We start from the raw sequence: 72089 nt of genomic DNA, 5'->3' as shown, positions 1-72089 counted from the left end.
AAAATACCGGCACTACAGATCCCATAAAACGCTGCTGTGTTGAAACACGCCCAGTGGGCGGGGACTGTTTAAAATAGTGCGTTATTCACAGCATTCTCGTGTGACTGCAACCATGCCATTGAGGAAGAGAGCTTCGCTCTCGAAACGCGTTTGGCAAATTGTATTTGGCTGACACTGATGCTGGAAACCTGCTGGCAAGCTAACGAAAATAAAAGGCATTGAATCCAGTTCGTGTGTGGTCTTTCTCCGAAAGGGTTCCTGCACTGTGTGACTGATGTTATGACGGCCGTCCCGGTCGTGGAGAAAAGACCTGCTGCGTTTGCAGAACCAACGCTGATACCTACCTAGGATCAACATGGACACGAACCGACCAGGGGCCCTGCAGGGGGGCCTCCGTGTCACCTTATCGTCAGCTACAAAGCGGAGCAGGAATCTCGCATTTGTGTGTCCTCCTTTCCACTTGGATTTTATCAGGGTTTTATTGAACAGAGAATGCATCCACTGGGAAAATACCGGCACTACAGATCCCATAAAACGCTGCTGTGTTGAAACACGCCCAGTGGGCGGGGACTGTTTAAAATAGTGCGTTATTCACAGCATTCTCGTGTGACTGCAACCATGCCATTGAGGAAGAGAGCTTCGCTCTCGAAACGCGTTTGGCAAATTGTATTTGGCTGACACTGATGCTGGAAACCTGCTGGCAAGCTAACGAAAATAAAAGGCATTGAATCCAGTTCGTGTGTGGTCTTTCTCCGAAAGGGTTCCTGCACTGTGTGACTGATGTTATGACGGCCGTCCCGGTCGTGGAGAAAAGACCTGCTGCGTTTGCAGAACCAACGCTGATACCTACCTAGGATCAACATGGACACGAACCGACCAGGGGCCCTGCAGGGGGGCTTCCGTGTCACCTTATCGTCAGCTACAAAGCGGAGCAGGAATCTCGCATTTGTGTGTCCTCCTTTCCACTTGGATTTTATCAGGGTTTTATTGAACAGAGAATGCATCCACTGGGAAAATACCGGCACTACAGATCCCATAAAACGCTGCTGTGTTGAAACACGCCCAGTGGGCGGGGACTGTTTAAAATAGTGCGTTATTCACAGCATTCTCGTGTGACTGCAACCATGCCATTGAGGAAGAGAGCTTCGCTCTCGAAACGCGTTTGGCAAATTGTATTTGGCTGACACTGATGCTGGAAACCTGCTGGCAAGCTAACGAAAATAAAAGGCATTGAATCCAGTTCGTGTGTGGTCTTTCTCCGAAAGGGTTCCTGCACTGTGTGACTGATGTTATGACGGCCGTCCCGGTCGTGGAGAAAAGACCTGCTGCGTTTGCAGAACCAACGCTGATACCTACCTAGGATCAACATGGACACGAACCGACCAGGGGCCCTGCAGGGGGGCCTCCGTGTCACCTTATCGTCAGCTACAAAGCGGAGCAGGAATCTCGCATTTGTGTGTCCTCCTTTCCACTTGGATTTTATCAGGGTTTTATTGAACAGAGAATGCATCCACTGGGAAAATACCGGCACTACAGATCCCATAAAACGCTGCTGTGTTGAAACACGCCCAGTGGGCGGGGACTGTTTAAAATAGTGCGTTATTCACAGCATTCTCGTGTGACTGCAACCATGCCATTGAGGAAGAGAGCTTCGCTCTCGAAACGCGTTTGGTAAATTGTATTTGGCTGACACTGATGCTGGAAACCTGCTGGCAAGCTAACGAAAATAAAAGGCATTGAATCCAGTTCGTGTGTGGTCTTTCTCCGAAAGGGTTCCTGCACTGTGTGACTGATGTTATGATGGCCGTCCCGGTCGTGGAGAAAAGACCTGCTGCGTTTGCAGAACCAACGCTGATACCTACCTAGGATCAACATGGACACGAACCGACCAGGGGCCCTGCAGGGGGGCCTCCGTGTCACCTTATCGTCAGCTACAAAGCGGAGCAGGAATCTCGCATTTGTGTGTCCTCCTTTCCACTTGGATTTTATCAGGGTTTTATTGAACAGAGAATGCATCCACTGGGAAAATACCGGCACTACAGATCCCATAAAACGCTGCTGTGTTGAAACACGCCCAGTGGGCGGGGACTGTTTAAAATAGTGCGTTATTCACAGCATTCTCGTGTGACTGCAACCATGCCATTGAGGAAGAGAGCTTCGCTCTCGAAACGCGTTTGGCAAATTGTATTTGGCTGACACTGATGCTGGAAACCTGCTGGCAAGCTAACGAAAATAAAAGGCATTGAATCCAGTTCGTGTGTGGTCTTTCTCCGAAAGGGTTCCTGCACTGTGTGACTGATATATATATATATATATATATATATATATATACATATATATATATATATATATATATATATATATCTCATCTGAGAAATCGCCACACTGCAAGCTGGCGCTGCCGAAAATCCAAATGACGAGGAGTGGACCCTTCCATTGCTGGTGAAAAATAGTGCTTTTTATTAAATGTGTGCCAGCGCGCCCGCCATCATATATATATATATATTGATCATTGCTAGGTAGGTATAGTTAGGATCATGTTTCCATAGGAAATGCATGTTTGTGTTGCTAATAACTTTGGCCCCGTTTCATGAATCTCCATGAAACTTTCCCAAAAGAGTCCTACTTTTTGACTAGTTTTCACATGGAATGTTTTGGGGTGATCTGTCAAGTGGGAGCCAAGGAAAAGGGGTTCCAAAAACATGTTTTCCCCATTCATTTTTCCATAGGAACTTCAGACATCGCTACAGCCCAACCTGCTGAATGGATTTATTACAAATTGGGCAAAAAGCTAGATCATGGTCTTCCGCGGATCTAACCGATCTTTTGATGAGATCTGATTGGCTGCCAGCACCTAAACCAGGAAGTGGTGGTAGCCATCTTATGGCTCAGTACTCAGTTCCAAGACCTAAGAAAAATGCAAAAAAGACATAACGGGGAGAGTACAGATAGCCTGACCCCCTAAGCCTTGGTGGGGTGGGTCCATCTCGGACCCTCTGGGACCCACCAGGGGCCAAAAGCATTTGTTTTTTAAATTTTGGCACACAATTGTGAAGGAGAGCACACATTTAAAAATAACCCTCCAAGGCAAGCCAGGGCCGGAGAGGGAAGACGTAGCATTAATTTATGAAGGAGGGGGCACGCGAACCCCTCCTTGAGCCTCCACGAAACCCCAGGTACACAATCTCCTGGTTCCGGCTAGGTGGTGGTGTCCCTGGGTCCCCAGTCCAACTAAAAGGAAAAAATAATAGGCAATAGTGGCACACCAATTTAAAAAAAAAAAATGCTGGTAGGGCCGAGGATGCCCTGGGGCAAAAAACATAATGGTCTAGGGTGCCCTGGGTGGGCACGGGACACCCAATTTGTTTTTAAAAAAAAGCAGGACTAGTTGTGGCATGCCCCGGGTGCAGGGATGCAGGGGAGGTTGGTGATGGGACTCCCTAAGCGTCACCTTTAAATAAAAAAAAACAATCGGTGTTCTAGGTGAGACTGGGACACTCACAAACAAACTTTTTAGAAAAAGTGATTAATAATGAGGGGCCACCGTCATTCTTTTATTATTCACTGCTCCTTCAAGGACCGCCCCATAATGCCTTGGGATGACTATTTAGATAACTTTTGTTTTTGGTTATGTCCCTAGAAGGGGCAAGGACATCACCCAAAAACATTTTTTGGGTTTTGGGGGCTGTAGGGAGTTCTGAAGCCCCCCAGAAACACTCGAAAAATACGTTAGTCTCCTAAGTCATTGAAACCATGACCCCTGGAGAATTTACTATAGTTTTAAAAGCATTTCTCAGGCTAGAGCCTTAGCTCAACAGTTGGGATTGCAGTGCCACCTCGGTGCTGGCTGTATAGTTGCAATCTATGTGATACAGCTTATTCCATAAACAAGGCTTTTATGTGGCTGTTTTTAAGATTGCATTTTTTGAGGTGTAAAATTCTAAAAAGTAGAAGAAAGAGATATTGGGATTTTTTCTTAAGAAAAAAAAAATGCATTTCTTAATACTTATTTACACATTTTGCACCTGAAAATGTAATAAATGTAATAAGAAAGTCACCGACATCTAGTTTAATAAAACATTATAAAAAATGTTTTAAGTAATCAATTATAATAAACATTGGATTAAATGTAATATTGAACTGTACATTTGATTAAAATGATAGCTAATTTTTGAAGAAAGATGATAGATCTGCTTATAATGTGTATATATAGTTTGTTAAATGTAAATGTAAATGTATAGGCATTTATATAGCGCACTACTTACCCGGAGGGTCCCAAGGCGCTTCGACCGCTGCGAAACCCTTCCTGGCTTCCCTGAGAGATGGTCCCTTAATGGGTATCTCCAGGGTGAGACCAGGCATCCCCGGCGGTCTGGTGGGGCCGTTAGTGAAGATGAGGCAAGCTAATGCCCAGAGTTGCCGAGTGTGATCGCTGATCAGAGTGGGCACCGAGGCGAGAGAATTATCGAGTCCGCTGACCCTGGTCCAGAAACCTGCCGCGCCCGGAATCGAACCCTGGTCCCGGGCCGTCCTCTGCTCTCGGGTCTGCCGCCTCTAACCAGTGAGCCACACTACTTCACTTGTTGGCTGGAAGAAGGGGGGTTGGCCAACATCCTGCTGCTAACAGTTGTGCTGCAGAGGGCTGGCTCTACATATGGTAATAAAATATTACTTTGCTTTGGAAAAACTGCAGAAAGTAACTGAAAAAAGCAAAGGTTAAAATAACGTTGTAGTTAGGTGAAATTTTAAGTAACAGCGTAATGTTCTAAACTCTAAAAACCACACAAATTCCTGAGTAATAGTTATCTCAAATAACTATGACTCATGCCCTAAGGTAACTATAACTTGCACCCTCACCATGCAGTACTGATTACCCCACATATTATATCTCTCATGACATCTTCTGTGACACAATTGTTAATATCACTGCAACATTGGCAATGAAATTAATAATGAGAAAACTGTGCATGATATGGGCGTGAGTTATAGTTACCTTTAGGGCACCTGCCATAGTTACTTGAGATAACTATAATTGGTGAATTTCTGTGTTTTTCAGAGAAGCCTGAGAGAAGAACTGTTCTTCACCGTGTGGCACGACATCCCTTTTCAAAAGCAGCAAAACAACCCCGAGTCTCCCTTCCTACTAAAGGTTTCAATATGGACTGTAAATGAGACATAGGAGCACTTGACCTACTTAAGGAAGATATAAACTCACCTCATGGTCTACATATACCATCATGCTCGGTGGTGAATGCGATGAGCCACGCCCACTTGGGGCATTATTTCTTGAATTAATAAAATAAGAAAGATGGAAACTGAGTTGTTGTTACCTGTTTGCTCCTGTGAAATGTCCCCTTGATGAAGAGGCGTAGTGGCCTCGAAACGCGTCGGGAATCTTGTCAATTACTGGAGTAAGGGCGTGAAAGCTGCAAGAGGTACACAAGCTGGATTGCATAGGGTGCCGTGAGTGACCTTCTGAAGCGCAAGAGCTATTTGGTGATTAAGAATTCACACGGCTGCCCTTGGCCGTGAGAAGAAGCACCACTCTGTTCACAGGTACGATACTGTAAAGCAGAGAAGCCTGAGAGAAGAACTGCTCTTCACCGTGTGGCATGACATCCCATTTTAAAAGCAGCAAAACGACCCCGAGTCTCTCTTCCTACTAAAGGTTTCAATATAGACTGTAAATGAAACATAGGAGCACTCAACCTACTTAAGGAAGATATAAACTCACCTCATGGACTACATATACCACCATGCTCGGTGGTGAATGCGATGAGCCACGACCACTTGGGGCGGTATTTCCTGAATTAATAAAATAAGAAAGATGGAAACGGAGGTGTTGTTACCTGTTTGCTCCTGTGAAATGTCCCCTTTATGATGAGGCGTAGTGGCCTTGAAACGCGTCGGGAATCATGTGAATTACTGGAGTAAGGGCGTGAAAGCTGCAAGAGGTACACCAGCTGGATTGCATGGGGTGCCTTGAGTGACCTTCTGAAGCGCAAGAGCTATTTGGTGATCAATATATATATATATATATATATATATATATATATATATATATATATATATATGTATATATATGTGTGTATATATATATATGTATATATATGTGTGTATATATATATATATGTATATATATGTGTGTATATATATATATATATATATATGTGTATATATATATATATATATATATATATATATATATGTATATATATATATATATATATATATATATATATATATATATATATATATATATATATATATATATATATATATATATATATATATATATATATTACCTACTGGCTATCGCCAGTAGGTATATATAGTTAGGATTAATTCCCTATGGGACTTTTGAAAATTCTATGTCTAATAACTTTGGCGTTTGTGGATGGAATCGGCTGAAATTTTCAGGAAAATGGCACATTTTGTTTCTGAGCAGCTCCTGAAAATTTGGTGGGGTTTCGTCAAGGGGGGGCTGAGAAAAAAGGGGGGTCCCAAAACGCGTTTTTCCCATTCATTTTTCCATAGGGCGGTTGGACTCACTTTTAGCTCGAACGGCTGAATGGATTTGCACGAAACTTGGCAAAATTGTAGGGACTGTTAGCCCGATGTGCCTTTGCTAGGTCTCAATATATGTGCTCCAGTAGTTTTTGAGAAATTAACGTTCAAACCAAGATATATATCTGTAACAGCGCTCTGGGCAGCGATCCGGTCCGCTTACTTTTCGCTTATCGGAACTTTGCGCGCAGAAAGCTGATTGGCTCTCCGGTGTCTGTCAACATTCTAAACAGTCCGGAGCGGCCGCCATCTTGTCTCTCGGTAGGATCGAGAGAGAAGAAGAGGTGAAAAACGAAGGGTGAATTTAATGAAAGGGGGCAAGGTATCCTCCTTTTGACCCCCTAGGAATGCTGTTGGGGTTATTAAAGGGACCCGTGGGGAAAAGAAAAAAAAAATGATTTTTCACGGTAGAAGCGCTTCACGGGCCGCGAACTGGGCCGCAAACTGGTAGCGAAACGGGAATTCGCCATTTTGTGCTTCGTAAATTAAATTACTAGTTATAAGTGGGTACGGGAGACGTATCCTAATCCCCTATGTTTCCTGAGGGTGGGTGAGGAGGCTGATATATGTTGATACATCTCTTCCAGCGGCTGTGCGTGAGCTTTTTTTTTTTTTTTGCTGCGTGACAGTCCGGAGCGGCCGCCATCTTGTCTCTCGGTAGGATCGAGAGAGAAGAAAAGGTGAAAAACTAAGGGGGAATTTAATGAAAGGGGGCAAGGTATCTCTCTCTTGACCCCCTAGGAATGTTGTTGGGGTTATTAAAGGGTCCCGTGGGGAAAATAAAAAAAAAAATGATTTTTCACGGTAGAAGCGCTTCACGGGCCGCGAACTGGGCCGCAAACTGGTAGCGAAACGGGAATTCGCCATTTTGTGCTTCGTTAATTAAAGTACTAGGTATAAGGGGGTGCGGGAGACATATCCTAATCCCCTATGTTTCCTGAGGGTGGCTGAGGAGGCTGATATATGTTGATATATCTCTTCCAGCGGCTGCTCCATCTTGCCTTTTTTCGAATGCCACAATTTTGTCGTGCACGGCAGCCATTTTAGATGCCAGGCTGGTCCCAGGCTATCACCTACCCCTGCGGATGTAGTTTATGGCCCCAGCTGTAGAGAATTCAGACATGGCAATCCTCCTGATTCAGGCGTGTGAGTACTGATTTCAGTGCTAGTCTCCCGCCTCCCGATTTCTGCAAGCAAAAACCCGGGGGCATATTACTAACAACTAGCGATAATTTTTGTCTATAACTTGTTTAGAGACAAAAATTATCGCCGCACATCGGCGATTTTTATCGCAGATAAACCTTGCTATTATCGCAGAAAAGTCAGCGATATTCATGTATTATCGACCTAATGCTCTTAGCCATGTTATCCACCTCCCATTGGATAACATGGCTAAGAACTGCTCAGGGCAGGTGTTAGATTTTGGAGATATTCGCGCTTAGCGCGAATATCTCCAAAAGTTGGTAATAGAAGGTAGCGATGTTAGGGACTGTTTCCAGTCGCTAACATCTTGGCACGCCACTTTGCATGTCATTAGTGATAAGTATCACTGACATGCAAAGCCGGGCCCAAGATGGTCGCTATCTCCTTTTAGGTGTCACTAACTGGTGTTAGCGACAGCTTGATAATAGGGAAATAATTTTATCTCCGCTTTCATGGTTTTTAAAGCCAAAAAAGCGGAGATAAACCCCCTTGATAATATGCCCCACGATTCCTTGGGGGTTTCAGCTGACAGGGCTTGGTATTGTGTTACATGGTAATTTTTCCATGAAACGTCAGAGGGTCGATGTAGGGGTTCTAGAAGAGGTGATAAACCATTTAAGCCTCATGAACAAGCGCATGGTCTTTTAAAGATTTGTGAAGTACTCGGGGCGGCGGTGTGTGTGTGCCCTCTTTCAGGAGCGGGCGGGGGGGCACTGCCAGCAACTTGCCAGGTCAGGTAGTGTTCAACACGTGCATCACTCTTTCTCTGCTTGCTATTGCGCTCCATGCTTCGGAAAGGTAAGAAAAAGAACGTGCATTTGAGTTTGAAATGTCCGATCCTGCAGCAGCACACTTCCAAAGCCCACACATGACAATAACCCGATTCAAGGCCCCATTCACCCGTTTTTCAAAAAATAGATAACACTCCAACAAATTAAGGTTATAAAACTTTATTAACTTTTAACGATAATGAACAGAACAAAAACTAAAAACATTTAAACATTTATTAACACAAAAAGCAACAATGGTTAGAAGCTGTCTTTTGTGCGAATAGTCCCAAGGCAGCACAACGTGCAGAGTTCTGGACGGCACCCAGGTGATGTCGCCTGGGTGCCGCACTGGTTTAGGGATCCTACAATGCTGCTCCGAAAATTGGCGTGGGGCGTCCCGGGTGGGGCGGGGGGAGGCCTCGTCAGTAGCGGTCTGTTGTGCGAATAGTCCCAAGGCAGCACAACGTGCAGAGTTCTGGACGGCACCCAGGTGATGTCGCCTGGGTGCCGCACTGGTTTAGGGATCCTACAATGCAGCACAGAAAAACAGCGTGGGGCGTCCCGGGTGGTGCGGGGGGAGGCCTCGTCAGTAGCGGTCTGTGTCCAGTGTCACATGGCTGACACAACATGTACGACAGGCACCCAGGTGATGTCCAGTAAACTGCCGCACTGGTTTTGGTATCCTACAATGCTGCTCCGAAAATTGGCGTGCGGCGGCCCGGGGGGGGGGGGGGGGGGAGGCGGCGTGAACGGGTCTCCCCAGGTGGCGGCCATCTAGCTGAGTTGCGCTCGCTCTTGCGGCCACAGCGTCTCGCTCACCATGTTGTGGAGTTGCTCCCACTCTTGCAGTGCAGCGATAGGCGGCTGCCACATGGCTGTCAAAATGGCGGACGGCTCTTCGGTTTTGGGCCTGGTCCACTGAAATGGCCCTGGGACACCTTGGAAGTCGGACGCTTGCCTGCTAGGGCTTGGGCTCCATTCTCGAAAAGCGTCCCCTCAGCCGTGAAGATTGTATAAAAGTCTTGGGGGCCCCCGACTCCCGCAGGCTTCCGGTGGGGAGCGGCTGCCATGATTGCTCGCGGAATGACCACGACGGAGCCACGAGATGGTGGTGCTCTCATGCTGACGCCAGCTTCAGTCTGAATGATCCAGAAACAAGGTGGGGCTTTCATCGTTTGGGAAAAAAAAATGTTCTAAACCAATGAAAAGTGTTATTTTTAGGTCATATGACCAAGCCTTCCATCTTTAGGAAACCAAAAGTAAAATGAACCAATGAAAAGTTTTATAAACAAGTCACATGACCTGTTATGCGACATAGGGCTACAAAAAGCGTAGAAAATCCGTTGGCACGTGAGGCGGCGTCAGTAGCGGACCGATGTGCGAATAGGCCGAAGGCAGCACAACGCGCCGAGATCCGGATGGCACCGAGGTGGTGTCCAGCAAATTGCCGCACTGGTGTGGCCATCCTACAATGCTGCGCCGAAAGACGGCGTGTCCAGCTGAATTGCGGTCACTGTTGCGGTACAGTGACTCGAACGCGCCGAGATCCGGATGGCGCCGAGGTGGTGTCCAGCAAATTGCCGTACTGGTGTGGCCATCCTACAATGCTGCGCCGAAAGACGGCGTGTTCAGCTGAGTTCCGGTTACTCTTCCGGCACAGTGACTCGAACGCGCTGAGATCCGGATGGCACCGAGGTGGTGTCCAGCAAGTGGCTGCACTGGTGTGGCCATCCTACAATGCTGCGCCGGAAGTCGGCGTGGGGTGCCCCGTTGGCTTATGAGGTGATGTCAGTAGTGGACTGATGTGTCAATAGGTCGGAACCAGCACAAGGCGCCAAGATCCGAATGGCAAGTCCTGGATGTTGAGTGCCTCAGTTGAGATTTCTGAGAAGTGCTTGTAGAACTGTCTGAAGCTTATTTGCACCTGCTGCAGCTTCACTAGGTCCGGCGGAACTTGTTGCCTTTTCCTTTGTGCTTCTTTTCCTACAATGCGTTTCTTCTGAAGACACGACCAGGTCCCTGAATGTGTGCAGGGGGACGCTATTGAATGAATGAACGCGCCGAGATCTGGATGGCACCGAGGTGGTGTCCAGCAAATTGCCGCACTGGTGTGGCCATCCTACAATGCTGCGCCGAAAGTCGGCGTGGGGTGCCCCGTTGGTTTATGAGGTGATGTCAGTAGCGGACCGATGTGTGAATAGGTCGGAACCAGCACAAGGCGCCCTGCACTGTTGAGCCTTTTTCAATGTCTGTTTTTTGTTCTTTCCCCTCCATCAAAAACAAAACAAAAATACAAGGCGCCAAGATCCGAATGGCAAGTCCTGGATGTTGAGTGCCTCAGTTGAGAGTTCTGAGCAGTGCTTGTAAGACTGTCTGAAGCTTATTTGCACCTGCTGCAGCTTCACTAGGTCCGGCGGAACATTTTTCCTTTTCCTTTCTGCTTCTTTTCCTACAATGCGTTTCATCTGAAGACACGACCAGGTCCCTGAATGTGTGCAGGGGGACGCTATTGATTGAATGAAAATGGCGGCTTGACACAAAGCTGACTCAAGCGTTACTGTTGGTGCTATACAGACAAAAATTGGTTTTCAGTTTGTACATTCTTCAGGTTTTTTTTTCCATCCAAGTCTGATTGAGAGTTTGTAGAAAAATGGCTTCAGATTTTCCACATACTACTCTTCAACATTCTTCCTAAATGTAACAATGTGAAACTCACTAGGAGAACGGCTGTTTCTGTTTCCTTTCAAAATGCTGCCACCAATATTTTCTGAATAGAAGACACCATCTTGTAACATAAAGGGCCGAAAGGGGTTCTGGTCTGGCCGATGGTTGGTGGAGACATTTTGACTATATCTTGGACCTGCCCGGCCTCGCCCAAAATGGCGCCGGTATAAATGGGACTCGTAACTCTTTGCCCGCAAATGTATATCTAGAAAATGTTATTGTAAGTGGCCCTGTCGTATTTTAATTACAAAATGTACGTCCACCGATTCCGCAACTGTTAGACACCTTTGTTCTTGTCACCTAATGGCCCGCTCGTTACGTTCTTCTACAGTGTAAATGTCTCCTCATCATATACGATTTGAGTTTGCTCCGTGGCCGGCCCACGTGGTTATAGGCCCGTATTTGTATACTGACATTTTCACAATAAAGGTTTTTAAAACAAAACACGGTAGTAGTATTTTCATTTGTAAAGTTTTTACTTTTAGTGACTGTTTTCGAATCAGTAAAAGGCAAGTGAAATAAAGCAGTCCAATTACATGACGGATAAAAGGTATAATATGTAGGAACGCAGTAAAGATAAATGGTCAAGGGCAGTTGTGTTTTTCATGTCTGCAACATAAAGTGATCGATAAGAATCTGATAATCAGGCGTATCGGCGACTAAGACAGCAGGCCGAATCTCTTTTACTCAACGGCTCCGTCATGGAAGGAAGAAACGCCCTTTTTCTCGAAAAAGGAATATATTTTACTTGCAAGACAGTTGTAAATTTTCCGGGAAAGTACATTAGCCTGGAATATTATAACATATGTTTGAAAAAAAAATATTGTTCGAAAATAATAAAAACCGTAATTTTTAGGTCATAAGACCAAGCTTTTCATCATTAAATTAACAAAAGTAAAATGAACCAATGAAAAGTTTTATTAACAAGTCACATGACCTGTTATGCTTACGTTACGCGCTGCGCGCCGCGCCTCGGATCACTTCCGGGTGCGCTAACGCGGCGTGTCATAAAACGCATTACGCGACAACGTAGGTCAAGAATATAGTCTAAATGTCTCCACCAACCAGCGTTCAGAACACAACCCCTTTCAGCAGTCCAAAAAGTTCTGTTAAATGACAACAGAGGGGACAGGCAACAAGAACCATCAGTCAAAGAGGGGAGGGCAAGTTCTTCTCTTCCGGGTCATGTTGGGGCGCTACCGGAACTGATCGAATTGGTAGTCTACAGTGTTTCTGGATGTTTCAGACTAAAGCTGGCGTCAGCATGAGACCACTACCATCTCGTAGCTCCGTCGTGGCCATTCCACGAGCAATCATGGCAGCCGCTCCCCACCAGAAGCCTGCGGGAGTCGGAGGCCCCCAAGACTTTTGTAGAATCTTCACGGCTGAGGGGACGCTTTTCGAGAATGGGACCCAAGCCCTAGCAGACAAGCGTCCGAGTTCCAAGGTGTCCCAGGGCCATTTTAGTGGACCAGGCCCAAAACCGAAGAGCCGGCCGCCATTTTGAGAGTCCTGTGGCAGCCGCCTATCGCTGCACCGCAAGAGCGGGCGCATCTCAACTACATGGTGAGCGAGACGCTGTAGTCGCAAGAGCGGGCGGAAAACAGCTGAATGGCGGAAGAGGCACAGTGTAGCAAAAGCGGGCGGAATGGCAACTAAAACGATAAAGGGGCGCCCCACTACAGCTTGTCTTCAGGTCAAACGGATTGTGGGACAAGGTCCAGAATTGAAGAGTCATCAAAAGGCAAAAAGTACCGCCGGACCCCGGGAGCCGGCCGCCTATGTCGGGGGCGATCTCAGGCTACACCAGTGCTATAAGACTTGGGGAGGGTGTCGGAGCCAAGCGTCTTCTCCGAGTCCATGGCCATCACAGCGTCCCTCAGGGGCCTCCGTCAAGCTGTTTAGGAAGGTAACATATTACATTGTTTTCTAATGCAGTCAGGTCCACAAACGACACTCACTTACTTTGAGAATAGTGAAGCTGCAGTAGGTGGAAATAAGCTTCAGACAGTGTTACAAGCGCTGCTCAGAACTCTTAACTATGGCACCCAACATCTAGAACTTATGCTATTTGAGAATGGTAGTGACATCGAAGCATCTCAGGGACCAAAACCATTAACGTACTTTCACGTATGAAAATCTTACTTGGGGAGGGGGCAGGAGCGAAGCGCCCCCTCCCAGTCAGCGCCACCACACCGTATGTTGAAAATCTGAAGCCATCGTTCTACAAAGTCAACCAAACTTGGATTGAAAAATCTAGAAAAATGTACAAACTGAAAACCAGTTTTGGTCTGCATAGCATCAGTAGCAACGCTTGAGTCAGCTTTGTGTCAAGCCGCCATTTTGATTCAACAAAGCACAGGCATTGAAAAAGGCTGAAATTCAGAACTCTAAACTATGGCACCCAACATCCAGGAGCTTGCTATCCGGATCTTGGAGCCTTGTGCTGTTTTCGATCTATTCACACATCGGTCCACTACTGACATCATCTTATAAACCAACGTTATGTAAATAGTTTTTTAATAAAATGTTTTACCCTGTTTCTTTGCTGGTGTGTTGTCTATATTTTTAATATTTGCATAGGGTTTGTCATTATTTTGTGCGGGATGGGTGATGGAGCCGAGCTGTCTTGCAGCCCTCATGGTGTGGAGCTCAGTTCATCTCACTATTTTCGTATTTCTCAAGAAGGGTTGTTCCTAATATTTCTATTTTAGCGAGGTCAAAAAGAGATCCAATTAGTGGCCTACTGATTTTGCTCGATTACTTTTATTTTTTTTACACGATTTTTCACTATCTGCAAAGAATAAACAGAGTATTGCGACTTTGTGCTTGTTTGTAAATAGAGAATGATCCAAAGAGAACCAATTCTAAAACAGTAAATGCTTGGACAACAATCAATCAAATGGAGAGACAAGGAGGTACGACGGATTACAACGGAGGGGAGGGGGGGGGCAGCGTTCAAAGCACATCAGCGTGCATAAATACGAAAATGTTTTTATCTATCACGTACTTGACATTTTAAAGCTTTTCATATTTGCTATTAAAAAACCAATGAAATTCACAGAAAAAACCATAGGTTATAGTGGATATATAGTTAGGAATTTGCATTTACAAAACCTTGAAAATTCAATGAAAAAACCATAGGTTATAGGCCATATATAGTTAGGAATTAGCATTTACAAAACCTTATTTTACTCGCATAAAACCATTGAAATTCCATATATAGTTAGCTAACTATAAGCGCTAACTATATATCGCGCACCCGCAATCCACTGCTGATGATGTCACATATTACATCATTCATGACATGGTCAGTGACATCACTGATGACATCACTGATGACATCTCAAATGACATCACTGATGACAACTCAAATGATATCAATGATGACATCTCAAATGACATCACTGATGACAACTCAAATGACATCACTGATGACATCTCATTTGTCATCACTGATCACATCACTCATGTGATAATACAATGAACCTCTTCAGACTCTAATATAACCTTACATACACTCAGTATAAACAGACACTCACAGACTGTCACTCATCCATGGAGTTACTCACACACCTAGTCAGTCATGCAAAGAATCAATCACACCTCCATTTCCTCAACTATACAGTTATACACATCTTACTTATTCAAACATATAATAACACATATTTACTCTCTTATATAATCCCTGATACAAGCTCACAGTGATCGATACAGCCACTCACACATTCACTGGCTCTTATGTTCAGTTATTTATATATCTCAACTCTCACATGTATTGTGTTTTACATACGTACTTACTTGCACATGTAGCAATGAGAAATCCATTCACTCACCAACACACCCATGCACAGTCAACCGCCCATATAGCTGTTTCCACGTGCACTTTTGAAACCATACATCTAGTGAATCAACTGCTCACACATCTATGCACAGAGTCACGCACCTCCCAGCCACCCACACACACACTCAGCCTCCCATTCAAATATTTGGGCAACCAATCAATAACCCATATGGCCACTCTTATAGCTACTGATCAACACATGCAGCAGCTTACACAACAACAAACATACTGATGCACGAATTAAGACAGTTTACTCACTAACCCATGTACTCAGTGAGACACATTTAATCACTCACTCATACAGTCAGTCATGCACCTACTAAATTCTTCATCCAGACACTTATACATCCACTCATTCTTCAATATGTGAAACATATTTAAACTTTACAGACACATACAATCACTGGATGTTGTGATCAGTGATGTCATCAGTGATGTCACTGACCATGTCATGAATGATGTAATATGTGACATCATCAGCAGTGGATTGCGGGTGCGCGATATATAGTTAGCGCTTATAGTTAGCTAACTATATATGGAATTTCAATGGTTTTATGCGAGTAAAATAAGGTTTTGTAAATGCTAATTCCTAACTATATATGGCCTATAACCTATGGTTTTTTCATTGAATATATATATATATATATATATATTCACGAAAACTCCACAGCACCTCCGGTAAGCAGTTCTGCAACACCAGTGAGAAAGGAGATGGATTCACTGAAAAAACCATAGGTTTCAGCCATGTTATAGTTAGGAATTAGCATTTAAAAAACCTTAGAAATTCACTGAAAGAACCATAGGTTTCAGCCATGTTATAGTTAGAAATTAGCATTTAAAAATGTTATAGTAAGCTGGACATTTCACTTATACAAAACCATTGAAATTCCACCGTTATAGTTAGTTCAGCTAACTATTTCTTGCGCGCCGGCATTGCACTGCTGATGACATCACATATTACATCTGACATGGTCAGTGACATCACTGATGACATCACTGATGACATCTCAAATGACGTCACTGATGACATCATCCAGTGAATGTGTGTCTAACTGAATTTTTTTTTTTTTAATATATGTATATCTAAAGGTCAATGGAAGAATAAATGGGTAAATCAGTGTCTAAATGGATTTTTTTTTGTAAAATTGATTGTATAACTGACTTATTAAGTGTATCCTAGTGAATACATGTATTAGCGAGTAATGTTTAAATATGTAAATATCTGTATTGGTGTCAGTGAACCTCCAGTATGCGCCAGGGGGCTGCGTTGCAGAGAGGTGTAAAAAGGGGCGTGGACTCATTACACCTCTCTGCAACGCTGCCCCCTGGTGCATACTGGAGGTTCCTGGTGGGCTAGTTGGCCCCCAGGGACCCCAGTATTCAAGGGGATTTAGTTCCCCCTCTGGAAACACGCCAGGGGGCTGCGTTGAAGAGAGGTGTAATGAGGCTGTGCCCCTTTTTACACCTCTCTGCAACGCAGCCCCCTGGTGCATACTGGAGGTTCCTGGTGGGCTAGTTGGCTCCCAGGGACCCCCGGTAAGCAAGGGGACTTAGTTCCCATTCTGCAAAGGTGCCAGGGGGGCGTGTTTGCAGAGAGGTGCAATGAAGGGGCGTGGCCTCCTACCTGATGCCGTTTCTTTTAAATTTACTTTTAAGGAGGGGGCAGTGTAGCCCCCCTTCTTTTTCTTTTTTTTTGGCCCTGGGGACTCCATCCCCCAGGGCCTGCCCCCAAATGTTTACATTTTTTTTACAATATTTGGGAAGGGGGCCGTGTGGCCCCCCTCCCGAAGCCTTTTTTGGCCTCGGTGACCCCATCCCCTACGGCATGGCCTTTTTAAAAAAAAATCTTTTGGAGGGGGGCTGCCTTGGCCCTCTCCTGTGGCCTCTTATGGCCCCGGGACCCCATCCCCTGGGGCCTTTTTTAATTTTTAATTTTTTTGTGGAGGGGGGCCGTGTGGCCATCCTCCCGGCCACTACTGGCCCCGGTGACCTCATCCCCAGGGCTGGCCCTCCTCGTTGGGGGCCATGGAGGGGTCCCCAATCCCACCACCATCCCAGATGGCTCCCCGCATCCTGCGAGGGCCGGCATTGTTTTTCTACATGGGGAGCAGCTAACATGCTGCTTCCCATGTAGAAAAGCAATCAGCTTTGATTTTTTGGAAGAGAGAGCAGGTTTTTAAAAATGTATTTGAGAAGCCCCGAGGTGGTGGTCCCCGGGGCTGCGGGGGGGCCGTGAGCCCCCCGCAAACATAAGGTTAAAGCCCCAGCGGTGGCGGTTCTCGGGGCTGGGGGGCCCTTCTGGGCCCCCCATTATAAAAATGCACATTGCCCCCGGGACTTGGCCGCCCGGGGCTAATTAGAAAAAAAGCAGACTTTGTTGTTGTTTTTTTCACGGGATAGGCGTATCCTACGCGCATCCCACGATAAAAAATAAAAATAAAATTGGGGGCCTTGGGGGTCCTTGTGGGACCCCCTGAGCAGGCCTAGGGGGTCAGGGTGTTTCTACCCTGCCCCCTTTGCACCTTTTACACACTTGTTTTTCAGTTTTCTTGTGCCTCGGTTCTACTGAGACACAAGATGGCTGCCAACACTTCCTGGTTTGGAGTGTTGGCAGACAGTTGACAGCCAATTAGCATGTAGCTCGTGCTCATAAGAGTACACGCATAATCCTCGGAGGATACGCGTACCCTACTTCGTCCATAGATATATCTATAATTTTACTTTCGATTTTCTCAGGAACTACTGAGTGGATTTACACCATTTAACAAAAAGCGTAATTTGCAAACCAAACCCTACCTTTTTGCCAAATTTGGTGTAATTCCGTTCAGCAGTTCGGGCTGTAGCCGCGCTTAAAAGTCCCTATGGAAAATTGCATGGGGAAAACAAGTTTTGGGCCCCCCTTTTTCTTGGCCCCTGCTTGACGAATCACCCGAAGCTTTCAGAATCTGAGCGGAGCGCCCCATCTTCTTAGAGAATTTCACAAAGATTCATCAACCGGGGCCAAAGTTATTCCAAATAGAATGTTGCGGATTTCCTATGGAAACTAGGTCCTAACTAGAACTACCTACTGGCGACCGCCAGAAGGTAATATATATATATATATATATCATCCATTTTATATGCCGCTCAATGTGTCCCCCCCCACTCCTAAAAATTTACTTAACGAGACGCCACTATTGCAAAGACTTTGCAATGGCATTTCAGTTGTATACACATTTTACATTGTGGTTGTTCATAGATTTTAAAACCAATGTTTGCTTTTGTGTATATTCCGCCTCTGCTCTTATACCACACAGTCTCTCTTGAGCACAAACACATTTATTATTTTTACGTTAACAAGAGTACAAAAAAGCTTGAGGTGAACGGGAAAGAGACTAACAAAGATGGAGCGATGTTTTTAAATAGAACCATGAAGCACTTGTGTATTATCCACATATGCTCGCGTTACTGACTACTTAACTGATTCGAAATATATTTTTCCTTGTGATTTTCTTGGCAGTCTTCTTTTCTGTTCTGTGTTTTTCGTCTATAGTATTCTTAAGGGACTTCATGTCGGGCATTGCTGACGTCAAATAGAACTTCAGAGACAGGGAATTTGCTACACTGGAGGAAAAATAATTTTGCTAGCAGGCACTGTCGTGCAGACGATATTAGAATTACAATGGTTGAAAAATACTGGTTTTGGAAACCTCCTCTAAACTATGTGCAATGATTTTTAACACAGGGTCTTTTTCTGAGATGATACTTTGAGAAATTTCATATTTCACCATGTGCAAAACAAGTTTGCATTATTCAGCCACTCCTGTTCCTACAAACCAACGGGCATATTATGTTATGTTATGTTATAGGTTGTTTTGTAGCGCGCTCTGCTACTGGGGAGTATCCTGGCGCGTTGCGGAGGTGACCAAACATAACACAGAGAGACAGCCTAGACCTAACAAACAAACAGATGGGTCTTGAGATCCTTCTTAAACTTGGATAGACACTGGGCGGTACGCAAATGAAGAGGGAGAGCATTCCAAGCCTTCGCAGTTACCACAGAAATAGATTGGCCGCCCAGCCTAGCCCGCTTATAGCGGGGAAGAGTCAGTTTGGCCAGCGAGGCTGACCTGAGACAGCGAGAGGGAGTGTAGAAAGAGAAGCGCTTCCTCAGGTAGCCGGGGCCAAGCTCATGGACAGCTCTAAATGACAGCACGAGAGATTTGAACATAATTCTCTGAGCTACAGGAAGCCAGTGAAGTGCGCGCATGTGTGACCGAACACTCTGCCATTTCGGAATGCTAAACAAAAGGCGGACCGCGGCGTTCTGGACAACCTGCAGTCGTTTGACCAGATACGCCGGGATACCACAAAACAAAGCATTAGCATAGTCCAATCTGGACAAGATGAGGGCACGCGCAACCGATTCCCTAGCTTCTCTGGGCAGCAGAGGGAATAATTTTCTTAAAGCCCTTAGCGTAGCAAAACAGGTCCCTGACAGCTTCTTGATATGGTTCTCAAATCTGAGGTCTTCTCCAAACCAAATTCCGAGGTTCTTAGCCGGGCCTCCCATCATCTTGGGACTAGGAAAATCAGGGGGCCACAACTCATTCTTAAAGTTGGAGGGGAAGGACCCATAGAAGAGGACCTCTAACTTATCCTCGTTGCATTTAAGCTGGGCCATCGCCAGCCAATGAAACACCGAGGAAAGACAGAGGTGAACAGCCGTTGTATCCAGCTGGTCATCCGGCCAGGTAAAGAGCAGCTGGGTGTCATCAGCGTATCCGATGACCTTAGCCCCAAGCTGTTCGGCCATATTAGCAAGGGCTGGCGATAATTATCGCTCAGCACGCTTAGCGCAAGGATATTTGTCACCGGCTATCGCTGGATTTTATCGCTGAGATAGCACGCTATCAGCGCCGCTTATCTCAAACGTGATAAAAATTCCAGAGTTAGCTGAAAATTGTGGGATTATCGCTGGTAATCCAGCAATAATCGCACAGGGAACGGCGATAGCTTGATGATAGGGCAGGGCAGACTTAGCCATAATATCCACCTTCCATTGGATATTATGGCTAAGTCAGGTTGTAAGCAGGCATAAAGAAACCTGCGTTAAGCATGGTTAGTGCTACTTTAATGATAACTAAGCCGGTTAGCGATTACATTGATAATTGGAGATATGTTGGTTAGCGACATTCTCCACGTTAGTTTGTCAGGGTACGCTCACTTTGCATCTCATTGGCGATGCAATGATGGACGTTAGGGAAACCAGCGCTGAGGCATGGGAATACGCGTTAGCGTGTCCATGCTGATAATTTTATTGCACTATCGCCGCTTTTCGCCTGAAAACGGACGCTAAGGCGGCGATAATTTTATTGCGGGCCTTGATGATATGCCCGAAATGTCTGGAGTAACGCTGATTATAAGGGTTAATTATTGCATGCCACTAAATTTCAGTATTTCACTATATGTGCACCGTTTGTAAAAATACTCAACAGCAATACACATGGGCTGTGAATATTCATACTCATCCTAGAAACTCATTGACGTGAAATAACACCGTTATTTGTTATGTGTCCATCATATTTTTCAAAATAAACTTCTAAAAAAATCAGTTCCACACCATATCATAGCCAATAACAGTTGTATAAATTAAGATACAAAACAGATGAGTACGCTTTAATAAAGAGTAGGTTGCAGTCTGATTTTTGGGATTGCACAGAAGGGTTTCAAACATACTCGGTTTATTTCTACACTTTTATGTCGGTCTCCTTTTAATTCATCTTTATTCTTCCCAAGTTATCTGTGGTTGTTAAAAACACAGGGGCGCATTTATCATCATGCAGCGCACTGCAGCAAGCCACCTTGCTGTTCTGCACTGCGTGATAGAGAAAGGGCAGGAATGCGCTGTATTTAACACTATACAGCACTTTTATGTGTTTTATCCTGCAGTAGCTCACAATGTGCTGCCTTGCACCAACGCAGTCACCCTTTCACCATGGTGCAATTGTGCCTGCGATGTAAGCAGGTTTGTTTTTGTGCAGAAATGAACACCTTCCTGCAAAAAACAATTCTCTGAGGCATTTTCCTCTTTCTGTGTATTATGCACAATGCAGCACACATAGAAAGAGGGAATAATGAGGCAAAACAAAGATATTTCTCCTTGTTTGGTCTCACCTGGGGAGGCATAGCATTTTGACCCAGTAATGGTAAATCTGGGAATGTGCTTAAATCCACAGGTGGATGCCTGGGAACACCCACGCTCCATCCATGCAATGCTTCTCTCGGGCAGGGTAAAGCAATGCAGCAATCTGTGCTGCGTTGTATTAATGTACATTTATTAAAGCCACTCAAGATGGCCTTGATAAAGCTTAGGGGCATACTTACAAGGGCTTATTGTGGCTTAAGGCAGCCTTGTAAATAAGGTCCCCTTTCACGCTACACTTAGCGTGAATAAGGTGGGCAATGGGTGCTGTGGTGGGCATTCCGCCGCAGCACCCATTTTACAAGGGTAGCGTAACTAGTAGGTCGTGCCAAAATTAAGACCAGGGAAAATCTTGTCTTAACCTGGCAAAACGAAGAGAACTGTTCAACTTCTCCTTGTTTTTGCTGTTTCAGGCAGCACACATAGAAACAGCAAACCGCCATGAATGATTGTTTCTGTGCAGGAAGGTGTCCCTTCCTGCAAATAAACAATCATTACAAAAGTTATGATTTCCAACTTCTATGTGTGCTGCACAATGCAGCACACATAGGAGTTACAAATCACCATTAGTGATTGTTTTTGTGCAAAATGGGACACCTTCCTACATATAAACAATCATTCCCTCAACGCAGGCACCCTTGCACTATGATGCAAGGGGGCCTGCATTGGCACTAGGCAACTTAGTTTAGCGCCAGTGATAGGGAAAACGCAGGGAAGCACCGGATCGTTGTAAATATGGTGCATCACTGCGTTTTCAGAATAGCGGAGTGTGGCAGTAGCAATGTTTGCTTAACGCTTCGCTATTCCCTTGTAAATATGCCCCTTAGTTAGGAGTTGTGTCGCCCTTGCGCCCCATTGGGTGGCACAAGGGCGACAGAACTGCTTGGTAAATATGCCCCACGAGATTTAAGTTGAATATGTTTTTTTTCAAACAAGAATCGTGATAGAAATAATACACATTTGAAATCACCTTTCTTTCGTGCAAGGTCGAACCAACATTATCTTAAATTCTCTCATTTTTTATTGATGCAACATTTTGCTGGATGGATCGTGGCATTAATGATGCATTTGTATGAGCAAAGCGCGCAGGGTCGGCTTTCTATTGAAGCAACAGCCACATATACCAGGTAATGAAGATAATGCTGACTGCTGACAGAGATGGCCTTATTTAGTGACTGAGTGAAGAAAGATAGAGATAGCTGGTGGCATTGGCGGCTGCACACTTAGAAGTGATTACGTTTAAATTGATCAGCTGGACAGTATCTCACGCGTGCACACAGCTGCCAGAACAGTTACTGTAAAAAAGCACCAGAGCCGACGTATGTTGTGTCTCCAATTGAAAAAGCAAAGGGTCAAAGGACAGAACTCCTGCGTCATAGGCGCCCCAGCTCCAAACGTACTTGCACGCATTCAGGATTTGACTCCCAGGCAATGCTTATTTTATAAAGGAATAAGTGCCCAAAGTTTTATTCAGAAGCCAGTGGCACCACCAGAGAAGGTCAGGATGTCACATATTAAGCCTGTGGAGTCTTGATTCCAACCCATGCCTCTTTAATCCGCCACTAGACACTCCCGGCATCTTTTACTCAATCTTCCATGTTCTATCACATTCCTGTTTTTTTCCCTTTTTTCCCGATTTTCCGTTTTTATCTTCTTCCTTATTTCTCCATCGTACGTTTTCCTTTTCTTACTCTAGATCAAAGTTTTTTTAAGTAAAATAAGTGCTGATCTCCAAACATGAGCACTGGTGTTCATCATTTGCAGTCAATCACCGTCTCAAATTAATCACGGTTCTGGAGTGCCAGAATGTAAGGTAAAGGTAAGTAGATATAGGTAATCATATATTTATTATTCTTAAGTACACATATACATATAACCAAGTCGCATAAATGTAGAGTTAAGTTTTGTAAATCTATACTTACTTTTACATACTTTCCCTTACGTTATTTTTGTAGTTGATAGTCTGTCTACTATGTGTCTGTAGCACAATGTTTATAAATCGATATTCCATTAACATACCATCTTCTACTCAAGCAGCCATGCAGCATCTTACTCAACTCTTCCTCATTCATGCTCTAGACACCACTGATACCCATGCTTACACAACCCAAATAGCCTCTTCGGTAGTCCTTTCAAAAGAACAAACACACTGATCAATGCACAGTTCGGATTCCTGAATGAACCAGACACAGCAGAACTCATCACCACTCACTGTCTTTTCCACATCTTCATCATTGTAACCTGGATCTCTTTGACCTCTACACTCTTCCTTGACATTCTGGTACAGACCAGCTACATCAAAGAACCCCAAAAAGTTGATTGTCATCCATATATCAGCCCGACCCACACCAGCAACAGGCACTTAGCAGCTCCTTTGATCTATTTTCCGTCAAGTTCCTACTTTCTTAGCCTTGACGGTTATCTTCAATCTGTTATAACCGCCCAACTAGCCCAGCTTCACATTCCCATCAAAGTTCTCCAGCCTCACAGAAAGAGCTGATACTAACTATTCCAACAATATCTTCCTCTGTAACTTCATCCACCCATGTGATACAATGACTACGCCTGGGAGGTGAACTCCGCTCTGTTTGTGGAGATTGCAGAGTTTTTTGGGCTCCACGGAGAATGTGGAGTTCCAAAACGAAGAGGTTTTTTTTTCACTACGTTGAGTTGGCGAGGGCGAGCAAGGAAAATTCAATGCTCGACCACCTCCCAGCGAGATTTCTCAACGTAAGAAGTCACGGATGGTCATGACCGCTCACAATGAGAAACCTTCCGTTCTCGTTGAAGAAGCTTCTGCTCGAGTAGAATATTTACTAGAGCGACAGAAAGAAGCAGCGCCCTCTTGTGCTGTACAAGGTGCTGTTCACACTGATTTTCCAGTGTGGGACAAACACCCAGTGCTAAAAATAAGCATGCATGGCATGACCTAATGCATTCCGCACGTTTGGAGAACTCCGTAAAGCACAGCAGGCTTTTTTTGGTCACTTCGCGGAGTTCCGCATAGCAGAACTCTGCCCAGGCCTAACATTGATCGAGACGTATGCCTTCTTCAACCTACTGTACTCTACCAAGATCAAACAGCTCTTCACTTCACCATCCAAACCAAGGAAGGCAGCCTGAGTTGCATCTCTTACATACTGCATTGATTTCAGCAACATCGCAGCACACATTTCTGGTGATCAAACAGCCTTTCCTTTCAATCTTCTCCACTCCAAATTTAAACACAGAGAAAGCAAAAATAGCCCAAGCAACCTTTTAAGTTATTCCAAAACCTTCCCATCAACACACTTATTACCATAGTCAGCACCGCTTACCATGGTGCTGACATCAGCTCCCTATTAGTTGATAATGACTGCACCTTACAGACCGCCACAGACATTCACACCCCATCAAAGTCCACTCACCTGAGCAAATAATCTAAAGCAAGATACACACAGGTACACACAAGTACACAGAAGCAGTAAACATGCAATCAGAAGGCAGAAGAAGCAATTGTGCTGGCCACAGTTGAAGGGAAATCCGACAGCCCTAAAGAAGATTTTTGAAAACTGGTGGAATTCCATCACAAAACTCAAGGATACCCACTACATCACACTCATCACAGAGGTACCCAAAATAAGAAGAGGACAGCAATTCATCCTTTTTTGTTTTACTGAGTTTTATATAGCGTAAAATTGACCCAAAGGTATCGGGTATCAGAGCGCTTTACACGAGCACCAGTTGCGTTACATGAGGACACATTCATTTTTGTTAGGCATGAGGAGATTAAGTGATTTGCCCAGAATCACAGTATGTTGCGCGACCTTGACTCGAACCCGGTTCCCCAAATTTAAGGTTGACTGCCCTAGCCGTTAGGCCAAACACCTCTCCCCTGGCCACCAAATCAAGCACACCAATGAGAAATGCAAAAAGTGAATATTGACAAAATTATACAGCACATTGGCAACACAGCCTCAGGTAACTCTCCAAAAGCAGCACCTCAGGAAAAAATATAGTACAGCCTTGTCGACTAAAATAAGGATCTCACAATTCAGTTCAACTCATTAAAAGCCATAGCATATTCAAATATCAGGATATGGAAATCCACACTAAAGTCCTTCTCTGGTGATGCAACCAAACCACTCCTTAACGTTATCAAGTCAACATAATCTTTCCCAGATCCCAGGCACCGATGACCTGGCCAACTACTACCCCATCAACCAACTACCATACCTGGATAGATCGCTTTAAAGACAGTCACCACTCAAGTCCACCAAAAAAATCAAGAACAACACTACCCTCCAAAATTACCACTCTGGATTTAGATCCCAGTGCTACATTGAGATAGTTAGTGATCCACACCAAATCATACCAAACGTTCGCAAATATTCCTAATCTTGTGCTGGATCTTTCTGTGAGCTTTGGCACCAATGTTCATTGAACCATAAGCAACATTCTTTTCTCAAAATCAGAACTCAGTTATATTTTCCTTAATTAACTCTCATCACAGGAAGAACCTATTCCAGCTCATCCAGATGAACACCTCAAGTGACCTGTGAAGTCCCCCAGGGATTCATCCTATCTCAAGTAATATTTTTCTTCCTCATAGAACCATCAGGAGTCCCCCTGCCTGACAAGATCATTTAGACTCAGCAGTTGTCACAAACACGACGGATATCCTGTCTAGCGTATAACAAATGCATTATATCCAACGCCACTTGTAATATGGCGGACGGGATATCCGTTATATTTGTGATGCAGTAACCTGTCCACCAAACTTTAAGTCAAGCCCTTAATTTTTCAATGGAAATGGGATACAGCATTTTGTAATCGACTTTCTAAAGAGCAACTATAATCAGAGTACAGATTAAAATACTAATACTATATCTCAGGAATTGGACAAGCGGGAAAAATAATGAAGCCACTATTTTTAATTCTTATTACACATCCAATTTAATGGTAAAGTTGGATTTTAAATAAATATTAAGGAAAATGAATTGCTAGGTAGCTACTGTTCATCTGCCTGTCACAACACTAATTAGAATACACCTCTGCCAACTCCCAGACTGTGTTCAAGCCCAGAACGTTGTGTTAAAACAGTGTGCAATGCTTCCAAGGAGCAAAACATGAGCTGACTTGGATGGACAGAGATGATGCCTCTGAACTACACATAATATTTGGACAGGGGGCTGTGCCCATCCTGTTGGCGCCAGGCTGTATGTTGAGCCACATGTAACACTTCGGTGCACTTTAAAGGGATGAAACAGGATGCCAAGGCAATTCTTTTGTATAACCTGACTGGTTGCTAAAGGACCCTGCTTTTGTCTTACTATATATTGGTCTCTGGTTGGTTGTGGGCACAGTTTCTGCTTCAAACTGGACTTTAGTGTTGGATGTGGTAGGGCACTGATGATTTCCCCATTACATTCACACACACATATCCCGCCCAAATGTAATTTGTCCAAAGACTTTCGGCTTCTTGAAAATGCCTGGCACATGACATTTTGAGCCTGTTTGCAATAAAGCAAAAAGCAACTGCAGCAAAAGTAGGTCGACAGAGCCTCGAAGCCTTTAAGCCATTGGAGGAACTAAAAGTGTCTTAGTGTGTCCCCGACACTCTGACTGGTGAACCCTACAAAGCTGGACCCTGGAATGGAATGGAATGGAATGGAATGAAAATTTGTAAAGCGCGATGGCTACCCAAAGGCGTCCCAGCGCTGTAGACAGACTGGAGGGTTGAACTGTAGGGCGGGGGTGGGGGGAGCAGAGGGTGGGTTAAGTGTGAGATTTATTAAAAAGCCAAGTTTTTAGGCTTTTTCGCCCAGCTTTCCTCAGAACACTGCCTGACTTGCTCAAAGAATATCAGGAGGACTAAACCTGCTGTACTTGGCATCTGTGAGAAGGACCGGAGGAGGCTGGACCCCCTCTCACGTGAAATCCAAGGACAGAAAGATCCACAAGGATCATAAGGCTGATCCCCTGAGCAGCTCAAGGAACATGAAAAAGCTGAAGAGGACATCTCTGTGAAGCACCTGAGCTGACTAATTGCAGTTGAACCTGGACTGGATTTGCTGTCGGCCTCACTCTGACACCTTGAGAGCCTAGGTACCTTGGAAGTGCACTTGTGTGGTGATTGGGTACCAAAAGAAGTTTGGAAATGTTTCCACACCTTTTGCTCCAGAGCTTCAAGGGAACCGACTGCAAAAAATATCGAACCAGCAGTTCCACGGTGTCTGACTGGATTTTAGGTTTGTCTCACGCAGAGTTTTTCCTAAGAAAAAGGACAAAGTTCATTTCAGATTTGGACTTAAAAATTTCTTTAACTTCCCTTTTTCCAGACCCTCCTAGGGCCAATCTACTTAGCATATAAATGTAAAATGTGTTGTATTTGTAAAGCGCACAGCTGCCCACGCGACGGGCGGCCCGGCGCTGCACTCATACCGCTGTGGAACCCTTCCTGGCTTTTCCATGTGAAATGTCCACTCCTGGGCACCCCCAAGGTGAAGCCAGGCATCCAAGCGCTGCTGGGGCCGTTGTGGAGATTAAGCAAGCTATTGCCCAGAGTCACAGAGTGGGACCCATGATTAGACTAGGCACTGAGGCGAGAATTATCAGGTTCGGGGAGATTGAGTCCAAGAGCCGCTGAGGCGGGAATTGAACCCTGGTCCCGGGCCAGACCTCTGCATCAGGGTCTGCCACTCTAACCATTGAGCCACGCTTCTCCACACTTCCTCCTGGTCGGCATCAGATTGGCCTAGATCCTGGTTTACTGTGACCATTTATTGCCACTGGTTCTTTGTGCTTTTTGCTGCTAATTTCAGTTAAATATTTATACATTCATATCTGCAGTTCCTAATTTTTTTTGTCATTTTGGTGTCTGTTTGTTGATTAGATTTTTCTCTATTATTATACATTTGAGTGGGATTTATATTGTGTTGTGTTTTTGAATTTTTAACTGTTTAGATACTTCAAATTGCTTTACACAGTTTCCTTAAGTTAAACCTGTCTGCTTTGTGCCACAGCTACAAGAAGTTCAGCTCAGGTTTAAATTACTGCAACTTTTGCTTGGATAACAAGTTAGTGACTTTATTGTTTGGCATGAACTACCATCTACCCCAATTAGTAATTCACTTTCTCATGACTAAAGTTCAATTCAATGTCTATAGTGTTCATTTCAAATGCAAACTCGATAATGATGACTAGTTAGCAAGTACCTTTCTTCTCTTTTTGTAGTCTTCATTTAATATGGAGAGCATATCATGAAGTAATCTTTTATTCATCTTTTGAGATCTATCTATCTGTTCACACACACACAACATAACATACCTATTAGTATGAGGACTGACCATTGACCATAAGGAAGTGTGTATTTACTATTCTAACTCCACATGCACTTTGATAGTAGGGTGAGATATAAAGCAGACCAAGGCACAATTAACTGCACTTTTAGTTTTTTGATACACTCACTCAAAAGCACCTAAACGCACTACCAGGACCTGTCCTCCCAACATACCGGTCCTCACAAACATAGTGTTAGTCTGGTTCTGACTGACACTCATACACACTGACACACACACACGCACACCCACACACAACATACAACAAACATACTATCTATTATTATGAGGAACTGCCATTGACCGTAATGAAGTGTGTAATTACTATTCTAACTCCATGTGTGCTTTGATAGTTGGAAAGGTTATAAAGCGGAACAAGGCACATCTAACTGGGCTTTTAGGTTTTTGATCCACACACTTGAAAGTACCTAAACACAGTACTACAACCGGTCCTCACAATGCACTGGACCTCATAGAGATAGCGTTTATCAGGTTCTCACAAGGTTAACAAATGCTGTGAGGACCGAGTCAGTACCCACAACGTCGGTTATGCATGCACACACACACATACACACACACACTAAACTGACAAGTATTGTTAAGTCACTAATATAATATGACAATACTAACACACACACAAATCAAACTGACAAGTATTGTTAAGTCACTAATATAATAAGACAGTACTACCATGTAAACAAGCACACTTTTAGATATTGGCAGAAAAGGCACCACAAACTGAAGCTGTGTTTTTTCAATAAATCTTTATTCGGCTTCATAAGTTGTATCCATAAAAGCACAGGTCAAATAGATCAATTATAAAAATACTTTAAAATCCATAAAACACATAGAAATATAATACACATGAGAAGAGAAAAGAGATGACAGTGGGATATGCACATACATTAATTATTGGCACTCACTTATAACAATATTTGGTGGGAATATGCTAAAATTCAACCATCATTCATCGCCCATAGAAATGCGTGCATGAACAGCTGCTTTCAAAAAGTAACTTACTGGGATGACCAAAGCATCTTCTTCTAATCCAAGAATTTTAGTATAAGCTATTTTGTGGTCAGTAATGGCAGTTTCCTTAAAAAACTGAATTAAAAACAGTTTTGTGTACATTTGATAAAAATTACAAAAGAATAAAAAATGTACCATGGTTTGTTTACTATGGTTGTCACATAGGCACGTCATTTGATCAAGTTTAGTGCTGTACCCTAACAGGAAACAAAGCATATATTTCACAATGTCTGCTCTTAGACGCAACAATAAACCTCTTTCCCATCGATCAATATTCTTCAAAAGGGAACCTGATGGCAAATTGGGTGACATATTCTCTATTAACATATACCTTGCTACTGATGATTTAGACAACTCTTCTTCATGTCTTAACGCAGCTGCTGTTTACTTTTAAGACCTTTACCCCAGAGATTAGACAAGCTTTCTCCAACGGCATGACTGCAATCGCCAGCTGGATGGCCAAGAACTTTTTACAGTGCAACGTGGGAAAGTCTGAGGTCATGTTATTCGGGGAGGCGAGAATCCTTTGGACCCCAGATTGGTGGCCTTCAAGCTTGGGACAGGCCCCGCTCCCCAAACAGGTAGTAAAGAACCTGGGGGTTCGTCTAGACCAGGACCTCACCCTTTTTCACCATGCCAGCACCACTGCAGGGTCCTGCTTCCACATTATCGGCCTCCTTCAGAAGGTGTTCCCCCTTCTACCCGACGATACCCGGAAGACCCTGGTCCAGGCCCTCGTTTTGAGCCGCCTGGACTATTGTAATGGCTTACTCCTAGCTGCCAATGAGGGAGTGCTCAATAAACTACAGGTGGTGCAGAACACCGCAGCACGGCTGGTGACCAACACCCCCCCCAGAACACCGTCCCTCCCCCTCCTTAAGGCCCTTCATTGGCTTCCTATCCGGAAACGGGTAGAATTCAAGATCAGCTGTGTGATACACAAAAGTTTACACAATCTGGGACCACATTACTTGGCAGACAAATTTGTTTATCACCGTCCATCCCGCATCCTCAGGTCCTCCAACCAACAGCTGCTTCAGGTTCCTAGACATCATAAGACCAGACAGGGAGGCCGTGCCCTCTCCACCATGGGTCCACGTCTATGGAACAATCTCCCCCTCTCCCTTAGAGAATGCCAGAGTCACTCAGCTTTCAGGAAACGCCTAAAGACTGTACTATTCTAGGAGGAGTTCTTCGACCTGCTCACCTCACAGCACCGCGCGGAGATACACCTTCGGGTGTGATGCCGGCGCGTAACAAGCCCATAAATAAATAAATAAATAAATAAATACAACAACCCCTGAAGCGATTTTTTGGTTACGCTACCCATATCACTTGGGTTTAGAAAGATGTGTTCGAGATTTACACTAGACAGGCTTTCTCGTACAGAAGAGAGCCATGGTATATCCACCCCCTTATCGCAATTGAGGCAATCAGAAATTATACTTCTAATTAGTGTTGCTGCTGGGTTCTGCCATACTTTAAGCCAAAAAATGACTGGCCGGGCTCTAATGAAATCCTCGATATATGTAAAATGTAGCTCCAGTGACAGTTGTATTTTGATGCAGTGTCGGGGCGTCCAGCAATTTCCTGCAGAATCTATGTTCCTCGCTTTGGATGCCCTTGCAGCCTTCATAACCCCAGACCTCTGCCCCATAAGTTGCGGGATACATTGTAATTTAAAAATGTTAGTGATAGATAATACTACCTCGACTTTTTAGGTTGGGGTAGTGATAATACTGAATTAGTCTTTTGTGAATTTACCTCTGCTGTGAGACACATGAGTAGTCCACAAACCATTAGCTGCAAATACCAAACCCTAGTATGGAAAAGTGCAAGTGCAAGTGCTTTGTAAACGTTTAGTTCCCATAGCAAAATATTTAATAAGATGCTTCTTTGTGCCACATGCCAATAAAAAAGATTTATTAACATTAGTACAGAGAACTAAAACAGCCACAAAATCAACAAAGCCCTGTATTAAAGTGCGTAGTGCACTTGGGGTGCGACCCATTAGAACCACATCATCTGCCTATAATAACGCGGGGAGAATGCTACCATTAATAATAGGGACATCATTGGTGAGCCTGGACAGGGAATCGTGCAAAACATTAATATATAAGATAAATAACAGTGGGGCCAATAGGCCCCCCTGTCTGACCCCTCTGCCGATAACAATATCCTCTGCATCCTCCGCGTTTTTGCCAATCCGCACGCTAAAAGGTGAACTAAAACTTCGTCCAACCAGTATTTTAAAAGAATAGACCAAAGATGTGACCTGTTTACAAAATCAAAGGCGGAGGTTAAATCCATTAACACCAAATAAATAGGAGATTTCTGTGCCACACTATATTTACCAATGATTAAATTAAGGTTTAGGCACTGTTCAGCAGTGCCTAATTTACTTCTAAAACCTAGTTGGCAGGGGTTTAGGATATGTTCATCCTCAGCCAGGTCCTAATCCTATTAAACAGGATTCTTCTACAAGGATTTTTAGTGTATTTTTAATCAGGGAGATTGGACTGTAGCAGGTCGGTTGGAACGGTCACTTTTTTTAAAAATAGGGATAATAATACTGGTAGACCATGTGCAAGGAATTGAAGCAGCAGTTAGATTATTAAAAACATTAAGTAAGAGGGGTGCCCAACATTTTGGTTCATGTTTTATAAGGTCTATTGGTAGCCCATCGGGGCCGGGGGCTTTATTACCCAGACTCTGCTGTATGGCTTGCTCAATTTCAAATACAGTTATCTCAATCTTAGATAGTCTTTGATAGTTATGTGGATCCTCATTCCCTGTTGTAGCTTGACAAATCTTAGAGAAATGGGATACCCATGCCTCGCTAGAGATTGTATAGCTTATAGAAGTTAATGTGAGGCCCACTGATCTCATGTCCTTCACTACTAGCCAAAAACCATTCCCACTGTTAAGTTTGGCAGCACATGCAAGGTTATCTCATTTCTCTTTTAAAACAACGTCTTTCCATTGTTTTGTGATAAGCTTATATTGATACCTCAAAGATTTTATAAGCATCTGGTCCCTTGGTTCACAAGAGCCTTATGAAGATCTCTATTGGCTCTAGAACAAGCACTATCAAACCAGCGTGGGCCCCGGTTGGACTCAATTGTTGGTTTTGATAATATTTGTTTGATGCCCTCACACAGTTGGGCAAATGCATCAACCACCTCAGAATTATGGTTGCCTAGTGACAGACATCTGTCAATAAGTGTTAGATGTGTTTTTTTCATTCTGGGAAATACATTTTTGTTATTAACACCTCTCCAGACCACTCTTAGATTAAGAGTTGCAGGCACTAAATTGCTAGCCCCATATTCTTTTCCAAATTTTGGACTGGGAGCAACTCTTAGAGTGGTAGCGATAGGGTTATGGTCACCCACGAACGTTTGTATAACCTCAGCTTTTACCAGGCAATCTACCAATAAAGAGGAAATAAACACATAGTCAATTGTGAAAGCACAGCCTCGCCCTCTGTATGTTAGTACAATGTGATTACCTTTATGGGAAACCGCTGTGATTTCCATTATATTTTTTACATTGAAATTACACAGGTGGGCCAACAATTCAGCCCCCCTATTGCACAGACGTTTGTCAGCAAATAGTTCCTTATCTAACATGTTACTATTTGAAATCTTTACAGTAAAATCACCACCTAAACAAATACCAAGTAATTTGTCGGACAGACTTTGCCGTTGTAGACTCGAAAAGAAATTTAACAAATTAGTGAAATTTTAATTCAGAACCGTACGAAAATCATTATTGTAAATATTAATAAAACAAATGGATACACCCCTAGTATAAATCAGCACCTTAAAATTGCATTATCAGTTGGTAAAGCCTTAGCGCTACGGCCTGCAGAAATTTTAATCCAAATTGAAAGCCCCCCTGACGGACGACCCAGCTTGGGAACGGGGGCGATTTTGTTAAAACATTCAAACCCTTCTTGGTATAATTCCTGGATTGCTCAGGTTTCTTGCAACATTAGAATGTCATAGTTTTGAACTGTTGTTACTCATTCATCTAATTCAATTTTAGACTCCAAACTGGCAATATTCCAATTCAGGATGTTTAGATTGGGTTCTCTTTTGGCAATTTCGATAGTGCTTTGATAAGCCATACCTGGACATACGGGCCTGGCTGGAGGCTTAGCTAGATGCAAAATAATGGTGTCAGGTAGAGGGGAAACAACCAGTCAATCGTGATCATCAAGGCCAGACAGGGTAGAAAACTTATTGTGTAAGGTCATTTGAGCTACCTCTCGGGATGACACATTTGGCATACTTAAAACAGGCTTATAAAAAAAACCCAATGGGAGTGAACAAATAAAAGTAGGATGCACTATATTGTTCTCCTCCATGGTTGATAGCAGTCTTTTCACCAAAAACGGTTTCCTAAAATTGATATCTATGCAATCTCCCTTGATGTTCTTTTGGGAAGTACCCACCCACCCAACTCTCCGTACCATAATTATATCATTAAAATGTTCTGCCCGCAAACCTTTGTGTTTTCCAAGCCAATCAGCGCATTTATTTCACAGCCGTTACCAAGATTCTGTTTGATTGTTTCTAAGTGGGGGCACTCCCGCTAAAACCAACACATACGGGCAAGCAGCTGGGGGGAGACTAAGGACCTCCCTACTGCCCTCTATCGTGTCCATACTCGAGGAATTAGGCACTCCGCCACTTTGTGTATTAAGCACACTATGTGAGCTACTCCCCGAACCTCCCAAATTTGTTTACGCTACAGTGCTCCTTGTTTACAACCAAAGGACCACATTGTGGAATAGCAGGTGTACAATTCATTTGCCCAATGCTATGTGAAGTACTATTACTGGCAGGAGGTTTAGGTAAAAAGCATTCCTTAACCTTGTAACATGTCTCACAGGTTTCTTGTGATACATTAGCTGTTATTACTGACACCTGTGGATGCTGACTAACGGTAGTTGTCCCAGCAGGGTTAGGGATCACCCTGTTCTGTGGGCTGATTTGGGGAACGATTACCTGAGAGATTAATTTATTTACAAGCATTTCCAGATTATCTGAAGATTACCAGAGAGCAGAAAAGTTCTTGTTCACAATGTCTTTAAGGCGATCACATACGGTGTCCATGACAGAGTTGATTAGGGTCTTTCCCACTACACAATCCTCAGGGAAAGCCATTGCAGCATCGGTGTGTGTGCAAATGTAGCAAATTATGGCCTTATTTGATTCTGTGATTGTTTTAGAGGCAGTGTCACTAACGATGTCACTGGCGGAATTTGCACAACCCTGGATCCATGTACTAATGGCAGTACAGGGGTGAGTTACGCGGGGTGGTTGTTTCCTCTTTGTTGCTTTGCCTTTTTGCCCCAGTTGTAATTTCTATTGGTAAGACAGCCTTGTTCAGTGTGCCATTACTTGGTGCCTCATTATTGTGCACGCTACGGGTATTAGATCTATTTGGTGACTGGGTACACAAAGTTGTAGACTGTATGTTAGGTATTGAGCCATGGCCAGCAATGTCTTCCGTGGCTTCCCCAGTGGTAAAACAGCATTGTGAAGGCACCAAACCCAATAACAAATGCCTTTCAGTTAGTTCTATTTCATTTGCAACTATACTGACTGCGCTCTGCAGCATACTGTCAATGCTTGTCGTAGCCCGTGGATTGGAACATGCCACCCCAGTGCGTTGCCTATGTCTATGAATGTGGGAATGCCTTTAATCTTAAGCAAGAGTAACACATTTTGGCTCACCTTAGTCTGTTTTAGATCTCAGATAAACGAGAGGTGGCCCAGCCCAGCCTCTTCCATGCTCTGACGGGTGCAGACGGGCCCGCCCTTGGCCCGGGCGAGGCCCAGGCCCGCCTGTGCGTGTCCCGCGCTGCGGGAGCCCTGGCCCCCTTATGAGCGCCTCCTGGTACTCACGAGAGTGTTCCCAGCGTGAATCGCGGCGTCAATGCCACAGGGAATGATGAGGGTGTTGTGTTTTATCTAGGACCCTAATTAAATATTTCATATTTAAAGTAAAGGCCAATGCAAACCTAATGCGGCAAGGCTACTTCCTTAGACTCCTAGAAAGCACAACAAGTTCTTACAACATACCAAACCTCCAGCAACCTGGGAATTCCCTGTGCTTTTGTTTTGATTTGTCCTAGACCTCCTGCGAGCACTAAAAGAACGGCCCGTCCCTAGTGACATCCTTTTATTGACGTCTTATGTCCAACCTTACATCAAACACGGCACCTTCCAGGTATAAATAAACCAACGTTTGCCTTTAGCAACACACGGTGGTGTGGAGCAAAGTGGCTATCTACTTATACGAAGCCCAGCTGATGCGAGTGCCGAAGGACGCCGTTCCTCCCACTTGACGCACTGAGAAAGACGCTGTCTTTTTCTCCTGCCGAGAAAATCCAGCTCCGGTGTTCCCAGTCACCCCTGCGGGTTGCCGGGAGATCGAGTCCTGAGAGCGAGATACAAGACCTCCTCCATTCTAAAAACCAAGGTACGGAGCTGATTAGATCCCTTGAGAATTCTTGAGTCAGAAGCTTGGCAAAAACTAACTTAACTTAAACTGCAACTCATTTACTCCTTCCCACGTACTAGGCTTAGGTTAGGTACATCGGGGTAGGCGTATTTAGAAACACCAGTTGAGTACGTTTAGTCAAACTATTATCATTGTATGTAACTGTATATATTTTATACCTTTTAAGTATCATATGGCTCAGAAACCATATCAATGCTTTTACAGTATTATTTCATAATACTCCTTTTACTGTACGCACTTTACTTTATAACAAGTATTGCAATTGTGGCAATTCATTTCTCTTGCATGAGAAAGAAGACTGCTCAATAAAATAACACCTTTTATTGAAAACGCCTGTCTCTCTATTTCTCTGCACTCTGGTGAAACTAAGTATGCACAATTGACTGAGTGAAATAGCTATCTATTGTTTTCACACAACTCTGGAGATATACTCCTTATTCTGGGGGAGCAAAGTTGTCATGTTTATGCGGTTGTCAGAAGCTGAATCCCTTCTTGTCTAAACAGGGAAGTTAACTCCTCCATGTTCATTCGAGAAAGTTTCTAGTGACCTCTGAGCTAGCTGGCGAACCTAAATGAAGTCTAACATATTCAATAGAGACCTAGTCGACCTCAGTCCTACGTCTACACTATTGTTTATGTTATTCCAATGCGCAGAGCCTATTGGGAAAATAGGAACTACACTCCTTGGCGCCCAACGTTTGGTAAGGCGATAATCTAACGCAAGATACTAGAGTAACTCAGTCGTGCTTTTTCACACAGACCCTTTTTCCCATAAAAACTCCAATAGGCGTCTGGACTGGGTGAAAGGTTAAAAATCCGCTGGAACTTAATAGGATGAGAATATTATGTATTAGTTTACGGTATAGTCAACGTCGAAGGATACATTGTTCCACAATATTGTGCACCTAATCTTTGTTTCCTTGAAACCTGATCTGCAACAAAAAACTTTCTGTCAGAAAAATGGCAGACAGTGAGGACGAGAGGGAGAGAGCTAGACTAGCAGCTCAACTCGCAGCGGATGACACAACTGTCCAAAATACCGACGTGGATGCAATAATCATCCCGGTCAATATAAGAAAAGCCATAACTATAAAACTTAAAGAAAATGGAGTAAGATTAAGAGGTGGTACCGTCATATTTGTGGTAGAGGCACATGAATTTCGGCAGACAGAGGTATTCTATACCTGGGTAAATTTTCCAGCAGCACACGCTGTAACACATGAGTTCCACTACTATAAAATAGCGGAAGCTCCAGAGGAATACTCTCCTTTCGAGGAAGTTGAAATTCCACTAACGTATCAAGAGCACCTGCTCTTGTTTAATAGCGCCCTAAATCATCCAAATCACATTACCAGGCTCGGTCCACTAGGTAGACCAGGAGCCACATGGCCGGTTCTAGCCAACTACACACCAAATCCCGACATTGATAAAATGTCTAATGAAGAACTCTTAGTTAAAATAAAATAATTAACAAGAGCATATAGGGATTTAGTTCAATTAACATTAGACGGTACAACATAAACCAGTAAAACCCCAACTAATTGAAAATCCTGAAAAAACGTTTATTAAAAATAATCTCAATTCTCAAAAGAAAAAGTGGGAGGGTAACAACCAAACACCACTCCCAGAGAAAAACAATTTCAGTCCAGAAGAAGGTCGCCCCAACGGAGAAATAGATCTCCAGAAGAGGGGGGCATGTCTCCCCAAAGGGAGCCCTGTGAGAAAAGATACAACCTTAGAAATAGGGACAATTTGAGGAAACCTGACAGATATCAAGATATTGATACACGCTCCTCTCGATATTTTCAGACTTCCTCAAAGAAATCGGAAAGAAGAGGACGGTCAGAACATAAAGAAGAGCACGTCAAGTCCAAAGACAAAGAACCTGCTCATCAAAGTAAAAAACAACAATTTCCAAGGAAGAAGGTAGCGAGTATTAAAATAAAACATGCAGAGAATCCTGAGGACACAACTGAAAAACGGAGAGTGGGCCCAGACAATGCTAGACAGCGCAGCAGAAGTGAGCATAGCTCGCAAGATCCTGATGAATCTTCTGGAGACAGTGGACACGAATGAATACATTCAAGTGGAAACTGCAGACACCCGAGTGAGCGTGAACCATAAACTATATGAAATAACATTGCATATAGAGGGAGATAAAACAAGGAAAATAAAAGGTCTCTTTTGGGAGAATCTATCTAAAGCCTATGATATCCTTCTAGCAGAGAAAGACTGGCCACCAGAGTTTGTCAGGGAGTGCCCACATGGCGGAGAAATGATTATGCCTGCCTTCTCAAATCATATCCCAATACATAAAAAATACACGCTTGCTAGAAAATGGGCAGTGGCCCAAGCCCCTGCATTATATAAAAATCATGTAGGATGGGATGAGGATTCCCTCATCATAAAATCCAGTTAAAAAATCAACCAACTACACAGAGGCAGTATCCGGTTAAGCAAGAATCTAAAAAACAAGTAAAATACATTTTAGATCAACTTGAATATCAGGGGGTGATTGAAACATGCACCTCACAAATGAACAATCCTTTGTTTCCTGTCTCCAAGCCAGACGATTCATATCGTCTAGTTTTGGACTACAGACATCTAAACTCCTGCTGTAAAACTTTTGCAGTCCAAAACTCACACAGTGAAGCACTAATGAAAAACATTGTGCGCAAAAAATATAAAACAACATTAGATATCTCTAATGGATTCTTCTGTCAAAGCATTGCACCTGAAAGCAGGTATTTGACCGCTTTCTAAATAATGGGGTCGCATTAACAATTTTGTCGTCTCCCACCGGGATTGAGACTGGTGCCACAATAAAGCATAAAAAACTATGGGAACAAGTAGTTCTTTTACAGAAAGAACTACAAAAGACTCACATGATGGCGTTCACGTTGCAGGGAATTCATTGGCTGACAGAGCCACAGCGGCAGCTGATCTCTCGGGTTCCGTAGCTACAAAAAACCATACAAAAAAACAAATAGATGGCGAAACGCTGCTTGCAGTTAAAACCTCAATGGAAGGCAATTATGCGGTGTTACCTCTAAACTACCCACTCGATAATACATACATAATTGATGCAAACTCCGTTCCCTTTGCTCAAATCCCTGGAGTGGGGGATAGAGTAATTCCAAACACGAACCGGAGAATCTTCTTGATACAAGAAGCACACATGGGATTGGGTCTGAGGCACCAAGAGATCCTGAAATCTCTAATAGAATTATAATCTCAATACTGGAGGCCGGGGATGAGTGTGGAACTTTATAAATTTGCAATAAATTGTGAGGACTGCAATAGAGATCGCAGTTTTGAACCGGACCAGACACCAGCCCAGACACCATTATTGGAAAGCATCAGGCTTTCTATGCGCAGACATCCAAACGGAAAAATGCAGTCCCATAAATATTAAGACGAGATTCATTTGGATGTGGCCCCAGCGCTCGGCTGACGCCAGAACCGTTATAAAAGATTTGTGAGTCTTTATCGGGACATACGCAATAGGCTAGCTACATTCTGACCAGGGTCCTACGTTTAGCTCTCGGGCTTAAAAGGAGGCCATGGGCAGCTTGGGCATTGCATTGCGGTACTCTTCTCTCTTCCATCCTGAGGGAAATGTGGTTGAGGAAAGAAAAAAACGGGACATAAAGCAATCTATAACAGCGAGGGTATTAGGTTCGGGTGATGGGTGGGTCAAACATCTAACAAGTGTCCAACGTAGTCTTAATAATATGCCAAGAAATTCTCTAGGAGGTATCAACCCGTATGAACTTTTATTTGGTACTAGAATGATTATTCAGGATTTAGATCGTCAAACTTCAGTGGTGCAACAAAAAGCTTTTGATATCAAAGATCGTTTGGCTGTTTTACAGGACTTAAATGAAACAAGAAAAAGTCTCAGTAACGAAAAATTAAAGCCAACTACCACTGAAGAAAAACCACCTGTCCCAGCAAGACATGTCTGGATTCCAAAGATTGGGGATCTGGTCAGAGAAAAGATCGCGGTAAAGAAGGAATTTGGGCCTTCTTACAGAAAAGCAGTACCTGTTTTAGCAAACAGCGGAACAAGATCAGTTGTACTACCGCCCCTTGCTGGTAAAAAGGAGAATCGAGGTGTATCAATCGACCTAGTGAAACCACAACCATGTGGCCAATAATAAGTAGTAGGCCCAGTGGACTCCCAAGAAGTAGTAGAAGACCAAATCTTGCTACAATCCAAGAGGTTCAAACTGAGAGACTAATCACATTTGACAAACCTACAGTAATTAAAAAAGGGCTATGCAACAAAGACATGGAACTTGTGCCTCTTGAAACCCAAATTGCAACAATTCAACAAGAAACACCAGTCTACGACGATGTAGCCTTGAACTATACAAAAGTAACAAAAGAAAATGCAAAGATCAATGGAAATCCGGAAGCAATCCCACCAATTGACAGAACAGCATCTGGCTACTTTATCAACTTTGATGATTTTTCCGAGGATCCACGTGAACGGGGAGACAAGCCAGAAACAAAAACATTTAAAGAAAAAGCAACAGAACTCCTTTTTTCTGCTGAAAGAAACATATCTAACTTCTCAATGGATTAAACTATGGATTGTGTTAGGTGTACTTTTCCTCCTTCTTTGGCTCATCTTGGTTCTAAGTTTGGGTAGATTTATTGATGGAAAATATAGTACAATGGACCCAGCAAATCAGAACATCAACTTGGTCCTGAAACCACATAGATCATCACACATTGAAAAACGAGAACTGTCATCAGTGAACATCACAGCCAACCCTATACCTGGTGGTATAGCATGGGACAAAACTGACTATGAAATTTATGGCCCGGTTGAACTCTTGAAATTTCCACACCAATTTAAAATTTCATTAAGTGACTTTGTATCACCTAGTAGTTTCTCTGATGACTGGGACTTTGAAACATTAATAATATGATGTCAGATTTAGAAATGTCAGCAAAATTTACTGCACATGATTATTTACAGGGTTCGTCGAGTTATGAGGAAATGTCCTGTTTTAACCACTTTGGGCATCATTATCTGCATAAATCTGCAAATCCTAGAAATACTTTCATTTATAATCAATGGGAACATTGTCTAACCCCGCCAAAAGGCAGCTCAAAGACATTTCTTGAGAAATTCACATATTTCACAGGGTTTAATGTCACTGATCCTGAAACATACTATTTTAAAATATCAAATAAAACAGGGGTGAAAAATATGTTGACAAATACTAAACTGATCTATTCAGAAAAATTTTATGAAAAAATTTCTACATTTGGTTTTGAATTTTGGGAAAACGACATTGAAACAAAAACCATCTGGGGTACAAAAGATGGCAGGTGCAAGTTCTAGAAGCATTGTTCAGAGCCTGCAGGATCCCAGAACAAATAATGTTCTTGAATGACACAATTCAGCAAACAACCTGTCTTGGTTTAGCCAAGATAAAAGATTTAAACAACCCGTCTATACCAAAACTAATAACTGATAGAAACACCACTACAGATGAGGGGTTAGACGTGGCCTATATTTTAAAACAAAACAGAACACTTCCTGACTGAAAAAATGGTTGATCGAGCCCAAAGACAATAATAACTGTCATGATAGATTCCTGAACAAAATACAGGGGTTCAAACAGAGCAGGCCAGACCCGAGATATTCCCAGAGACAACATCCAGGGATAGTTACAACATACAGTGTAGGAAAATTATGCCTCGAGTGGCTACAGAGATCTACACTTTCCGAAATACAGCAACACTTAACTTTACTTAAAGAAGATGCTGACTTGCGAGATTTCATACTGGGACCTTGCAAACAGCGTCAAAAACGTTTCATATACGCCGGTACATACGCAGCATACAATGAAGCTTGGAAATTAAATCAAATTGAAACTGCTGAAAAAATACGAGAAATTGATCGTATTAATTTGGAGAAAACATTTTCTGTAGTGGACAATGGGTTAACAACTCTGTCCTCCAGAATCTATTCACAAGACAGCATTGTGTGATCTGCAATTGATATATTAGAACAAGATATGATAATGTTACAACATGGTCAGTCCCAATTGCGTTCTATTGTACAGTTAGGCTGGACGTTACAAAATCTGCATTCAGGTCACGTGCCATGGCGTCTAATCAACACAACGTCATTATTTTCTATCTTTAACCTTACTGATAGACAAATCTCATTGGCACAGAAAGGAGCAGACTACACGGTGCTAAGCATTGAAAAACTTGAGAGATTACCATTGACAATGTCAGAAAAACCTGTCATTGAATGGATAATACATGGCACCATTACAATCCCGATAACGTCTTTCCAGTTTCGATACTGCCAGAAGTATATACCAGCAGGCCTGAATGAAAGGTTGGGTAGAGGATACATCAAATCAACCTGGAATTTACCTTTTAATCATAGATGTTGGAGTGGGGGCAAGAAAGAGGATTTCTTAGTGGTACTAATTGTAAAATATCACTGAGCGTTACACTCCTATGCGAAGGTATAAACTTGCATGGATATTGCAAGGGTTCATCAAACAACCTTTCATGTCATCTGCACGGCACCCCATCTGCACAGATAGAGCCTTTTTTCAGACAACTTTCCAACAGTAGCTACGTTATATTAAGTGACCACAGCTGTTGTGGAATGGTGCCAGGAAAACCCTATCTCGTAACTGTAACGTCCAGGGTCATTTGCTGTATGAAAGTATTGTATCCAAACAGCAATCCAGACATGGAGGCAGCATTATGGCCTTCTGTGAATATCACTTCTATTTGAATTGATACTTTAAGCAGAATGAAGTCTTTTCTTTTACAGACAACTGTGCCTTTAACCTCGTCCAAAGAGACATATGACCTGCAGGCTGCAAGGACAGCGGCAGAGATACATACACTTTTATCAACAAATTGCCCCGTGCATTTCGTAGAAATGTTAAGCCAAATTTCAAACATGTCAGATACCAGTGGCATTGCACATGTATTTAAGACAATTTTTTCAGGACTGTTAGCACCCTTTGAGAGAGTCCTGAGCATCTTCCCGAATTTTGTGCACTCTCTTTTTGGTGGCCTGCCTCTTATGTTGGGACTCGTAGCAGGAATTTTATTTTTGCTCCTCCTGCTCCGATATGGCAAATCAAGCCGCAGACAAAACTCAAGCTTCGATGGAAGAAACTATTCTAGCAATACGATACTGAGACCATATCACTATGGTCCTCGGATTGGCCCGGCTAAGAGATCTGAATACAACTTGGTTTCTTTCATTCAGATCGATCTGGCAAAATTGCATCTTACCTGTGCTTCAATGTCTGCTATGCGGAGAGGAATGCGTGTTGGACGTTTGTCTTACACTACCATCAACAGTACCGATGGATGTCAGTGCTTTGCTTTGTCCGGTAACGACTCATGCAACGTGTTGTCCCCAGAGGCTACCGATTCTGATGACGGCATTCGTTGAGACTTCACCGTTACGATTAGGTGGCGGTGGAGTACGAGATGAAAGCGACAGCACACAGGTACAACCCTCTGTGAACATTTCTGATCTAAACACCGATGATGGCAATGCATCGGATATATGCACTATTTCTGATTTTTCAACGTTGGCATAACTTTCACCTACTGTTGTAGACAAATTTTTTGCTGGTCTAGCTGAGGTAATGTTCTCTTCTAGCAACGAGAATAACAATTGAAATAGCGAGCACACAGTTTTCCTTGAACTCTGAAATAGGCCTTCAAATTTTATAAACAAAAACTGCTAAAATCAATTGGGAGTGTACTTTTCCTTTTTCCTTCATAGCAAAAATATTTTTCCCATATTTCCAAAATATTTACCTTTTTGGCACATGGCTCTCTGCTTAAAGTAGAACTATTCTTAAAGAACGGAACTTCTATTTTTAAAGAATCTAGAGACAATATTTTGTATCAACCTCTAGCACACTTACAATCTTGTATAAATATGTGATGAAATGGCCTTGAACTTCTCTTCTGTATTAAGAGCCATTTCATAAATGTAATTTATGTTATTCATTCAGCTGTCAGTTGCATTTGCATTATCTGAATGATACCACTTTTTCGTGTATCTATACCGTTTCAAATGCATTTTATGTATTTTGGGGTGGGATGAGGAAACACATGCATACCTATATGGTTATATATTGCTTAGTATTTAGTAATGATGGACATTATACGTGAAGTGGGTGTTGTGTTTTATCTAGGACCCTAATTGAATATTTCATATTTAAAGTAAAGGCCAATGCAAACCAAATGCGGCAAGACTACTTCCTTAGATTCCTAGAAAGCACAACGAGTTCTTACAACATACCAAACCTCCAGCAACCTGGGAATTACCCGTGCTTTTGTTTTGACTTGTCCTAGAACTCCTGTGAGCACTAAAAGAACGGCCTGTCCCTAGTGACATCTTTTTATTGACGTCTTATGTCAAACACTGCACCTTCCAGGTATAAATATACCAACGTTTGCCTTAAGCAACACACGGTGGTGTGGAGCAGAGCGGCTATCTACTTATCCGAAGCCCAGCTGATGCGAGTGCCGAAGGAAGCAATCCCTCCCACTTGACTCACTGAGAAAGACGCTGTCTTTTTCTCCTGGAGAGAAAATCCAGCTCCGGTGTTCCCAGTCACCCCTGCGGGAAGCCGGGAGATCGAGTCCTGAGAGCGAGATACAAGACCTCCTCCATTCTAAAAACCAAGGTACAGAGCTGATTAGATCCCTAGAGAATTCCTGAGTCAGAATCTTGGCAAAAACTAACTTAACTTAAACTGCAACTCATTTACTCCTTCCCACGTACTAGGCTTAGGTTAGGTACATCGGGGTAGGCGTATTTAGAAGCACCAGTTGAGTACGTTTAGTCAAACTATTATCATTGTATGTAACTGTATATATTTTATACCTTTTAAGTATCATATGGCACAGAAACCATATCAATGCTTTTACAGTATTATTTCATAATACTCCTTTTACTGTACGCACTTTACTTTATAACAAGTATTGCAATTGTGGCAATTCATTTCTCTTGCATGAGAAAGAAGACTGCTCAATAAAATAACACCTTTTATTGAAAACGCCCGTCTCTCTATTTCTCTGCACTCTGGTGAAACTAAGTAAGCACAATTGGCTGAGTGACATAGCTATCTATTGTTTTCACATGACTTTGGAGATATACTCCTTATTCTGGCAGAGCAAAGTTGTCATGTTTATGCGATTGTCAGAAGCTGAATCCCTTCTTGTCTAAACAGGGAAGTTCACTCCTCCATGTTCATTCGAGAAAGTTTCTAGTGACCTCTGAGCTAGCTGTCAAACCTAAATTAAGTCTAACATATTCAATAGAGACCTACTCGACCTCAGTCCTACGTCTACACTATCGTTTATGTTATTCCAATACACAGAGCCTGTTGGGAAAATAGGAACTACACTACAAGGGGTGTAGTCCCCAACCGGCAGAAAGACAATGGCGGCCCTCTGTATCAGGACACCCCAGCAAGTCCCAGCGGCGTCCTGTAGCAGAAGTCAACGGTGGCAGCAGGTAAGAAATATCAAAACGGGCTGTGTATTTTTATGTCACCATACTGGGTGGCACAAAACATCCTGGTGACATTTATCTTTCCATGCGTATATTTCTGCAACATATACTATGACATTATATAAAAGTTAAATATGGCAATTAGGAGCTAACCAAATTGACCGTATTTTAGGGGTCAGAGCACATGCACTGGGGCCAAATTAGCAGAGTTCCAGTTCACAGAGTAAAAGAAACAGCAGTATCAGTCAAAAAATAGGGAGGCGATTATGCCAAAAAGGGCATTTTCTAATTTCCCTCCTGAGGAGGGGGGCTAATAAGGATACTTTTAGTGTGAATATTCTATATTCACTGTTTGGTTCACAATCAAAAATCCATTGCCATTTTCGATAATTTCTGACATGCTGTGTAATAAAATATCTGCTGAGTGACTTTAATAAAGTGTAATAACAATCCATCCTTAAAAGCCAATTCATGTTATTGCATACTTTTCACTATACCTATGTTAGACCTACTGGTTTTGTGATAACCTTTAAAAATAAACCGCTACACAATCTAAAATAACTTTTACAAATGAACCAGTTAGGCCTATAATCTTTAAAATTGGTTTAACACCATAACCAAATAAGGCCTACTGAAGTGTTCACAAGCTGTAAACCATCAGACCTATAGGTATAAAATTACAAATATATGCACATAATACAGTTACCAAAGCAATATATACCTGCTTTCAAAAAGATCAAACAGGATTTATTACATTGAAAATCTCTATCTCCAGGGGTTGTCAGGGGGGTTAACCAATACCAAAACACTTGCCTACTCAGGTAATCTTTGAGACTTCATATAACAAGATAACTGTCTACAGCCTGTTTTAAAAATCCCAGATTTAAAGGCCTATTTGGTTTAACAAATGTTTTTCACAATAAATAAAGCAAGTCTATTGATTTCATTTTAGCTAGTGGGCAATTTGAGATGATGTCACAAATTTGTAAATTGTAGGTGTGCTGGTATTGCAAATTTAGTTTAAATGGAGAATTACTTATTTTAATGTAGTGACATCTTTCAACAGTTGAAATTTTATATTTGCCAATATGGGTCTTCAGCTCATGTTCATTTGCATTTCCATACAAATCTGCAGCTGACACATATTCAGAGACAAGGTGCATTATTTATTGATTTATTTATGCATGTAAAGAGTTTTATATAGCGCTGTCTAGACCCAAAGGTATCAGAGCACTTTACATTAGCTTCCACAATGTAACAGAAAATGATAACAATTACACATTATGTCAAAAAATAAGCAATACATTGAGAAAGGAGAGAAGGACAGGTATAAATAGTGGAGGGGGAAAGGGGAAGTGTGAAGAGGGAGGATGAGGGCAGAGACGACAGGAGAGACGAAAGGAAGTCTGTCTAAAGACCGACTGGGTAGGTGACGTCCAAGGAGGGAATCCACGGCCCATCTCCCCTTTAGCTAAAAAAGGTAGCTCCATCGGGCATCAGTCAAAATAGCTAGGTCTCAATTGATGAGGATAAGTTCACAGATAAAAGGGTGGGGGCTTAGGGCAAGGACAGGTGAGGGCAAAGATCAGTAGCTGGAGAGAGGAGTAGAGCGGAGAGGGGTAGGGGGTAGGGGGAAGGGGAAGGAGGGAGATGAGATCAGGAGAGACGCAGGAGTGTTTGCCCAAAGATCGGCTGGGTAGGTGATGGTCAAGGAGGGAATCCATAGCCCATCTCCCCTTTAGCTCGCGAGGTAGCTCCACCGGGCATCAGTCAAAATGGCTAGGTCTCAGCTGTCAAAGGAAAGGGTTGGACCATGATGAAAAGAGGCAGTCTCTAGAGTCGAATTACCACTTGTGAATCAGGCATGGCAGGGAGGGGGATGGGATGGGAAAACCACTGCATAATGTGTTGTATTGGGGCATATATTGCCGGACCCGGAGTGGTCATATATGGTGATTGAGTGACCCAACCGAAGATGGCTACCATAAGTGAGTGTGGGAATATAGGTAATGAGTGCCCATTCCAAGATGGCCGACATAGGTTGGTAGAGGGTAGGCCCCTTTCTAAATCCATGCCCTTCTGAGCATCAAGCCCAGGGAAGGGGGCGCCATCTTCAGATCTGAGAGGGATAGAGGGGGACAGCAAGTCAGTTAATACAACAACACAGATAGTCCAAAAACAAAATGGGCGCCCATGCCTGTGCAACAACAGACCAAACGAGCTCCCAAACAGGCCAGGCTCATGTGGCAGCCACAAAATCACCCTCAGCAGAATCCAGAAGAGCCGGGGAGTCGGCTACCCCCACGGCCCGGACTCCACGTAGCACCAGGAGAATCTCATTGCGGACCACACCCAGGAGGGTGGATGGAGAAGGATGATGCGATTCCTTCACAAATCTCACTGTAAAGGTGCCATAGAGGCAGGGAGAGAGGGAAATGGCTGTGGGAAATGCCAAAATCGCGTGTGGGGGAAGGGACGACTTCGCCCTAGGCTGCAGGTGACCTGCCCGTCCTCGATGTAATCAAACTGGCCTCCCCTGTATCTCACGAGATGGCGGCCAAAACAGACAAGTCAAAGAGGTCAGGATGCGAGCCTCAGAGAGGAGATGGCTTCCCAGCTGGGACTTCAGGCCGGGACCGATCTCTGGCAGCAGGCGTCAGGCAGCAGGCGTCCGGTGCAGGGGTCAGGGAGCCGTGGAGATCAGTTCAAAGCAGGCCGGCAGATGAGGCCAGGATGGGGGCTCCAGAGAGGAAGGTGGCTGGGACTGATCCCTGAGAGCAGGCTTCCGGTGTCAGAGCAAGAAGGGAGCGGAGGACAATAGAAGGGAGCTGAGGACAAAAGCAACCATCGCTGCAGGATGCACCCTGGCAGCCGGCGTCTATGAGAGAGGTTCCGGGTGGTGACCAACTCTAGGCTGCGGGGTTCAAAGGCTGCCCACACCCAGGCAGACCATTAAAGGCATCCGAGCTCCGAGCACCGGTCCTCGACTGGACTCACCCGGCTGGGAGGCCACGATCATGCTGTCTATGGAGATGCCAGTGCTGGAAACGGGAGGCCCAGAAGATGGAGCCTGAGGCAGGAAGCGAGGGCCGAATCCACGGGTCCGGCCGGAGAGTGCCAACTTCATGGAGGGTGGTAGGCACTGAGGCAGATACGGGCGATTACATCGAGTCCAAGCCTTCCAGGTTCGGGTAAGCGACTCCAACGCAGAAAATCGGAGTCCAGGAGGAGTTTGTGACACAGGGTATGCCTTTCCAGTAGTGTAACAAGGAGAAAAATCTTTATTTATCATCTTTACTTCCTGTCCCTATGTCTGCTGCATTCTGCAGATAGCAAATAAATCATGCACATTTTGTTCTGCTGAAGAAGATTCTAAAACAATACAGGCTTAAAGATGTGAAGTCTAGTGTGGTAAAATACAGGAACATCCTTGAATGTTGAAAAGACCACTATAGCATAACTATCCTAACAGTGTTCAGAATTCAGTTGTGCTCATCATAGACAAGAAGAGCAATTTTTGCTCATGGGGCATGGGCAGCAGCACTGCTCATTGCAGGCACACACATAAATATACACAGATATTTAAGTATTTCATGAACAGTAGCAAGGCAAGCATCCTTCATGCTCAGCACAGGTTTAACATATGCTGCAGCAATTCAAGCACCCTTCCAACAGAACTGCCATTAGTAGTGCAAGCCCCCTTCACAGCATAGGTCTATGATAGCTAACATGCAAGATTCCCTCACAAAAAGCATACATTCAAACATGTAAATCAGCAGTGCAAGAATCCCTCACATATACAACACAAACAAAGACACAAAAACATACACAAACACTACTCCTTCTACAGAATGTTGAAGGAATGCCCAACACTAAACATTGATGGCCATGATGACTGTCACTAGAGACAGAATATGAACAGTAATTTTCAGGGTGGGGGAACAAATATAGTGATGTGGTAGGGGATTAAAGGCATACAGTTTTATCTATGGGATGAAATACCAGCATTTGTAAGTGCACAGCTACCTCCGGAGAGGTGTCCCAGCGCGGGGGCTGTCGGGAAGATTAAGCAAGCTATTGCCCAGAGTCACATTGTGCTGGGCTAACCTGCCACCGGCACCGGGGATCAAACCGTGAATCCCGTGGTCAGGAGTCAGGCACCCTGGCTGCTGGGCCACACCTCTTCGCCTATCACAATGAAGTACTGGACAGGAACTGGGATGGGTAGGACAAAGTTCACAATAAAGGCGGGCAGGACGGGGAATGATAGGATACAGGAAAGTATTGAGAAGGGAGAGAGAACTCTGACACAATGTGGATTGCCTAGAAATTTAAAAATCGCAGGGACAGGTGATGTCACTGTCATGGGAAAGGGATGTGCATGTTGAAAGCACAAGCTCACATTCCAATATCTACTCCAAGCTTGCCTCTACCCACAGAAACACACCTGCACCGCAAGGAACTACATGACAAGCGTCAAATAAACACAAACATTAACTATTATTCTTACAAATTATGTTCTTGGACTGGGGTGAGTGTGTGACATTGATCCACATTCGGTCCATCACCTGTTGTGTTTGCATGTTCTTTGTTATGTGGCAGTCGGTGGATCAGACAAAAACAGAATTCATGGTGTGGATGAGCTTTCACATCTCCAAAGCAGCATTAGACGGTCTAGATATCTGTCACGTTTCTGATGAAAATAACCGGGCACAAGAGTTAAAATCAATTCCTTACTCTTTTTTATGGAGCTCAACATCCTCCAGCAGAACAAGCCTGAAGTTGTTTCTAAAAGTTGTTTTGAAATCAGACACCTTTGTTGCGAGGTTCCACTGACAACATTTTCTGCAGCTGTTCCTTTTAGTCTGTGCTGAGTCTCCCAGGATCTCAGGCAAAACATTTAGGGTCCAGGACTGACACAAGCAGAGGCCACCAGCAAGGTTCAGTCCAGATTCAGTTGTTTTTGGTCAGCTGGTCACTTTTCAGGAAAAAATTATTCTTGCAGCTTTTATGTCGCTATAGCTACACAAGAGTTCAGTCAACTGACCGTTGGAGTTCACTTATTAAACTTGGGTACAGATGGGAGAAAGTACAACCCTTGTGCTCTCCACACAGATCGGAGACAGTAGGTCAAGTCCTCATCCATTTATCCACAGCTCGAGATCTGTTCTGAGGAGATGATGGCGAAGAACCACTTTTGTATAATTCACTAGCCAAAGGGTGGGGGTGATTCTTGGTCACTCCCAAATTAATGATACATTTTTTTTCCTGAGGCAACCCTTCCCACTTTTTCTGCACACCCTGTTTGCATTATGGCAAACTATCCTGCAGTGCCCTATCCTGAGTTGAAACCAACATGGCAGAATCCCTCTGCCCCTGAGAGTGGCTGTATCCCAGCCGGTAGTGTGTCTTGGCAAACACACAATCACCTCCTCCTCAACCATACCAAATTGGTTTTGAGACTGCTCCCCCCCCCCCCCGGGCTGGTTCCAGGTAGGCACCAGTTGGCCTTGGGATCAAAGAACCACAGATCCCCATTCTCACTTTACAGTTAACTATGAATGGGTCTACACACTGGTCTTTTAGGTTCCTGAACCTTCCATAACTGCCGGTAATGAGCTGTAATGAATTGCATACCTCACACCAAATTCTTCCTGCTAAAAGCCCCAAGCCATTGTCCCTGCTCCAGATTTCATCAAAGCGAAGCACTGACAGGGAGATGTAATTGCAGACAGGCTAATGCTAATTAACCTACTGCAGCTTTCAGGCATGAAAATATATAGCTTCATAAAAACTCAATTTTCGTGGATATTTTTATAAAACATTCAGCTTCGCCCTTGCATTGTATTTTTATTAGATATTGAAGACAATTTTAATAATTTCTGTAGAGTATTCCAAATCAAAGTTACCACAAATAGTATTTTAATTGGACTTTAGTTTTCCTCATAGTATCAGTTACAGTCCTCTAAAGTGAAAATGGCTTTGGGGACTAGTCTCTCTAGGCACATGCCAACAAGAAATTCAATAATGAAATTCTTAAATGATCACTATTAACGCCTTAACCGCAGTGGTTTTTCTGCCGCAGTGCAGGCGTTCTATTGAGTGGGTGGGGCTCCGTCGGCCGTTGGCCGACGGCAGCACCCGCGAGGTAGCACGGAACGGGTTAAGTAATAGGGCCCCTTCATTTTAGACTCCTACGCCTACCTAGAGAGGACCTATTAAATATATTTCAAAAGTAAGGTTTCCTTCCAGTCAAACAGGGTTATTTTCACAGATTCACATGACAGTTTAAAAGCTGCATCAGTCAGACTACAGTTGTAGGCTTGAAGCCATGGTTTCAGTCCACAGGTGACATTTAACTTTCTATGCCATTAATGTAGCTTGCCGATTAGGATTTGACCAATTATGTCATTTTTTAGGGGTCTCTGCACATGTACTGGTGACTGAATTGCAATGCCGAAGTGTGCCGGGTTAAAAAAAAAGCTGCAAAAATGAGGATGTCTACCCAAAAAGAGGTACCTTCTCACAGTGACTGATTACAAGCATGTTTTAGAGTTTCCTTACCTTTTTGTTCTTTTGAAGTCCAGGCGGTTAACACTCTCATTTCCTCCAATGGATTTCAACAATATCCCCCATCCATACTTTAAATACGGAGCGATAATGCAGCTCTTCTAAATCCTGTCTATGATGAAAGTCACCTTCACCTAGTAAGCTGGTGTTGATAAATACACATATACATTCAGTCATCAATATTGAGTCTGTGTTTATAGTTAGTTTAAGGTTTCCATTGAAAAGGCATTTTTGCTTTCTTCATAACTTTGGCACTATTGTATGAATGTGAACAAAAGTTTTATAACAAACAAAAAAATTATTACTCTCAATTGAGTTTCAGATGGCAAGGTTGGTACAGATCGGTCAGGGATCTAAAAGTAGTTTTTCCCATTTTAACTCCCATATGGATCTTTGCTTTCTGCTACAAAAAACACTGAATGTAAATGATATCAAACATGGCATGAAAGTCCAGCTTTACTCAAGGAAGTGCCTTTTTCAGCATGTTTCAATAAAATAGCGTATAAAATACATTTTGGAGTGGACTTAAAAGGGGTAAAAATGTTGAGCTAGCCTGGACTGTTAGTCTGCTAAGATCCATACACCAGAGTTCTCAGACCACCCATGGACCCAAATTCAATAAATAAACAAATTTGATTGGATGAAGAAGCTGTTTCTCCTGTCATGTAATTGGGGTCTGCAAATACACACCTGCAGACTCAAAGCTTTCTGGGTCTCTGTCCTCAACAAAAAAAGATTGCTACTGTAGCTATTGCAGAACTCGGGGCTTAAGAATTCTGTCTTGAAAGATAAAAATAAAAGAGCTATAAGTGACCAAAGAGATAATCTCCTGGCCCCCTTTCTCTGATTGGGACAGAGCAAAGGGACACCCCTTAAGTAAAAAATAGATAAAGTACATTTTGCCGAAAAGTGTTGGAAATGGCCCTTTTTGCATGGTTATCCCCAAACTTTTTGCTTCTTCCTCCTTTGTTTTTCCTGACCCATGGTTGTTGGCTATAGGATTCTGGGCACTTTACCACTGCTGATCAGTGCTAAAGAGCACATGCTCTCTGTGTACATTTTTATTGTGATTGGTAATCCATGATTGGCTTATTTGTTTTACCAGTAGGCCTCTAGTAAAGTGCACTGAGTGTGCCAGGCCTGTTAATTCAAATGCTACCAGTGGGCTTGCTTAGGAAAAAAACACAGGAGTGTAACCCATAAACCAATTGAGATCTGGGTAATTATATGATAAAAGACAACAATATTTCAAAAGGTAACACTAGGGGAGTCAGATATACTGGTATGTAGAATGCATTACGAGGAAGGGAGAAGAAACGGGAGACTCACGTAGAGTTTTTCAAAAGTGCGCATTGCATCATATATTTAGAAAAGGGTTGGCATAGTTGTAACAGCACTATAAGCATGAAATGAATAAGCAGCTCAACTTGGACTGGGTGCACAATTGTGCTCGTGACCCAAATAACTGGCGACACAAGTTACAAGGTGAGAACAGCGCGTGGTGAGAAAATATATACACAATCACGGAGTTTCCTGTCTGAGGCACAACTGCACTTTTTCCAGCGTACCAGCGCATCAAGCCCACCCCTCGCCGCACCCGCTCCGCGGGTGCCGCTTCGTCGTGCAGGTCACGGGCTCCAACGCTGAAGGGGCACAGAGCAAGGCGGCAAGACAACACCGGGCGTGAGGCTACGGCGGGGCTGCGAGCGTGCGGGGACTTCAATACCCAGAAGTCCCTGCAAGACCGACGAACAGCTTCCGGTCCGCTCTCCCTGCTGGCCCGCCCCCCGCCCTATTGAAGACCCTTAAAAGGCTCTACAAACCAACAACGAGTGGGTCACTTATTTGCTGACAATCACGGAGTTTCCTGTCTGAGGCACTACTGCACTTTTTCCAGCGTACCAGCGTACCAGCGCATCAAGCCCACCCCTCGCCGCACCCGCTCTGCGGGTGCCGCTTCGTCGTGCAGGTCACGGGCTCCAACGCTGAAGGGGCACAGAGCAAGGCGGCAAGACAACACCGGGCGTGAGGCTACGGCGGGGCTGCGAGCGTGCGGGGACTTCAATACCCAGAAGTCCCTGCAAGACCGACGAACAGCTTCCGGTCCGCTCTCCCTGCTGGCCCGCCCCCCGCCCTTCACGCCCCTATATTACAACTTCTATCTCCCGCAGCGCGGGACGCAGCCCGGGCGAAGACTGGGCAAAGACAGGGCCGTTTAGGCCGTTATAGACCGATTAAGACCGGACCGGGCCTTCCCTCTTGGTTTTTTATGTGAGTTATCGAGTTGCGCTTTATTTTTATTTAACCTTAAACCACCTATAGTTTAAATAATGTCTGTCCGTGAAACCAGGAGTAAGTCTACCAAGTCCTCGAAAAAGGCTACAGGCACCCTGGACGATTTTATCACAAGGACTAGTCTTTCCATCGACAATGAGATAACTAAACTCCAGCACAGAGTATCCTTGGAGCTGGAGTCTGCAAGGAGGCTTTCTACTGAACTAGCACTAAAGAAAAAATCCTCCCTAGGTAGTATTGCATCCTCAAAAACTCCCGAGCGCACTACTGGCCCCACACCAATTATCACCTTGGTCGAGGTTCACTCTGTTGCTGAGGAAATAACCCCCCTTACTAATCATGACCTCGCTTCCCCTGGGCCTTCTGTCAGTGTTGTACCTGAAAGTCTTCCACCTTCGGATCCACTGATAGGGAATATCGAGGGTACTAAAAATGGCGAGAAGCAAAAGATATTGGTGGAAATAGAGCCAAACAAAAGCCAGGTGCCTGCTAAGGCACCACTAAAACATAAGAGAAAACGGAAACATATATCTGCGTATGCTAGGAAAAAGGCTAAGGTAGCCCTTAGTCAAAACATTATAGGGGGTGCCCCACAAACACCCAATGTAACTATTGCTAACAATATGTCTGACCAAGCGCCTCCAATTGTACAAAGTGTCAATGATAGCATAGATGAGCAAAACTCGATCATAATGGCTGACCATTCTGTTAATGAGGGCCAGAGAAATTCTTTGAACATAGTAGAACAGGAAGGGGGAAGGGAAGAGTGTCTAAAACTGGTATGGGAGACGCTTAAGAAACTACTTAGGCCATTAGAAGTCAGGTTAACTGGCATCGAGAACCAGTTGCTCGAGGTAGAGAAAAGTGTTATTACATTATCTAGCTTAAGTCTTAACTGCACAGATGTACCCATAGCGTCTATGCAAGCACCAGCTGCTGCTCCTGTGATACCTCCGAACAAAAACCCAACTAGCGTACAGCAGCAAAAAGAGGGAACAGTAAAAAGCATAAATACAAAACCAATAACTAATACTACAGCTAAATCAAATCCATTACCCTCGACCTCGTCATCTGTAAATACTACTAATAAATCCTTGCTGAAGGGTCACGTTCAAAGTAAAACGTCTCAGTTGTCAAATGTTGTCACTACCCACTCTCTTATCCCCAACACTCTCGTTCCACAGAAATCCTCATCTAATCTTCCTGCCAACCCTCATACTACCCCTGCCAGTAACAAACCCTTGTCTGATAGATCTTTTGCCAATGCTTCTAATAAGCCAAACTATCAATCTGGCCATGCTTATAACAACTTTAAAGGAGGGTATATAGATTTGCCACCTGACGCTAGCCCATTTGTAATTGTTCTTACAGGGGTGCCTGAATTAGAAAACCAATATGAAGAGAACTTTCAATCTCTAAAAAATAAAGTGATATATTGGTTAAACTCAAATAAACCCATTCCGAACCACATGAAAAGCAAAATCCTTATGGTTCGTAGGGTGCCGTGGGTAGGACCCATGGCCAAATCAATTATGGGTGACTGTATAGTCATTTCTTTTGAGGAACCCCATAGTGCAGAACAGATTTGCAAATGGAAATCATATGGAGACACATCACCCATTGAAGCTAGGCCCCTATCGTTTTTCTACCCTCCACCCAGGCCTATACAATATGGGTCTAACTGGAATACTGTTAATCAGTATCACGGTTATGCACCTAACTTGGCTAGACAGGCTGATCGAAATATGTGGTCTGGTATTCCCACCTTTAATAGGTACAGCGCCTTGAGACCCTACGGGTATGTAGCGCGCTCTATAAGTGTCACTGATTGATTGATTGATTGATTGATAGATGCTGTCGACTGACTTGGGACTAGGCCAGATTGTATTTCCAAGTTATATGACACCTATTGTACACTTGGTAACGACAATTTTTATCCTAGAGCAGACAAACGAATGACTTCAGATAGTAAGGGTGTGGTAGATAGGATGTGTAGTAGAATGTGGAACCACCAGAACAAGGAAATGTCTTTAGCAGCTGATAAAGTATGTCACGGCCTGGATGTGGGTTGTTTAGATGGGGGAACTAATACTGTAGTAAGAGAAGTGGTGAGCGAGGTAGAGAATCAAACTGCCGATCCACAGTTAGGTAGTGTGCATCACCAGCCGGTATTAATGCCGGCCTTTGATGATCAAACCTGCTTCAGTAGTAGATTAACACCACGTTTGCTTATTCTGTCATGGAACATCGCCGGTGTTGGTAAAAATCTTAAGGATCCTGAATGGGCTGATTATGTTGACACTAGTGACCTTTGTTTATTGCAAGAAACATGGGCAATTGATGTTCCGCATAGGGTCGGATACAAAACCTATGGGACTGAGGCAGTTCAGTCTGATAGGGGGAGACCGTCAGGGGGGTTGATCATATGGCTCAAAATCTCCTTGGTTATGAGGGTTGAAATTATTGATACAGGAACCCCTGACATTCTGGCCTTAAAAGTTGTACCCTCAAATGGAAATGAATGTTATATTGTCAATGTCTACAATAGACCAATTGGCCATTCCAAGGTCTCACCTACTCTGGAAACACTGGATCTCTTTCTGAAAAAGGTGGTTGGAGATACTCCAGTAATTTTGGGAGGCGACTTAAACTGTAATTTTGAACCTGTTTCTGGTATTAATGATGTTTTTGAGGACGAGGACCAAGTGTACAAAATTCCCCAGCTTGAAACCTCAAATTTTGTTAAGTGTTCTACCTTGGCCGTCCAGCTGCTAAGGCTAACTGCAGATCATGGCCTTAGAGCATGCAACGGCCGCCTCCCTTCGGACTTGACAAAACAACCAACTTTTGCGAAATCCAATAGTAATCTAGATTTCATACTTGTTTCACTTAGTATTTGGCATTATTTGATTGACCTAAAAGTGGCAAGTAGGGAGGAAAGTGATCACTACCCTTTAGAACTTTACATTGATGTGCAAATGTTTAGTGATATTACTGTCAACCCAGCCACTTTATCAACTGAGACCACCAATGGCAAAGTGTGTGAGGAGGTACACATAAATAATAATAGACGTGCAGTAAAATGGCCCTATATTTTGTCTGATGGCAAGGCCCTAGCATCGGTTTACTCTCTCTTTGAGAAAATGTTTGAATCTATAGCTGGACAATCCTTTTTACCTGTCCACTTTGATCACTTTGTCGAACTTCACAATGCTTTCTTCAGTGAACTAAAAACTTGCTTGTCAAAAATGCCAAGGAAAAAACAACAAAATATAAGAGTGGGAAGTCACGGAAAACTATGGTACGATCACTCATGCAGGCTGGCCAAGAGAAACCTCTTGCTTGCTATTAAGAGCAAATCAAAAGAAGGAGTCAAACTTGCAAGGGAGGTATATAAATGCGCCCAAAAAACATCAAAAAGACTATGGGAAGAGTCGATCTGGGCTGAAATGCTAGTTGCTGCAAAAATTAACGACAATGTTGGCTTTTGGAGGCTGGTGGCAAACGAGGGGCACGCAGGCAGAGCTGTGAAAGACACGTTTTTGGATGAAATGACATGGGTGACCCACTTCACATCCCTTTACAAACAATATGATGGTGATGATAACAAGATACCATGGTCCCCTCCTCCTATTGAACCCCTTGATTTTACACTGGAGGAAACAATAAGGGCGATTAATGAACTAAAAAACACTAAAGCACCAGGCCCTGATAAAATACCGGGGGATCTATATAAACATGATATTGAAGTATGGGCTCCCTATGTGAACCGTTTGTTTAATGTTTTGTCCACAAGTTGTCGCTTTCCAGATAGTTGGCGTGCAGCGGAAGTTGTGTTAATCTTCAAAAAGGGGAATAGACTGTTACCCTCTAACTATAGACCAATTAGTCTAATGGACACCCTGCAAAAACTCTATGCCAAACACTTATTGTTTCGGATTAATGACTGGCTGGAGGATTCAAAAATAATCTCCAAATTCCAAGCTGGCTTTAGGAGCAAGACCAGTACCATAGATCAAATATTTAGATTCTGTTGTTTGATCTGGAAGTACGTGCATATCAGGAAAGGTCATTTGTATGTAGCTTTCGTAGATCTGAGAGCTGCATTTGACCTTGTCCCTCGCAATTTGCTCTGGAAGACCTTAAGTGAAATAGGCCTACCAGGGTGTCTTTTGGCTCAAATAGTCGAGTTGCATGCTGGAAACTATGCAAACATCAGGTGGGGTCCAAATGGTGAACTGACGCGCAATATCCCTATTGAACGTGGGGTTCGCCAAGGGTGCGTCTTGGCCCCTACCTTGTGCTCCCGATTATTTGAATGGTTGTACTAACGATTCCCCGCAGCTCAATGGAGAGAGGGTGCCTGCGTTGCTCTTCGCGGACGATACCATTCTTATATCCCAGACCAAGAAGGGACTCCAGGCACTCTTAAACTCCTTTAGCTGTTACTGCATGACCAAGGGCCTGGAAATAAATGCTGATAAAACGAAATGTATGGCATTAAATCCCAGCAAACCGGACAGAGGGTTCCTGACTTTGAATGGCCAGAAATTAGGAACTGTGGAAAACTTTTCTTATTTGGGTGTTGCACTTGATTCAAAACTAAGTTGGAAGGCCCAAATTGAGAAAAGCAAGGTATCATATGCCCACAACGTTAAACCGATTATATGTAGATTGAACGCTAGCACAAGCAAGAGTGTAACCCCTGTTTTAGAACTTTTTAAATTCAAAGTCCAATCTGCTGTGTTGTATGGAGTGGAGATATGGGGACCTTGGGCAAGAGATAGCTTTCAGGGTTTGTACAATAAATTCATGAGAGGTATTGTAAGGGTCCCAAATAGTACACCTTTAATTCCCCTCCAGCTCGATTTGAACTTTAAAAGAACAGATTATTTTGCCATTTTAAGACCATTAATGTTTTGGGTTAGGTTATGGACTACCCCAGAATTGTTCGAATACAGAAATGGACTTCAAGAATTGCTGAATCTTGACTCTTTTAACTCCATTCAGTGGCTTGTGCATATCAAAAAATGGTTCACGCTTCCGGGCCTGTACTCAATGTGGGAGAATCCTGATAATCTACCGGCTTTTTCTAAAACCATAGTAAAACGAGCTTTTTGGTCTTACATGAGTGACAAGCTCGTACATGGAAGTAGAGTTGGGTCTCTAATTCAAGATTTCTTATCCTTTAAGGACGAATTCCGTTTCGAATCCTTTTTGGATGAAATAGAGCCACCTATTGCAAAGTCTCTTTATTTGAAGTTCAGATATGGGATCCTCATGCTGAACTATAATACAGAACGCTGGTCACAGAAAAGATTGGGAGATTTGAATGTTAAAAGCGGGTATTGTTCCATGTGCTTAAACCCCTGTATGGAGAATGAGGTTCATATGCTGTTTGTATGTAGTGCTTACTCGAAGGCTCGAAAGAAATGGTTAAAACCCATGTGCACTCTTTTAGGAACCAGATCCTGTTCTACAGCATATAGGATTATAAAAAGCAATACAACCCAGTTTATTGTATTTAGTATAAGCAGGTTCCTCTACTCTGTGTATATTATTCGCAGGAAACGTGATCAGATGCTCTGAGTAGGACCTCTGTATATGCTTACAAAAATCTGTAGCCAAAATGAAATGTGTTTTAAATTAAGGAGGTGAAAATTATTTCTTGTACTACATTTTAAATTTGCTGTCTTAAAGTGTTGCTGTATGTATATTGCTATGATCCTCTGTTTTTTAATGTACATATGTGTCTTTTATGGCCAAATTGGCCGAAATAAAGAAATAAATAAAAAAAAATAATATACAAGTGACTGTGTGGTTTAGCACGGTTTGATTCACAAAGGTTGCATAGGAAGGGATAGGAGCGATTTAGGGAGAACCACACGAAATAGTGGCACCGTCAATTGCGCTGTGGGGTCGACAATGTTTCGATCCTATGAACTCAGGATCATCTTCAGGACGGGCTGCTTTATATGGACGTGCTGTACAGGGGGGAAGGGAGAAGGGTCAAGGGGTGGAAGGGAAAGCTGAAAGGCGTGTGTGGTAAGGCCAACAAAAGTGCGTTGTGGCCTGCAGAGGGGTCAGTCAGTCAGTTGTACATAGGGCTGGGTACCATGAAGGCAGGAGAACCAGGGGGGGTTTGGTGCGCGGGGCGGCGGGCCTCCGAGGTGCAGGGGAGGTCTAACTGGCACTGTGCATATGGGCATGGGACCGTGTGAGTGGTCGCTCACACGTGCAGGCGCAAGGGAGGTGTAACTAGCACAAGGCTGAAGAACATGTGTAATAGTCAGAGAACCATGGGGAAAATGCTGACCAATCGTCTATGGAGCGTGTCATGGCCTGTCCCAAGCAGACGTGTTGGATGAGGAGGGAGTGCAAGGGGGTCTCCAAATGGTCAGGGGAAGGGCCGGGGGTAACTGTATGATGCGGGGGATGTGTAGGGCCGGTGAGTGCTCTGATACGTCTCAGGGCAGGCGGGAGAGGCCAAAAAGCGTGGGGCTGGGAGGCAGGGAGAGGACCGACGGTAGCAAGGAGAGTGAGCATGAATACCTGTCAGCTGGGTTCGAAAGGCGCCGATGTGGGTGTTGTACTGTTCGGCGTGGTGGATCCTACGTCAATTGGATCTGGAATTGAGAGGGGCAGTAGGGGTGAGAAGTGGATAACAGCATGCGGCAAGAAACAGGGCCAAGAGGTCGCCCTCTTACTTGGGCAAGAGCCTGTGAGCAGGGGGCCCTGGAGGGGCAGAGAAGGGTGCGGGTGCCACAGGAGCGAGGCAGGCTATCCCGGGGGCCGGCGGCCGATAAGTCAAAGTCCTCGAGTCGGATCCTGCTGGCTGGGGAGGAAACAGAACCAGCCATGTCAGATGTAGCGTGGACCAGGGAGAGCGTTGATGGTGAACCCAGGGGGGCGGGAAGAAGAGACTTACCCGTAAGCGAAGATTGAATCCATGCGGTGGGGAGCGGCATGTTAGTCAGCGGATAACTGCAACGTCTGTGTCCGGTTACACTGTGAGCCCAGTGGGTGCTGTATTAGTGGAGAAATTTAGTCATGTGGCCAGGGAGCGAAGGGCGTGTCCGTGTGGACAGATCTACGTCAGTCTCAGGGGCGGGGCGGAGGGGTGGGCGGTTTGGGAGTGAGGAGGGGACCGCCCATCCAATGAACAGCAGGAGCTGTCAAGAGGGGTTGGTGATGGGAAAGTCACGGATATGCTCGAGGAACAAGTGAATTAAATGACTGGATGGCGTGCACTAGACGTGACAACAGGGCGGATGGCTGGACGGAGTGGGACCCTGGCATGTGAATAAATAATGAGTTAGATGGCGTGTGTGAGACATGAAAACAGAGTAGATAGCTGGGCAGAGTGTGTCCCTGGCGAGGAACTACAGGAGTTGTTAGGGGGAACACAGAGTTGGAAGAAATGGGACAAGCGCGAAGCTTGGGTGCTGCGAGGGCCTAAATAATAGAAATGGTGGGACAAGGTGATATGCACTGGACTTGAACACAGAGCAGATAATTAGGCAACCATAGAGTGAGCAATGAAATCTGCACAGATCTTTTAAAAGGACCATGGTGCAGTGACACAGTGGTGGTCACATGGGGGCAACGGGGGCACTGCATGTACCAAGCCAAACGTTAAACAGTCAAAAACAGTGATGAAGGCTATCAAGGATGTGCCACAGGTAAACAATATATACAGGCGTGGTAACTAGTGGCCATTTCATTGCACTAGAAGGGGAACCATATGTATTAAAATGCAGGGAGGTCTGAATGATGTAGTGTTATAGTAGGATGGTACTGTTCCATTCGTCAATTGTGTTAAGGCCTTGGTTGAATGAGTTGCAAATAGTGATAAATTTGCATTCACTTTTGTTCAGAAGGCCTTTAAGGTTGCCACCTCTGAGCTGGAGTGTGGGTTGATCAATCATCTGCCATCTGATGTCAGTTTCACAGTGTTCCTTCTCAATGTAGTGGGACACAAGTGGGGCTATCAACACTTTGCAATGTATCCCGCTCTTATGCTGGATTATTCTCTGTTTGATCATTTGTGTGGTTTGGCCAATATATATGAGGTCAGAGGGGCAGCGGACGGCATAAATAAAATTTTGTGACCTGCAGTTGATGAACTTGGTGAGTTTGTAGGTGGTTTTGTTGGTTTTGAAGTCTTTTGTGTTGCATGTAAGGTCACGTACCATGCAAGACTGGCATTTGTAATGTCCTACCATGGGTGGTAGTCCCCAGGCGGTAGAGAGGTTGTTATGACGAGCAGGGTGGGTGGGCCATGTGATTGCGTGTACTAGGTGATTACATAGATTATCCCCTCGTTTGTACAAGAAGAGGGAGGATCTCTAAATACGTCATGTGTGCTTAGGAGGGACCAGTTGCGTTTGATGATCTTACTCACTTGGTTGCTGGAGGGGTTAAATTTGGAAACAAATGGTATACGACTCATGGTTTTCCTGGCTTGGGGAGTGAGGAGATTCTCACGGTGACAGTACCAAGCCTGTTTGTGAGCTCGGGTGAACGTTTGGGGTATCCCCTGTCAAGTAACTTCTGGATGAGGATATCCGATTCGCGGAAGTAATCTTTCAGCCATATACAATTCCTGCGGATACGCAGGAGCTGACCATAGGGGAGGCCGTCACGGAGGCCCCGGGGATGGTAGCTTGAGTACTGGAGTAAGGTGTTTCTCTCAGTGGGTTTCCGGTACAGACAAGTAACTGTGTGTATGGTCAGATCCAGAAAGGGGAGATCATTAGGTTTTGAGTCACAGGTGAATTTTAGGTGGGGTTGTGATTGGTTGAGCCATGTGATGAACAGGTCAAGTGTCTCTGTGGTGCCTTTCCATAATAGAAGAATGCCGTCGATGTAACAACGCCAGAGGGAGATCTGTGTAAGGAAGGGGTTGAGTATTTTGGTAATTTCCAGGTTGTAGACAAAGAGAACGGCAAAGTTTGTGGTGAAACAAGCTCCCAAGAATACATCTTTGATTTGAAGGCAAAAAGTGTTGTGGTAGTGGAAATATTTATTTTCAAGGGCAACATGTAATCGATCTATGATGAATTCTGTGGGGATCAAAGTGGGTCTGGTCTCAAGAAGTTGTTCGATGACTTTGAGTCCCTCTGTTTGTGGGATGTTTGTGTATAATGATTCAATATCCGTGAGTTCAGTTTGGATGTCGAAAGGTCTATCTTCAATGATTTGGATGAGATCCATGGTGTCCCTGATTAATGTGGACGTGAATGGGACAAATTCTTTTATGATTGCATTAATGTATTTGCCTAGCGGTCCCAGGATTGATCCACAGCCTGATACAATTGGGTGCCCAGGTGGGTTGGTGCTATCCTTGTGGATCTTAGGGAATATATAACCGGAGTGTGGGGGTGTTGGTTGTTGAGGAAGTTGTTCTCCTTCTGGGAGATGATGTTCAATGATCTTGCTCTACCTTTAATTTCTTGGATCTTAGTTCTCAGGTTGGGTAGAAGGTCTTTGGCAAGTGGGCGGTAGAGGTTGGTGTTGACAAACTGTTTCTCGATTTCCTGGTCGTAGTGGTCCAGGTCCATGACCACAATGCCTCCTCCCTTGTCTGCCGGTTTAATAACTATGTCTGCTTTCTTTTTGAGATTGATAATGGCTTGTTTTTCAGTTAAGGGAACATATTCGAATTGGGTCTGGAGGTCAGTGACTTCTCATAGAACAAGGCGTTCAAAGGCAAGTATTTCCGGTGGCATTGAAGAGGAAGGGGGATTGAAAGTGGAAAGTGGGTGGAAGCAGGACCGTGTGTGTTCGGTGGGGGCAGTTTATCCGCAAAGAATTGTCGGATATGTCGGAAGAACATCAACAAGTGAGATTGGAGGTCAAGTAAGTTGGTGCGTTCTGTAGGGACAAAGCTGAGCCCTCTGCTCAGAAGCTGGGTCTCGTCATAGTATAAGATGTGATTGGAGAGGTTAAATATCGGAATCAATTGAGAGTACAAGGGTGGTGTGGCCTCAGAGGGTTGGGAGAGTGCAGTGTCATTGTTTACTGTGGTGGACCCCATTGGTAGAACCTGTTTTGGGTTTTTCTTTCTCCTGAGAATTGAGGTTGGTATTGTTGGATGTTCTGTGGGCGGGTTGGTGATTGGACGCATCTGCGGCCATGTCCTAAAAACACGGGAGGCAGAAGGGGTGGTGGTATGCTGGAGGCCCTGGATGTACTGGGTCCCTCGTTTGTCTCGGATTCATCAATAGAGGTGTTTGATCAATCGGAGAAGGTGATTTGTTGGTTGTTCCGGAATCTACCCCAATTCCGAGTCCTGGGTGGGATGTTCGGAGCATTATAGAATTTGCCACACAGGTATGGGTAGGTTTTCTCTGTGTTATAGAATTGGATGTCCCGCTGGATCTTGGTAATGTTTTTTATTGAGTTCAAATATGTTGAAGGTGGCTATGGTGGTGTTAAACTTGTTCAGATGATTCTTTGCATCTGTGAAAGTGGTGTCTGTCAAGATGAGTTTCTCCAGTTCAGCTATTTCTTCCAAATCTTTCCAGCTGTGTTTGATAGCAGTATCGATCCCCAACACCATCCAATGGTGTGAGCAAGTGGTCGCTAGATGGCTGAAGCCTGTGCGAAACTTAGGATCTTCGGTGAATATGGCAGGAGTGTTGAGTATTTGAAGCCCCAGGGGAATGATGACAGATTTGAGATATTCAGTAACATGCGAGCACCCCTTTCACCCCTTGACCCTTTTCCCTTCCCCACTGTACAGCACGTCCGTATGAAGCAGCCCCGTCCTGAAGATGATCCTGAGTTCATAGGATCAAAACATCGTCGACCCCACAGCGCAATTGACGGCGCCTCTACTTCGTGTGGTTCTACCTAAATCACTTCTATCCCATCCTATGTAATATTTGTGAATCAAACTGTGCTGAACCACAGTCATTTGTATATATGTTCTCACTTGTCACCATGCGCCGTTCCACTGTTCTCACCTTGTCACTTGCGTCACCACTTATTTGTGTCAAAAGCACAATTGTGCACCGAGTCCAAGTTGGGCTGCTTATGCATTTCATGCCTACAGTGCTGTTACAACTGTACCAAGCGTTTTCTAAATATATGATGCCATGCGCACTTTTGAAAAACTTTACGTGAGCCTCCCGTTTCTTCTCCCTTCCTCGTAATGTATTCTACATACCAGTATATCTGACTCCCCTAGTGTTACTAGTGGGCTTGTAGCACTGATTGTGCCACCCACATGAGTAGCGTTGAAAAGCGGTCTCACCCTGCCACCGCTGTGCCTGTGCACAGATTGCTAACTGCCATGTTGACCTGGCCAGTGTACCCACTTGCCAGCCTGACCCTTCCCTTTTCTTACACATACAACACCCCTATTGTAGGGTCAAGGTACCACCCTGGGCAGGGTGCAGTGTAGGTAAAAGGTAGGACATGTACTAGTGTGTGTAACATGTCCTGATAATGAACTACTGCCAATTTCGTTTTTCACTATTGAAAGGCTATCTTGCCCTTAGGACTGAATGGGGAACATGTTTACCTGCATATCTTCCCATAGGAGCAAGATGGACATTTGGAAGCCGGTATCCCTGAACTCAGAATTTAATAACACACCTTTTAGGAAGGATAGTTTTAAAATTTTGTGTTTGAAAATAGCACTTTTAGAAAGTGGCTATTTTCTTGTTCAACCTTTCAGTGTGCCTCTGCCTGTTTGTGGATTGACTGTCTGGGTTGAGAGTGACAGGGGTTGGAGTAGCTCCAGGAGTCTGGGCGAGTCAACACTAGGCTAAATAGGCCTATCTGCATTTGGAGAGGTGGGAGTAGTAGCACCTGAGCCTGAATAGGGCTGTGCCTGCCTTCCACAATGCTAGCTCTACCTCTTTAGGTGCTTTTGATGACCCTGGCCCACACTAACAAAGGAAGAAGTTGTGCACTGGCAGAGAACACCCAGAATTGGTTTGGACTTGGTCCAGGACCCCTCACACATAGAGAAGAAAGACTTTTGGGGTATAAATATGAGAGATGAAACCCCTGAACTTTAGACTACTTTGGAATCAAGGAGGAACATTCGCTGAGGAGAAAAGCTGAAAAGCTGAAGGAGAAGTACTGCCCTTGCTGTGCATCTGGGGTTGGCCTGCAGTTGCTATTTCTGCCAAAGGAAGGAGAATGACTTTGTTGTGTGCTGTGTCCCCTGCTTGAAGAAGGACTTTGCTGTGTGATGTGTCCCTCTGAAGAAAAGTCTCAAAGGGCCTGAGAAGAGCTGGCCTCCTGTTTCTGAAGTCCTAGGCACTAAAGGACTTCACCCCCAGCTTCCCTGAACTTCCTTGCTGGGAGTTACAGTCTGCCAGGAGGGCATGTAACTGTGTGTGAGGCCTTTTTGCTGAAGGGAGCTGAAAGTGCGAAGCAACGGGAGAAGCGTGACGCTGCTGCAGCAGCCGCTGCCGCATCATCAAGAAAGCGTGTCGCCGCTGCCGCTGTATGCCATCGCATCACCGGAGAAGTATGCTGCTGCACAGAGTGTGCCATCGCATTACCGGAGAAGCGTGTCGCAGGGCCGTCGCATCACCGAGTAAGTGTGCTACTGCTGATCATCACTGCAACACCGGAGAAGCGTGTCGTCGTCACCAAGTGTGCCGTCCCATCACTGGAAAGGTGTGTTGCACGGCCTGTTGCGGCTCAGAAAACCACTGAATTTGCTGCATGGCCATCGGGCATGCCCACATTGCCTCTACATTGTCGCATCACAGTAAAGTTGCAATTTTCTCGCATCGCACCAGATTCTCGCAATTCATCGAGGCACCATCTTTTCGCATCGGGGCCGGAGCACAGGAAGAATCGATGCATCGCCTTCTCTGCAATTCTTTTGTTTGTTTTGTGTTATGCATCCCAGGTACTTTGTGAGTAAAGTGACGCATTTCATCATCTACAAGTTTGTTTTTGCAACAACCTTTCTAAAGACATTCTACTGAGTTTTTGTATGTTGGATTTTTGTTGTTTTGGTCTTGTTTAGTTTAGATCAAGATATTTTATGTTTCTTTACTGTTGTGTGTCCATTTGTGTTTTTTTCCCTGTATACTGTGAGTGTTGGTACAAATACTTTACACATTGCCTTTGGGATAAGCCTGTCTGCTCGTGCCAAGCTACCAAGGGGGTGAGCAGGGGTTATCTAAAGTGTGTATCCTCCTTACCCTGAATAGAAGCAAGGATCCCTATTTACTAGAGACCCCCATTTCTAACATAGAGCTTATGAACCCCAAAGGATGGTGCATGGGCCGGAGCGCACTCAAAAGAACTGCACTCCTGTTTTGGTGTCTGTGATCTCGGCAAGTTTATGAACCATTTTTTAAATGTTTGCCAACCAAGAACTGAGTAAGCAGACACAGGACAGATTCCAGAACATCCCACTTGCCTCTGTGGGCTTGGGCACCTAAAGTGGTGTCCACAATGCTCCCCCCCAAAAAAACACAAAACGACAGTTGGCAAACCAAAGGCAGTGCACAGCAGCGGTTGGCCACCCACTGGTTGGGGTTCTGCTGCCAACCCCGACTACACACAGCACAGGCTGCACACAGTAGGTGCCGTTGGCCCACAGCATGTTAGTTAAGGGGCCTGGTGGAAGGCTTTGAGTAGTAGGGGTCGTTTGCCTATGGCTGGTTGGTCTCAGAGCCGGAGATATTCACTGAAAATCTAGCTTTAAAGTTACGATTATTTAACTTTGGTTCTATTACCTTAATAGATATTTTCATTAAAAACAACTCCGAAATTCACTTAAAACACATTTACATTATTATTATGGTCACAAATAAAAATTGAAAATCCACTGGAATTTGCAAGATAAGTTTATCTCAGCCAACTATACTTTCCACAACAGTCACACAAATCTTAACTTGCTCACAACATTCAATGCTTATGACCCTAGAATATTATCTCAATAAGTACAAACACCTAAAAGCATATGATGATCAAATAACAACACATTCTTAAACCAATAAAAATGAATACATTTTTAGCCATCTCTTTATACGGTTATGGGTAATATATGTAATCTCATCTGAATGATTGTTAGCACCATTTGTAATTACATCCGTCGCATCAAGGGAGAGCTCACGAGAATTACATTTGGTGTGAAAATATATGGTTAGCTTAAGTGTTATGTGATTAATGAATTGGAAACTTAACCATAACTACGGAACTGCAGATTTTTTTGTTTTAATTTGTAACTATGAAATTTACAAATAATTGTAAATGCACTTTTCAAGTGAATATATACATGTATTTTTTAACTATATAAATACATGGATATGATTCATTTAAAAGCACAATGATTTTATAAATCTCTATAGCTATATATGTATTTATAGTTATTTATATACATTATAAATACTCGTAAGTGTAATTGTACTTTGCGTTTTAAGGTGAATACATACATAAAACCAATACATGTGCAAGAACTCAATAGCATAAACCATATATGCAAAAGCTTGTCATAATTATTGCTTGGGGATCGAAGGGGTATCATTAACAGTTCGAGGTTTCACCTCTTGTAAGTAATGGTAACATCTCATTCTCAACAATGGTAATAAATAGCACATTAGACCTTGAACATCTTTATATATATTTATGAATTTATTTACAAATGCAATTCATAAGTACATTTATAGCGAAGCGAAGTGAAATCAATTAGAAAAGATTAAGATCACATCTTCTTTTCTTTTCCATTTAATTACAGGCAGCTGGGTGAGCTTTTTAAGTTGTAGAATAAACCAAGGCTGTGATAAAATTAGACATTCAGTTTAATCGTCCAAGTAGAAAGAACAGTTGTACAAGGGGCCCTGACAAAACGAAATTTGAAGAGAATGCTGATTAAAAACGAATCAAATAGTCCCTGGAAAAAAAAACGTAAAGCATAAATATCCCTCTGCAGATTGTTTCTCGTTGTTTAGCCCCAAAACAGGTTTCTAGGTAAAAGGACGTAGTCCGCAGGTAACACGTTTCTAAAAAGGTTTTTCATACTAAACCATCAACTGTCATCAAGTGTCAGCTTTCTGTGGCTAAGGCCATTAAAATGATCGAACAACGTTTTACTCTGGTGTGAATGCAATCGTACACATACGGTGTTTCTACAGATATGATCAAGTTAAAATGCTTTCTTGATCAATACATTCTAGGGAATAGGCAGAATTTGCGGAGTTACAGGAAAACTCTGCGAGATGTTGCAGAATTCCACGAATAGGCAGTAAATATGCAGGTCACACTACAATTTAGCAGTAGTGTAAGTGATGGAGCGAGGTTGGAAATAAAAAAAATGTGTCTACCCCTCATAAAATCACTTCTTCATAACAGTAATATGTATTAATCGTGTGGTTTTAAAAATAACCAATATAGAATAGAATGCACACACACAAATACATGTGGAATACTAATTTGCTTATGTTGCGAACCATAATTTACTAATTAAGTGAAGTTGTCATAATAATTCTATGCGTATTTGTCATAACCTACCCAAAAGTTGTATGTATCTGCTTTTAGTTTGTATAATTGTGGCATAAATGATGGAGAATGGTGAGTAAACCATGCTTATATGTTGCTTATTTTGCTAGGTAATAACTAATTGGGTTACCTTAGAATGGAGGAGGTAAACGGAAGGGTTATATTTTGAAAATTAACGTTTAATTGTGTTTGTTTCTATAATAGTTCCCATTGTGGCCTATGCGGCCTACTTGAAAATGGAAGCTGTCTGCGACTCCGAGTTTGCGATGATGTACGCATGCATGACTACTCGAGAAAGCGCGAGCAGCCTGTGCCTGTACAAAAAGGGTCAAGGACAGTGTGGCCTGGTCCCCGAGTTGGTGCCAACAAATTTGAATGTCAGCATCGTGAGCATGGGAAAATCAGTACAACTAACTACTTTAAGGACACAAGCGGAAGAAGTTCCTAAGAGACAATAGCAGCTTTATTTTTCAACTATAACAATGACTTTGCGGAAATACGAACAATAAGGTGATGAGGTTATGCTCATCCACCCCTTGATTTAACCAATCAGGACAGTCTAAAACCCCAAAAGTTACAACTTTTAGATAGATAAGTTAGTGAAAAGGGGTATAAAAGATGACGTTTGGAAGTATGAAAAAAGCTTGCTTTTCGATTTTATCTTTGCACCCTGACATGCTGCCAGACTGTTGATTTTTCCTATGGCGCAAGGACTTTGACATTTTCTGAACTTTGATTTTTGAATGGGTGAGGAGTCCTTACGGGAGGTGAACATCAATAGGGAATCGAGTGGTGGTCTTTGAGAACTATTCTGTCCTGATGCTGATGTCTGTGTCCTGAAATCTCGGTAATATAAATGTATGCTTATTTTCAAAACTATTATGTTAAAATAAATATAAATGTTTGAATTTACCCTTTTTCCTAGACTAAGTGATGTTTAAATGATTATTAAAATAGAGTGAATAAAAGTAAGGTCATGCTAAGAGATTTACAACTCTAAATAAAAATTAAATAAAAGGAGAATTAAGCTGGTCTTGTTGTCCATTAGTTAAATTTTACTAGCAGATCCATTGACAACAATGGTTGGGTGTTTTAGTGTTTATTGAAATAAAACCATGGTAATATCAACAAACTGCAGATATATATAGTGTATAACATTTTAGTATGAAATAAGACACTCCGCTTAATCCAGCAGCTCTCCTCTAATCTTCAACAATCCTAGGAGCAGGGTGAATGTGTGTACAAATGACTTGCGGTGTTATGGGCTCCACTGACGAGTAATGTGTGAATAGTTCCTAGGGAGTACTGTGATGGTTTGTAAATGTTTTTCTAGAGCCGCGCTGGATCACAAGCAGTGCTAAAAATTGGTGCAAACGGCACCATACATTGCACTCGAATGGCAGCCCTCTGACTGCAACCGCTCGCGAACGCAAGCGAATGCCCACATTAGAAAATCGCACCAAGGGACGTTAATTCTTGCTCACCAGCTCACATATTTGGAGCCTTGCAGTAAACAAATTCTACTGTGCTAAGATTACCAGAATTTGGCCAGAATTTCAAGTTAAAGAGTATTTCGGAGTGGCAAAACCTCCGCGGGTGGAACAGAACATTCCACCCACCCCTAAAAAACTCCTCTGTCTAGGCCTAAATATTAAAAGCACAACAAATAAAATCTTGCTTCAAGTGAGGACCATAAGATGGGTTATAGACAATAAGCAGAGATTCAAATTTGTTAAAAAACTTACTGTGCTTCTGAGATTTGAGCAAGTTATTGATGCCACCCTTAACACTACATTCACATCAAGCAGCATTAAGGTAGAATGTCAATATATCTTGTCTGACCAGATGCTAAGCTTAGCCTTACAGATGCTAAAACACTGCTACTGTAACCACTATGAGACAGTAGTCTACTGGAGCCAATACACATGAATTGAAGTGGGTGGCCTTAGATGATTTATTACTTATGCATGTCTCTACACTCAGCCAAAAGCCAATCACAGTCAACTGATAGCCAGTCTTTTGTAATCAA

This window comes from Lissotriton vulgaris, chromosome 9 (assembly GCF_964263255.1).
Source record: "Lissotriton vulgaris chromosome 9, aLisVul1.2, whole genome shotgun sequence".
Lineage (NCBI taxonomy): Eukaryota > Metazoa > Chordata > Amphibia > Caudata > Salamandridae > Lissotriton > Lissotriton vulgaris.
This window is presented reverse-complemented; position numbering follows the sequence as displayed.